Below are 57,204 nucleotides of genomic sequence, written 5' to 3'. Positions count from 1 at the left end.
TCAAATCTTACCAAGATTATTTGTCTTATTTCAAGTCAAAATGTCTTATTTCTAGTCAAACTATCTCATTACACTTAAAATAAGACATGATCACCTCAGAAGTAAATTGTTTTTAGACAATTTTCACTTGTTTCAAGTGAAAATTTACTTGAAACAAGTGAAAATTAGCTTGAAACAAGAAACATATTCTGCCAAGTGAACAAGCAAATTTTTACTTGTTCACTTGTGTCACAAGTAAAAATTTGCTTGTTCCATTGGCAGAATATGTTTCTTGTTTCTAGCAAATTTTCACTTGTTTCAAGTAAATTTTCACTTGAAACAAGTGAAAATTGTCTAAAGACAAGTTATTTCTGAGCTGATCATGTCTTATTTAAGTGTAATGAGATATATTGACTAGAAATAAGACATTTGTACTTGAAATAAGACAAATTCTCTTGGTAAGATTTTGACTTTTTGCAGTGTGTGACTCGGACTCCAGCACAGAAAAAGGTGAGCGCTAATCCACATGAAATGTCGGATGACAGAGGAGGAAGACACGGGTGACTGAGCATTTTGACCTTTTGTTTCCACTGCCGCAGTGTCACTTTAATATCCTATAGGCGCTTTCCTCGGCTGAAACACGGCTGCATTACTTCTGCACCTCCGACTCTGTCAGAGTGACGGCTCGGCTCAGACAACTTTTCAGCGTTCATCAGTCACTGAGCATCGCCTCAAACGCATTTAGACTCCAGTTGCCGCTCCCTGTGTCCGCCCCCCCTGGCTCCCACACTTTGATGCACAGAAAAGTTGCATTCAACTCAGGCTTGAAGACTACAATTACAGTCTTCGCCTTCCATGACTTGTGCGAGTAAGTGGGCTTTTGTTTGCCGAAACAATAAGTGTAAGGAGAACAAACCCATTTGATGAAGTTAATTATACATCACACATGCCCCGAGCCAGCCTGGAAGCCGGTAATTGGAAGTCTGCATTAACCCACGAGACAGTTGTGCGCTTCCCCAGATATAAAACTTGCATAATTCTGGAAATCGCCATAAGTCATACAATAGTTGCTAGTTGATTTCCCAAGTCCTGCCGGGGGGGAAGATGTGCGCCTGTGACCCGTATGTGGAGCTGCTGAAACATCGACGGGCCTTTTGTCTCTGCTCGTCTGTCGTCATGATGTGCGTCTCAACGCTTTATGGGCTGATCTCAGCGCCGTTCTCAGGCAATAACTCCCAGAACAGCCTCATGAAAAATTCATTACGCTTTCACAGAGGTGGTACTTTTTTTTGTTGTTTTGGTTTTTTTTTGTTCTGAGTGGGTGCTGAGCTCTTGCTGAAGGACAGTGTTAAAGGTGTTTTGACAGTCATTCAGGAAGAATGCCTGGCACGCTGCTTCGCTAACACCTGCAGAAGCAATAACATCGGCTGCCATGGCGGGATTGACGGCTCTCATCGCCTGGTAGCCTCATCTCACATTTCTTTTTTTTTTTTTCTTTCGTGTTCCGGAGTGGATCAGAGAAGCAGGCTGGTGACTGGATCACAGTGGCCTCGGCCCTACACTGCAAAAAGTCAAAATCTTACCAAGATTATTTGTCTCATTTCAAGTCAAAATGTCTTATTTCTAGTCCAAATATCTCATTACACTTAAAATAAGACATGATCAGCTCAGAAATAACTTGTCTTTAGACAATTTTCACCTGTTTCAAGTGAAAATTTACTTGAAACAAGAAACAAATTTTGCCAATGGAACAAGCAAATTTTTACTTGTGACACAAGTGAACAAGTAAAAATTTGCTTGTTCCATTGGCAAAAAAAAAAGTAAATTTTCACTTGAAACACGTGAAAATTGTCTAAAAACAAGTTACTTCTGAGCTGATCATGTCTTATTTTAAGTGTAATGAGATATTTTGACTAGAAATAAGACATTTTGACTTGAAATGAGACAAATAATCTTGGTAAGATTTGACTTTTTGCAGTGTATACAGAGGATCTTTGCCCAAGATTTACTTGAAAGGCCTGTTTGAAATGAGCAGAAGGGGCGCAGTCACACCTGTTACCCAGTTGAGATTCATTCTGATAGCGACCATTGGTGGAGATAATTATAAATGACTTTTTAAGATGAACTGCTTCAGAAAGAGCTGAAATGGAAGGAAATGGAAGGACGAAATGAATGAGGGCATGGGAATCACTAAATTGGAGCTTTAACCTCCTGCTGAGTGGCCAACTTTATATTCTGGGGATAAATTAAGGTTCAATAAATGACATTTTGGGCGTCCCGCTGCCAGCAAGGTCACATGACTCTGACACCCTCTGTGCAAATCGCGCCTGAGATTCTTTGTCACATATCATTCCCTTTTCTCCTCTCTCTCTTTGGCTCATCATATCGGCGTCAAGGACAGGATGAGGCTGAGGATGCTCTCACTTTGGGATCAAACCTGTGACCTCGGGGTTACAGGCCGCTCCGTCTAATCACTAGACCGTCCCACCAGCTGTTTGCCTCCGACTCCTGACCTCAGACCTCATCCTGAGTGCATTTTGTGGTGTTTTTACCATATGGAGGGAACAGACTTGTGCAAGAGTGTAACCTGCCTGCAGGCGCTTCTGTGCTGCCGCTGTTTGTAATTTGCATAAATTATTCGTCTTGCCTACAATCCTGTTTAGACTGGGGCGTAATGGCCTCGCCGCTATGAGTATTTTTACCTCACATTCCGCAGCTCAGCATCTGTCTGCAGCGCCGAGTGCCTCTGTGCCAAGTGTTTATCAGAGATTGAATTATGTGATCTAAGAGATGAATCAATTAGATATGTAAATAAGCATTATGCAAATAGGACACAAGTGGGTGTTGTGAGCGTAAATAATTTCCGGAGCGTACCGAGAGAAAGAGAAGAAGAAAAGGGTGAGACTCAGCAGCACCATAAGACAGACAGTGTTATTAATCTCCTTCTCCAGAAATTACACTCAGTAATCTGGCTGGCACATATGCAAACCCAAAAACAAAACAAAACAAAACAAAACAAACAAACAAACAGGACATGGGATCACAGAGAAATAAACATTTTAATTAAGCGTTTATCACTGATAAATTTGGATTTCACACACACGCACGCACACACACACACACACACACAAACAAGATAGGATTTTCTATAAAACTGAAATTAAATAAACATATCTGGATATAATAGATTTGTATATAGATATATATTTAGTTAAATAATCTGAAGTATGGCAGATGGCTTAATATTTACACGTATACACCTGCTCTGCTCAGCAAGTACAAATCACACTTAGAAGTTTATATACGGCGGGACAAGTGTGTTTAGAAAGTGAGGCAGCACCTCCGTGTCAAGTCAGATCAGCGCGCTCACTCGGCACCGTGCTCTCGACAGGAAAGCATAAATACAATTGTTAAAGTTTCAGGAACTCGGGGAAACATGTCTGCTCGGATATCCGTCACAGCGCCAGGAAGCACGAAAGAGAGGCATTTCCTTCATGGATTCTTAACTTTGCCGCGCTTCAAAGTCATGCGACTGCGCCTTTGTCCCGCGGAGAGGTAGATTTCACTCGTCACTCGTCTTTGAACTGTCACACGTGCGTCCCGGCGCGGGGCGGGCGGAGGCAGTGGCGTGCCAGCCCGCTGGGATGATGAGTTAGGCCGCAAACAGTCACTCGGATGGGATGAGACGTCCCGTTATGGTGACAGCCCTGCAAAAAGTCAAAATCTTACCAAGATTATTTGTCTTATTTCAAGTCAAAATGTCTTATTTCTAGTCAAAATATCTCATTACACTTAAAATAAGACATGATCACCTCAGAAATTACTTGTTTTTACACAATTTTCACTTGTTTCAAGTGAAAATCTACTTGAAACAAGTGAAAATTAGCTTGAAACAAGAAACAAATTTTGCCAATGGAATTTTTACTTGTTCACTTGTGTCACAAGTAAAAATTTGCTTGTTCCATTGGCAAAATTTGTTTCTTGTTTCAAGTAAATTTTCACTTGAAACAGGTGAAAATTGTCTAAAAACAAGTAATTTCTGAGCTGATCATGTCTTATTTTAAGTGTAATGAGATATTTTGACTAGAAATAAGACATTTTTGACTTGAAATAAGACAAACACTCTTGGTAAGATTTTGACTTTTTGCAGTGAGGCTCCAACTTCGGTTTCGATAACATGGGGGTGCCGTGACGACGAAACCCCTGTTCCCCCTCTGATCCTCAGCGTGTGTGTCATTTCCACGGGAGCAACCCATCAGAAAAAAAGTTTTATCCTTGTGTGGTTTCCCTTTGATTGAAATTCCATCAGGTCAGGGGTTTTAGGCGACCCCGATCGCCCGGCTTCGGCGGTGTCCAACCACGGCTCATTTATCCTACTTTCTGTACGACTGCAGGGGAAACAAGCGTCTTTACTCCTAAATAAAATTCTGTTTGTGGGTTTTCCTGCCCAGACAGTGTCATTAAGTCATATACAAGGTTCAAGACTAATGCGTTGCTGTACCATAAGATTATCAGGGCAGCTATTTCTGGACATAAAAACACACCTTCTGGTTTTGACTTTTCTTTGTTCGGCTAGTTTGGAGATGACCGCTATGGTCCTCCAAAATTTCTAACCGTCTCAGTCTCTCCTCTTTCTGCACTGAGGCTGAATGTCTGGAGGCTAAATGTCTGTTTCCTGTCCTGCCTTCCTACACTCTTCCAGATGAGCTGCCAATTGTTTTCCTGGCTCTTTCTACGGCCCGGGGGCTGAATTAACGGTCAAGGATGCTCTTATTTTAACCTCAAATATGTTTTTCCTCCCTGGTAACAACACATTTTTTTGGCACAGAGTGAAGGCAGGTATCAGTCGAACTGTCCGCTACACCACTTGATGTATTTCGCCAAATCATTCACTGATATATTCCTAAGTTAGGAGTCACGTCATGGGCCGTGGGAGCGTGAGCTTTTCGCAGGCACATCAAAAAGTCCTTTGCAAAAGACCCGCCATCGTTAGCATTTTTGTGTGAACTTGAGTGTGAAGTGTAGGGGGCCCAGCAGGCGCTGCAGGGGTGCTGCTCGCTCCCTTCCAAGGTCACCGACAGAAGGCGAACGCACGACTCCAAATCCGAGCACAGAACTCCACGGGGCCACGGGAGGCACGTACACCTCAAAGATCACCTTCCCTGCATACTGAGCTCTGGGTCGCAAGTTTCGGTTTGAAACTTGTGGAAAAAGTCCTGCAATAATAGTCCTCTGTCTTTAGCTGTGTGCTGCGAGGTGGAAAGGGGACGTCATTGAACCGGCCGACTATTCCGGCTCAGTGCCACATTTTCCTCGCTGAGCAAAATCTGAACGTGGGAAACCAGAGAGGGAGCACGGCCAGGAGGCTGTCCAAAGCAGATCAACTTGAATTCTTGAGCGTGTCATATCTTGGTCTCTCTGTGGTCGGGTCGGAAGGAGTCTCTGATCGCCAGCAGCTTGGAGGCCAGCAGATGTCCGCTCACTTTGCTGTGCCACTCCCGCGATCGACCCCTGAAACAAAAAGAGGCGAGAGCTGTCAGCGAAGAACCGAGTGGGAGACGGAGGCGTCACCTGAATGACAGAGCCAGGAGGCTGAGCGCTACAGATGTAATGCCATAATAGAGAATGTAGTTGCAAGCCATGGAAAGAAACCTATAAACCCACTAGTCACTACTTTCATGGTTCCTGCGCCTGCTGTGTGATTTAGGAGGTAAGAAGGAAATTTGTCCCGTTTTATAGTCCGTCACACAACGAGCTTTACAGCAAAGTCTCACTCATTTCTTTTGGATTGATGATTATGACAGACCGCAGTTTCCACACAGTTTTAAAGCTTGGGCAAAACACCTGTGTGCTTTCTTTGTAAGATACCCGAATTGTTAAAGAAGGGTTTAATGTACACTTATGTATCTGTATTTTAGAAAATGGATTACACCCCGGTCGAGGTTTTTTGAGATAAACGTCAGGCATCTTCATATCACAGTCCAGATTATTGCTGTATTCATGACTTAACATTTCCAATATATTTTATGACACCGCAGGGCTTTACAGTACAATACCTGGTGCAGCACGGTTATTACCTTCCAACTAATAACTCCAACAGGAACTGCTGCCTTTTCCCTCAGACGTAGACTGAGCAGGAATTTTCTATCACACAACTCTGATAATTCAGACTATTCTGTATACTTTCTGGTGACTGAAAAGAAAACAAAATCCAAAGTTTTTTCAACTCAGTTTCCCTCAGAGAAGAAGACACAATGCAGCTGTTAGTGCAGCGAGCCTGGACTGAAATGAGAAGTGTCCACCATGTCTCGTTTCCCCTCTTCCTCTCTTTCTTTTTGTCACAAACCTCTTGGTTGAAAAGCGTCAGTCTGAATCTGTATGTAATGTGGACGCATTTACTGATTCTTATAATAGCTCATATGTGTGAAGGCTTTTGTTTTCACTCCCATTTCCACAGCAAACTGAACAGAATTAGGAAGCAGGCTTGAAGTTTCTCTCTCACAAACACCCACCCACCCATACACACACACACACACACACACACACACACAGAACATGGAGAGAGGCCATAACGTATTTAATTTCCTCCGGAGGCGGCAGGATCTGTTTCAGAGGCCTGGACCGTAAAAAAAGCCCAGTTGACCTTGATGACGAGGGTCTGCCATCTTGCCTTGAAAGCTAACAAGCACTTCAAATGAATGTCATAGCAAATAAACACACACGCGGCCTGGGACGGTACAGATGTTTAGCCGGAGCTCCTTTAAGGAGGGGAACCGAAGGGGAGAGAAATCATCAGAGGCCGAGAGCAGCCGTGTCAGTGCAATGAGGGGAAAAAAAAATCGATATCGAGACCACAATTTACTAATTTGTGTGCAAAGGATACAATTTCTTTCCACATTTTGGCTAATTCATGCATTTATATTTATTGATTTATGTATTCATTTTGTGTGATATGAAGTGTCGATAGTGCTGCTTGAACGGTGCAGGCCAAGCAGCCTGTTGGTGGCGCTGTGGAGGGCAAATTCGTCTACTTTTGTGCATACTTGATATCAGTGTAAAAACATGCTTCTCCAAAGGTTCACTGTATTTGACCCAGCAGGATCCGAGATACCGAGCCTGACACTTAGGGCCCTGTTGGCCAGTTGGTGGCGCTGTGGTGGGCTCAGTGTCAAAATCCATCATTCCCAAAAGTTGAGTCCAAAACAGGCAGCGGATCGAGGCTCAGACGGGACGGACAGACCGACTGAAGAGTGAAAGGATTCCCCTGCACTGCAAAAACGCAAAATCTTACCAAGAGTATGTGTTTTATTTCAAGTCAAAAATGTCTTATTTCTAGTCAAAATATCTCATTACACTTAAAATAAGACATGATCACCTCAGAAGTAAATCGTTTTTAGACAATTTTCACTTGTTTCAAGTGAAAATTCACTTGTTTCAAGTGAAAATTTGCTTGTTTCATTGGCAAAATTTGCCAGTGGAAAAATTCACTTGAAATAAGTGAAAATTAGCTAGAAACAAGAAACAAATTTTGCCAATGAAACAAACAAATTTTCACTTGTTTCAAGCAAATTTTCACTTGAAACAAGAGACAATTGTCTAAAAACAAGTTACTTCTGAGGTGATCATGTCTTATTTTAAGTGTAATGAGATATTTTGACTAGAAATAAGACATTTTTGACTTGAAATAAGACAAATAATCTTGGTAAGATTTTGACTTTTTGCAGTGTGGGTGTTTTTTTTGCAGCCTGCATGGTGCATCTCCTCTCCTGCACTATAAAAAAAACCCAAAACAATCTTTTCTACCACTTTCCTTGCCTCTTACTGAGTTTATTCCTCCGGCATTTCTCTCTCACATGATCATGGAGCGCAGACGGATGGACTGCCACTCTGGTGTCACTGCAAGATTCCGGATGCCTCAGTGCCGGAGAACGGCATCAGCTGAACGCCTAAAGTGGAAATCCGCTCTTGACACAGGTACAGTAGCAGCCCGTGCTATAACATCATTCCCCATCTCTCTGTTTCCCTTTCACTCACTCCACTGCAGGCTAATCTAATAAAGCAGAAGTGACTAATGCTCATAGAGGTGAGGGAGGCAGAGAGAGGGAGTGTGTGGTGGTGTGCTGGCGTATTTTCCTCTCTGGATGTAATGGAGTGAGTAAAAGGCTGCTGAGATAATCATACAGTAATAGTATGAACCTGTCTCCTTGGCAAAACCCTCTCCGGAGCATTTCCTCTCTTTTTAATAACATGAATCTTCATTATCATTCTCAGCGTTTGGCTGTGAGCTCTCTCTGCTTCTCGCCTGTCATCCGTCTTTTTCCCCCTGTCCCGTCCTGTCTCGGTTTTCCTCACCGTCCCTCTCCCTCCCTGCTCTCTCTCTCTCTCTCTCTCTCTCTCTCTCTCTGCTATATTGCATCTGTGCAGGGGGAAACACTCGGCGCGCCGCTAACCGAATCGTCCGCGCTTCCTCACGTCGCCCACATCACATCGTCCGTTCAAAAAAAAAAAAAGAAAAGAAAAGGTGCCTCGTGCAGCAAAACGAACGGGCCGCTCCGAGCGAGCTGCAGCCACCTGTTTTCCATCGCGCGGCGCTTCGTTTCATTTAATCAACTGAGACAAATGGAGCAGCGGGGCTCTGCCGAGAGTAAATTGATCATGTAAGCAGCAGAAAATCTGCACCAACTTAGTTTCAAAGGGCATGAATCATGAGCAGGAGGGCTGGGAAACAGGAAAAAAAAAAAAAAAAAAAAACGGGGGAGGGAGGGTTTCCAAATTTCCCCTCCATGTTATTTTTTTTCTTGCTCTCGGGGAGGCTGTGATTGTGTTTTAAGATATATGATGAGAGATGGCAGAGGTCAGAAACCGAGAGAAGCTCAATTAAGGCGGATAAGAGGCCTAAGCGCTCTCTCCAGATATTTCTTTTAATAGGTTTCTCAGGCCTGTAAATCCTCTCCGCATCTCCGCTCTGCCCTTGGTTTACTTCTGTCTTTCCCTGGCTCTCTAAACAAGTTTTCATATTTCCATGTGGATGTCATTTGGCTTCTGTGCAGCGGTGAAGCCATGAAAACAAAAGTCTCCAGTCCTGCGTTTGTCCTGCAGCGATCGCTCACGACACTGCAGCAGCACTGCAGCCTTTCCCCCAGCTGCTGATGGAGCTGAGTTTTTTCAGGCGACTTCTCCGCAAACCATTCTCTCCGCTTTCCGAGACAAAAAATCTTTTGCAATCCACTTTTCTCAGAGGTGGCGCGACAGTCGTGCAGCATGCATGCAAAAATGAAAAATTTAGGATTTCTACAATAGATATAACCGTGCAACTTTGCTTCTGTCCTCTCATAAACCCTCTGCTCTCCTCCCCTGCCATCTCCCATACAGCCTTCACTCCTCCTTCATTAGCTGAGCCTGCCTGGAGTTGTGCAGTCGAGGGGCGAAAGTCTTGCCATGCACATTTTTCTTTATCATCGTTCAGCTTTCCTTCTTTCCCTCCCCCTTTCTCTCTCTTCCTAACTCTGAAAGGCATTTTATTTGTGGTTGTGAATAACTTCCTCAGCTATGTGAGGATTATGTGCCACTGGAATGTACTGAACATGCCATTTTTCATAAGTTTGTCACATGGAAAGGTAAAAGCTGAAAGTAACATTTAGCCAGGTTCAGGTAAATGACTAAACATGCTGAGTCACGCTTAAATAAGAAAAAACTGATTAAAACAAAAGTTCACCCACGTTTCAATAACTGATTAGTCAATAACAATACCAATCAGTTAATTGATCAAGCTAAAACACACACTGTTTTTTGAGATACGAGATATGGATTGACATTTACGTAGCGTACACTGCAAAAACGCAAAATCTTACCAAGATTATTTGTATTATTTCAAGTCAGAAATTTCTAGTCAAAATATAAAATTATATAATATAATATAATATATAATATAAAATTTGTTTGTTTCATTGGTAAAATTTGCCAGTGGAAAAAGTGAAAATTCACTTGTAATAAGGGAAAATTAGCTAGAAACAAGAAACAAATTTTGCCAATGAAACAAGCAAATTTTCACTTGTTTCAAGCAAATTTTCACTTGAAACAAGAGACAGTTGTCTAAAAACAAGTTACTTCTGAGGTGATCATGTCTTATTTTAAGTGTAATGAGATATTTTGACTAGGAATAAGACATTTTTGACTTGAAATAAGACAAATAATCTTGGTAAGATTTTGAGTTTTTTGCAGTGTAGAGACTGATGAAGGCTCCAGTCCTAAATTATTCTAAATTAAGAATTTAAATTCTGTCTTTTAATAAGAATTAGATCGTACTAACATTAGCTAGCTTGCTCTTTATATTCACCATCATGGACTTCCCCTTCAGTCAAAGTGCTGTAGCCTTTGATTTGGACAGTATCGGCCAATTTAAGATTTTTTTTTTTTTTTTTTGGTCGAACGCTAGCTGACTCTCCCATCTCCTTCACAGTTTTCTATTTCATGTTTCCCATCCCGAGGCTGATGGAATTTTGTTGCATGAATAAAGTGAATTCCCTCCCCTACCCCCACTTTTCCCTCTCCCCTTCCATCTCTGCCCTTCTTCCCTCTCTCACTGCGTCTCTGTACCTGGTGTCAGTGCGGCAGAGGTGCGTCAGTCGAGTCTTCCTGGCGCCCAGGGGCTCCAGCAGGTAGAGGCAGGAGTGGACGTGGGCCCTCGGCCCCTCCACCGGGACCTCGGGGTGCTCCGTGGAGACAGAGGACAGGTACAGAGGGCCGAGTGAGGGGTCGGACTGCCAGATCCTGGACGGGTTGAGGAGGAAGAGGAGGGTGGAGACCAGATTAGAGAGAGCAAGAACACCAGCCACTTTCCCCCGTGCACGCCAGCATGTGACTACTGCCAATACTCGACGATCTTTTACACAATTCTGCACAGTGACCCTCCTCTAATAATCCAGTTTACATGATAAGATAAGCTAAGATAAGATATTCCTTTATTAGTCCCACAGTGGGGAAATTTCACATATTACAGCAGCAAAGTGGATAGCAAGATATGAAGCATAATTTACACTATAAACAGTATAAACAGATAATAAGTACCAAAGAGCAATATAAACATTATAAACAAGGAATGTAGAAAAATACTATATGAACAGTTTAAACAATAGAAGAAAAATAACCTAAAACCTGGGGGATATTCCACATATGTCACTATAAATAAGCTTAATCCAGCTGAGGCCTCGACTGACTAAAGCCTTTAATGTGTGCAAAAACTTTTACCGTGTCCAAAACTAATGACATGGCCCTTTACTGGTCAAAAAGACGGTCTTGCACCATTTCATGTCTTGATACTGACTCTGAACACTGAAAACATTTTAGTACCCACTAATGGTTTTATTAAATGTGACCTTTGGAGCATAATTGCAAACAGTCAGTGTGGCGTTTACATGGGGTCCTGCCACACAGACATTATTGTCTTAATTGCATTACTGTCACATTTCTTCTGTGCACGTAAACATGGTCGCCGATGCTTTTCTTTGCACTCTCCACGCATGAATGCATCATTCCAAACTGTTCATTTGCATTTCCTCTTCATAGCCGGTTCACGGTTCAACTGCGCTGACAGAGGAGGAAACAGAGGAGTACACAGTGCGACGCCGGCTGACTGCAAACACGCATACGCTCATCTGCTTTCAGGGCGGGATTAAAATTTCACCAACCACAATCTGTGGCACAAAGCACCCCCCCCCCCCCCACCACAAAAAAGGCCGCTCTGTCCTGAGCAAATGATTCGTTCCTTTCGGCTCAGAACTTGTTAAGAACAAACTGTGACTGAAATGAGCCGAACAGTTATGTGACGTTTCTCCAATTCTCCAATTTCTCCAGTTTGTACGATGTCAGAGCACAAAAAAGTGGTGAACACGTCGCCGTTTGCTATTTAATGTGCAAATTGAATCACTACTACCTCAAGGAACAGCTCACCCAAAATACAATTAAAAAAAAAAAAATCCCACTCACTAGTTGGTAGTGTGTCTGGATGGGAATTGTTTTGTGGAGCTCAAACTGTCAAAAATGTACATATGGAAAATACTCATTGGGAGTAAAAAAAAAAAGTAAAACATTGGGAACTATTTCATGATGAAGAGCACCAGCAAACTGATCGATCAGCCTCTAGTTCATACTCTTAGAGGTGGATAGATACGCCAGGGTTCTTAGGCAGGAAATGTGGATGGACAGACACACTGCACCAGGACTAAATGGAAAAACATATTTTGGGGGATTTTGGATGAACTGTCCCTTTAAGAAAATAGTGCTGTGGTATTCCACCTGGAGGAAAATGCAGAGTTTCCTCTTCTTGTTGGCATCCATTTTTCTTGGGTTGACAGCACGAACACAATCATGTTGCGGGTCGGAGATTTATAAGACAGAAGCTCAGAGTTCCGAGTTTCCGTGAACGCAGCACAGCTCCAGTTGAAAAGGAGCTGTTTTTGTGTGCAGAGTGACCTGCGGGCCGTGAAGCCTCATTACCTGAGCAGCAGGTGCTCGTGGGGCGGCCAGCAGCCCAGGCCGTGGCTGTGGCCCTGCAGGACGCAGCGGTAGACGTCGGCGTCCTTGGACAGGCTCTGGACGACGGCGGCCTGCCGGAGCTCTCCCTCCCACGCCGCCGGCTCCCTCAGCAGCCGGTGCAGCAGCTCCTTCTGGGGGGCGTCGACCTCCACGCCGCCTCGCCACAGCCACAGCGGACAGCCGTCGTCTACCTGAGAGCAGCAGAGGGAGACACGGGGATTCAAACCCACCTTTCATTCCTTCCCCTCTTCCTTGTTCTTGTTCCTTCTTCTAAATTTGCACATTGACCTACCTCTATGCACATTTTATACACCCATGCACACGTTTTTTTCTGTTTTTTTTTTTGTTGCACATTGCTTTTTGCACACTGGGTTGTACTTAGATCTTATTCTGTTGTACTTTGATCTTATTCTTTATTATTATTATTATTTTTTTAAATCTTTTTTTATTTATTTAATCTGTAATCTGTGGATACTGCTGAAAAACTGCGAATTTCCTGCGGGATGAATAAAGTATCTATCTATCTATCTATCTATTGATTCTTCTTTTTGCCTTAAATCCATTCAATCCTCCTTTCCTCCACTTCCTTCCTTCCTACCTTCCTTTATTTCCTTTGTTATTAATTGATAAATTCTTCCTTCCTCCATTGATTCATCCTACCTTCCTTCATCCCCTGTCCTTACTTGCATTCCTCCATCCTTCCTTTCTTTCTTGCTTACTTACCCAATTCTTCTTCCTCTATTCATTCATTTTTCCTTCCTTTATTCATCCCGCCATCCCAATTTCCCTCCCTAATTTCTTTCTTGCTGGCTTAACACATCCCTCCTTCCCTCAGTCATTCTTCCCCCCTCCATTTATTTGTTTTTCTTTCCTTCTTTCCATCCTTCACTGTCCCTGCTTCCTTCCCTTCTTTCCTCCTTGCTTATTTCTTCCTCCTTCCTTCCTTCCCCTGTCTGTCTTTCTCTCTCTGCTGTTCATTCACCTTCTTGTAAGCCAGCTCCACGCTCTCTGGAGCGGAGTGGCCGTGCCAGCCTCTGCTCTTCTCTCTGGCCTCCTTCAGGAGCTGCTGGGTGTTCAGCTCCAGCCGGCTCCTCCTCTCCTCCAGCTCCTCCTCTGCTCCGCTCTGGAGGGGGGTCACCGGGCCTCCTCCCTCCACACAGAGGGTGTCCTCACCGGGGCCGGCGGCACTGAGATGATGGCCCGGCCAAAACTCTGGAAGCTAAAGAGAGACATTACGCTGTGATTGTAACTGAGCTTGTTTTCTTTATTTGCCTTGATGTTTCTCAGCGGTTAGTGAAAGTGACACTTCATTTTAGCACGGTATCTTAGTCATTAGTATTTTTCTTTTTTAGTACCTGAGCTGACTAGCACACATTGCTGCAGCCATTTGGAAGTAATAACTACAATGAAAATGTTGCTCATTTATTCGGATGGTGTTTAATATGAGCTAGGTGAACATCACACCACTTTTTAAGAGCAGTTAATGCAGAAATACAGATGTCTACCAAGAGATGTTCAAACAATCTGGTACAACTGTATATCCCTGCTTAATGCAGCAAGGGTTCATACGATGAAACGAAATTTGATCAAATATGAGTTAGAGGCTGAAAATTTTCCTCACATTTGGATATGCAAACATTACTCAGAGGCAGAAATAATCTTATTGGTTGAGATACACAGCAATAGGCAGTGCCAACTTGGAAAGTCAAGGCTAATTTGCTAATTAGGCTCACCCAGGGGCAGAGCTGACTCTTTTGCTGCCTCACATGAGATGATACAGAGGCATTTTAAACAAAATGCTAAAACATTCAAATCATACATTCATTAATGTGCCATATTGAGATGATTCAGCCTCATACTGAGCTCTTCTTATTTCCCTGTAAACTATTGTGGTTTACAGAGTATACTGCAAAACGTCCAAATCTTACCAAGATTATTTGTCTTATTTCAAGTAAAAATGTCTTATTACTAGTCAAAATATCTCATTACACTTAAAATAAGTCATGATCAGCTCAGAAATTACTTGTCTTTAGACAATTTTCACTTGTTTCAAGTGAAAATTTACTTGAAATAGGAAACAAATTTTGCCAATGGAACAAGCAAATTTTTACTTGTTCACTTGTGTCACAAGTAAAAATTTGCTTGTTCCATTGGCAAAATTTGTTTCTTGTTTCAAGCTAATTTTAATTTGTTTCAAGTAAATTTTCACTTGAAACAAGTGAAAATTCTCTAAAGACAAGTTATTTCTGAGGTGATCATGTCTTATTTTAAGTGTAATGAGATATTTTGACTAGAAATAAGACATTTTGATTTGAAATAAGACAAATAATCTTGGTAAGATTTGGACTTTTTGCAGTGTAACTGAACCCCAAACCAAAATCTGTCTGAAGCCTGACCTGTCATGGTGAAAAGTGGGGTGCCTGGTCCACCCATAGAGACCAGCAGGTGGTGACATCACCTGCCACCAAAGCCCAGGCACCGGGCTTTTCACCATAAGAGGTCAGGCTGCACTGAGGTTTCACTTCGGCGTTTCATCTTAACTCCACCGATGAAATAATTCCTGTGGCTCTGGTACCTGGAAGAGGCGCACGGCCTCGGTCACCATGCTGGCCAGGCCCTGCGTGGCAGCCAGGTTCTCACTCAGGTCCTTCTGGTCGGGACGGCCCAGGCTGTACTTCCTGTGCGTCGACCTGGAAGAGTTAAACAGGAGGGAATCAGCATCGCAGCTGCTGGCATCCATTCACCCTCAATAAGAGCATCAGTTGACCCTCTAAAGTACATGGAAATAAAAATTGCACTTGTGTTATTTCTGCAAAAAGGAACAAATCACCTGGTGAGTCGACTTCAAAAAACAACAACTGCCAAGCAATAGTTTGATGGAAACATCAGATACCTGCAGAACATCAAACTTTTATTGTTTTTATTTTTGGTGACCTTTATCATTAACGAGACTGATGATGTGATATCAGCTTCACAGTTAAGAATGAGTTCAGTCTGAACCAATTATAATTGCGAGAAACAGGGTAGAATCAGCAGCACCGTGTCACAATTACTGGAACTGACAGATTCAGGTTATGTGGATTTCTTCCTTGTTACGTTTTTGCTGTTTGCTGGAACCGGACAGATTCACAAGTGAAGGAAAAAGTTTTTTCCCTCCTTTTGATTGTAATAAAAATAATGTCTTTTTTCCTAATTTTATTCTCTGCTGTTATTTAAAAAGGGTTTGTAAATGAAACGCATCTAATTATTTGGAGGATATTAGGCATTTCCGCTTCTCCAATGAACAAACAAACAAGCAGAAATGGAAATGAGCAGGCTGGATCGTGGGAATAGCAGCAACAATAAATAAATGAAACGATAAGTCAGAGTGATGTGCGCTTCGTCACATCAAAACAGGTGAAAACCAAAAAAAAAAAAAAAAAGTTGAATTTACAGAGTTTCAAAGAGAAGACAATTTGGAGACAGCAAACCTGGGAAATTAGACTCCTGTTGCCTTTTTTGTAGACACACAACAATTGTCTCCCACATGCCTGCAACAAACCGGCCCGCTCGCACGAGTAGTTACACAATAATGAAAAAAAAATAAAATCTCAGTGGGAGTGGTGATCTCTGTCAAGGCAGAGCAAAAACATGCAGGCGAAACGGGCCGGGATGAGAGATTTCATTGTTCCACAGAGCAGACAATTGGCTGTGGGAGAACAGCATGTAGCAGTCAATTTCCAAGTTATTGTGCCTGGCCCAAAGTGTGACATGATTCCTGACAGGCCGACGCTCGCTTTCCAGAGGATGGGAGGCGCAGAGTGCAGATTGCATCATGATGCCATTTTCATGAAGCGGGGGGAAAAAATGACCAAAGTGGAAAGGAAGGGGGGGCAGTGAAAGTGGGAGGAAGAGGAGCAAGGTGAGGAAGGCTGGAGGCAAAATAACAAGAACAGAGAGATGGATTAGGGGAACAAGCAGAGACAACAAGGGACAGAGGACGGGAGAGGGAGAGGATGAGGAAGAGGGAGGGGACAACTTGAGGACAAAGAGGAGGGAGAGAGAGGGTGAGAGGCAAGATGGGAGAGAGCGGACACAAACCAAGATGGATTACAGAGCCAGCCAAGGGAACAAGACTTAGAGGGTTAAAGAGGGAAAGAGGGAGGGAGCAGTAATCAATCAATCAATCAATTTTTTTTTTATATAGCACCTTTCAAACAAATGCATGATATTCAAGGTGCTTTACATCTTGATTGACAAATAAGCATAAAATAAGAAGTGAAAGGACAAGGAGACCGATGCACGCTCATAAAATATGGTTAATTAAAAAAAAAAAAAAATACTGAATAAAATATAAAAAACAATATGGAACGATTTAAAACAATAAAGACACAGCAATAATAAAATAACTCAAGAATAAGATACCGAATAAAAATATAAAAACAATATGAAATGATTTAAAACAGTAAAAACACAGCAATAACAAAATAACTCAAGAATAAGATACTGAATAAAAATATAAAAACAATATGAAATGATTTAAAACAATAAAGACAGCAATAATAAAATAACTCAAGAATAAGATACTGAATAAAATATAAAAAAAAAACAAGATGAAAAACAATAAAATAGAATGTAGAATATAATAGATAGAAACTGTCAATAAATAACAATAAAACAAATACAGATAAAATAATTAATAGTAAATAAGAAGTAGAGTACCTATAAAACTATAAAATTATAATATTATAAGACACTACATAAAGGCCAGACCAAAGAGATGGGTTTTTAGTCTACGTTTAAAAGTTTCAATGTTTCCGGGTCCTCTCATAATAATGAGAGAAGTCTCTTCCTTTGTCTAATGACAAAGGAAGAAGAAGAAGAAGAAAGCGGGTACATGGAACGGGAGGAAGACAAAGGAGTTATGAGGAGAGAAAAGAGACTTGATTGGCTGTATGGAATTTATCCTCATAATTCAAATACAAATCATTAAATTTGCAAAAAAAAAAAAAAAAAAAAAAAAAAAAAATCAATGGCTAGTAAAAACTCTCAGCTGTGTGTACCTCAGTTTGACCTGCACGCAGCTTTAGGCATGAGGTTATGCAACAGGGCATCATATCCTGTCTGTGTGCTTGATATGGGACATTCATGCATTTATTGCTCAGGGTATCAGAACTGTGCAAAAAGGGTTGGTAGGTTATACTTATTTATCACAATTGACTTATCTGGAGCTATGATGGTGTTTTTTTTTTTTTCCCTCAAGGACTTTTTATAAGTTTTGTTTTTGTATGCTTGCACATGTATGTATGGCTGGATATGGTGTTTACATGAGCCTTTATAAATATGTGGACATGTTTGTGCTGGCAGATGGCAAGTAAATGCATTTGTAGCACTGTAAACACATGGGAGGTCTGTGAGAATGTGTACATCCATATTGCGCAAATTTGCTAATACAGGTCTGTGGATGCGTGTGTGTGTGTGTGTGTGTGTGTGTGTGTGTGTGTGGGAGTGTATGTTGTAGCCTCACCAGCCACTGAGAGTTGAACTCCGATAAGCACCTTAAGAAAATGATGGGAATGAGTGACATAAGTGCTGCCAGTCGGCGGCTAACAACAGGTATTATACTGTTTGTGTTGACCTGCAGTGTTTTTAACATCTTACTGCCCAGGCACTGCAGATGTAAATGAGCTACATAGCTAACTCTGGCCCAACAGGTGGCCCCTGTTTAAAAAAAAAAAAAAAAAAAGAAGAAACTAAACTGTATCCTCATAATAAAATCTAAAGAAATCGTAATAATAATAATAGTATTTTCACCCTCAAAACCTCTCACATCTGCCTTTTCCTCTCCTCTCTTGCCACACTGTGGTTTGTTTTTTCTCCTTACTTTGTCTTCTCCATTTCTCTTTCCCAATCACTCTCTTTTCCCAGCTCTTTCCTCTCTCATTCTCAATTTTCTCCCTGCCAAGCATCTCAGGAAAAAAAAAAAAAAGAAACAAGCTGATGAATTGTGGAATGTATCTTTCATTATCAGGGTGAAATGAGGGCCAGATGGGAGATTGGTCAAGGTTATGTAATGTGCTGTGTATGTAAACGGTGCTGACAGCTTTTCATTACGGCGCAGGAAAGAAGAGGGAGAGAACAAATCCTGGCTGGACAGCAGCCAGTCTTGATGTAATCTGTGGGAACGGAGCGCGCTGGAAACTCGACACCTAATGAAGCAACACCAAGTGGAGGAAAAACATGTTACCAGTGCATCTAAACACTAACCTGCAGTGGGACACACACACATTTAGACACACACATGGAATGAACATTCACATAAAAAAACCTGTAGAACCATTTTAGAAGCACTGCACAGCCAGGCACAGTCTCCGCAAAATCCATACAGAGATGTACCGTACTTAAATGCAAAAAATAAAAAAATAAAAATGAAATGCAAAAATAAATAAATAAATAATAAAAAAATAAAAATGAAATGCAAAAAAAAAAAAAAAAAAAAAAAACCTTAGAGCTGGATAGTCCATTGATGTTTCCCAAATTTCTTTGCACATTAAGGATTTTGTCAGCAAAATCGACTATATTAAAGCCTATTTATTTGAGTTTTTTTTTTTTTTTAATGTAAAAACAGCCCTACATACTAAATAAAACATAAAAACTAGTGTATCTAGTATGAACCAATGAGCGTATTAAAAAAGGAAAATTTATACTGTTAGCTACGTCACATTTGATATTTTTGTTTATGGAAATTAACTGTTGGATCTATGGTGATGGGCTGTTTCGGTTTGGTTTATGTTGGTGTTGCTCCAACATCCCTGCTGCCTGAGGAAGGATGAGCTGGCTCACCTGGGAGCGTTGGCGTCCCTCTTCAGGGTGTTGAGGTGGAAGAGCGACGGTGCCAGGCAGACGGCGATGTTGGTGGGGGTCATCTGGTTCTCGTCCACGCAGGCGACGACGTCGCGCAGGAAGAAGAGCAGGGTCCGCAGCGCCTCCCTGTTCTCGTCAGGGAGCAGCAAGATGGCCGCCTGAGCCGCCACCAGCTGCTGGTCTTTGGGGAAATCTGCACACAGAAAAACAACAGGTTCATATTTTTATTTTTTGTGGTGTAGATTGCTACACCACAAAGTGTGTAGCAGTGTTTCTGTAAACTTGTGGGCCTGTAAAACCCTTTGAGACTGAAAAGAAACTTGAGCTTGAACTATTTCGTTGAAAACACCAGCAAAGTACCTCCTCTGGCATCAACATCAGCACTAAAACTGTGCGCCAGGAGCTTCATGGCATGAGTTTCCATGGCCAAGCAGCTGCACACAAGTCTTACATCACCAAGCACAACACCAAGCGTCAGATGGAGCAGTGTAAAGCACGTCGCCACTGGACTCTGGAGTGGTGGAAACGTGTTCTGTGGAGCGACCAATCACGCTTCTCTATCTGGCGGTCTGATGTGGGACCAGTTTGGGGAAGGAAGGCCCTTTTCTGTCTAGAAAGCCTCCCAGAAGAGTGGAAGCTGTTCTAGCTGCAAAGTGGGACCAACTCCATAATAATGCCTATGGATTTAGAATGGGATGTTATAAAAGCTCCTGTAAGTGTGATGTGTAGGTGGTCCAAAACTTTTATCCATATAGTGTAAATGAAGTTTGCCAGTTTGTCGCTGTGTGATGTTAAGTACTTATTATTCTAAAAGTACAGAGAACAGTTTTCTTTCTTTCTTTTCTCTTACCTTGATAATCATTCTTGCAAGAAATGAATTAAGTCTAATTCGAGTCTAAGCCTTGGATTAAATAATGTGATGACAGGCATCATACACAAAGGTAATAAGCTTTCATAAGTAACTTCACAGTGAGTTTTGCCAGCCATCGTCATGTAGGAGTCGGTGCTGGATTTAACCAGCTGAACTTTACTGAGAGCACATTGCTGACAATGTGTCGAGCGGAATGAAAAAAAAGTTTTTCTGTTGTGTTTTCCCTGCCCGCATATGGTCATCACATCACATCTGCCTCTCACACACAGAAACCTGAGTCACGCTGCCCTGATCATGGGAGCTCTTTCGCAGTGCAGGAACTCAGTGGGAGTGCTGAGGAAGAGTGTTGTCACACCAGAATAAAAAACACAAAGGCCAAAAGGATCGGGATGAGATCTGATAGTTGCACAAACAGTTCCCCGCAACAACATGAGACAGGAGAAATCCACTGAAGAAGAGTGGCGGGCCACACCGCTTCAGCTGGAACAAACAGTCGACTACTTGATTAGTCAGCTGCCAGAAGAGAAATAAAAACGCTAAAAACATTTGCTGATTCCAGCTTCGCTACTACAGCGCTAATGTGTTACTTTTCTCCATTCGTATGATTCTAAACTTAATACTTTGGGTTTTTCGGCTGCTGGTCAGAAGCACTTTGAAGAATCACTTTGCCGCCCGACTCATGACTGTTGTTTTAATGGAGAATTTCCGTCTCTTAAGGTCTAATTTTTGCAGCGGCAGGAGGGGAAAATTGTGACCACAAGGTTGCTGGTTTGAATCCCAAGACTGCCTGGAAAAATATGAGCATTAAAAATGAAAGAGAAACAAACTGTGCCCTCCTCAACGCCCTCGGCCGCGCCGCCCGCCCCCTGCTGCTGTGAAACCATATCAGTGTTGCTGAAGGAGCGCACACAAGCTTTTCCTGGACTCCTCTGTCTCAGTTCCATTAGAGCTGCTTTCAGTGGAGAGTTTTAGTGTGAGGATTGTTAATTCTGGTGAGAAATAGTGGCTTGCACACTGTAATTGTCCCCATGGTGTATATTTATTGAACCTGCATTTGATATTTCAAACACTAGCCCTTCCAAAAAAAAATACTGTAATTATTATAATAACAAATAATTTCAGAAGTCTTTTTGTTTGTATCTCCCGTGTGCAAATTAATAATTTGCATCTCTTTTACATTTCTGGATTCAATTTGTTACTTTTTAAATCACTTTGCTTCCAGGATTTCTCATTACACATAAACAAAGAAACTGCACTACATCAGACTGTATTGGTGGATCCATTCATTTGAGGTCAAATTTACAAACTATTAAAACCCTGGTGAATGTCTACTGTCTTTCTTTCTTTCTTTCTTTCTTTCTTTCTGTCAAAATTAGAGAAAAAATATACCTAAAAGTCATTATTAAATGTCAACCATGTACAGTAATTGTGCAGCAGATTTCTTTAGTAATTTTTTCTTTGGTAATTGTGCAGCTTGCAGGACACACTAGCCACATTATGTGGGGGTCAAAAGTCTTGAGATCTGGAAAATCTGATTCAATAAGTTTCTTGTGAATTGCTTCTATGTGCATTGAGCTTGAATAACATGTATTTCAGCTGACAGAGATTAAGAGGTGATAATATGTTTGTGTTGTCAGTATAGAGACATCATGTGTCAAAAATATATATATATATATATATATTTTTTTTAGCAAGGATTTTGTGGTTAATAATTAATTTAGAGGTATACAACAACAAAGATAAGGGAAAGGTGGTATTTGTATAGCCAGGAGCAATCCGTGAAAAAAAAAAAAAAAAAAAAAAACTGACAGCACCTCCAAACTTGCTGACTCAAGCAAAACAAATGCAGGCTAACTGGAGACAGAAGAGAAGGAGAGACAGACAGAAAAAGAAAGACAGAGAGAGAGAGAGAGAGTTAGAGGATTCAGACAAAATGTGGAAAATTGTTGTGAGGCAGTGCAAGAGGCAACTTGGCTCTAGGCAGAGTTTTGTGAACACCGGTGAGAAGTTCACCTACCACCATAAAGCAAGCACCAATCGGCTTTAAGCAGTACTCAGCACAGCCACCTGTAGATGTCTGTCCCACTGGGCTTTGTCAGCTAACACTGACAGATAACATCTGCTCAGTTTAGAGCAGTGAGACTCCCCAAGGAACACGAGTGTGCTGGCTGCCGAGCCCGGTGCAAAACTATTAAAGTACAGGTGTGACAGAATACACAGGAGTCTGGTAGCCCTGCTTGTGGTCTGTATGAGACTCCCAAGTGGTTGTCTGGGCTTTCTGAACAAGTTTGACTGCAAGAAGTTACCATGAAGACTATTTCATGTGTTACAGAAGCATTTCCACTAGCAAGTTCCCAGAACCTGATTTAGTCCCTGTTTGGGAGGTGATATTACAATCTGACTTCCAGGAACTTGTAGGAGGAGCTACCGGGCCTGTTGCCTTGATTGGTCTAAACGGTGACTTGCCAACAAATATGTGCTGTGAGAGCAGGGTTGCCAGGTGTACGATAATTATCGTATTTGTACGATAATTTGGCCCTCTGTACGATGTACGATCAATAATCCCCAAAAAGGCCAAATGTACGATAATTTGACCATTTCAAATTATTGCCTGCCGCAACTATCTGTCGGAGAGTTTTTTTTTTTTTTTTTTTTTTTTTTTTTAACCCTGAAGGCATCTATCCCCATGTGACATGTTTCCAGCCAATCGTGCTTTGCTTTTAGTTCCCTCGTCCTTGCACAGGTGTACGATCATTTCCCTCAAAATACAATAATTTTGAGTCTCTGGTACGATAATCCTACATTTCCCACCTGGCAACACTGTGTGAGAGCTGCAGCACAAAGCAGCCAGCCAAAAACAAACAGCAAAACAATGCAAACTGCAAGTTGTACTAACATGTGCAAACCCTGATCAGTATTTGGGGAGTATCTACAGGGCCCTGGATGTCCTGTGTGAACAGCATACTCAACAGAGTGCTGATGCTGTCCCGGGCAGTGAGCGGGACGTGACTGGAAAACAGGCTCCTCACAGCGGCTACTGCAGCAGCAAGTGGCCAGGGGGGGGTGGCTTTTCTCCGGCAGGCAGAGCAGGGCAAATCTGTCTGCTGCTCGGTGCAACATTTAAATGCAACTGAATCAGCTTTCATCAGCTTTATACAGACATAATTTCAGCAACTATTGTGTATTATTTCCTCATGATCACAACCATCAATCTGTTTACAGTAGAACAGAGGGGTAGGCAACCATGAGCTATGGAGGCCAAGACTTTTATCCCAACCAAACACTACAGCAGGTGATCTCACTGATTGGTTCCTAGTCTCTGCTTGAAGGTGAGCTAATCAGTGAAATCACCTGGTGTTGAGTTTGATTGGAATAAAAACCTGCAGTCTCTTGGCCTTCCGTAGCACACAGTTGCTTATATTGAATATTGAATATACAGGGTGACCCAAAAAAAAAACGGGAATTTTTGAAGTGCGTATTGGCAGACATGAGCAAGTGGCAGCACAATTTTAAAAAAATGAAAATTCCATCATTGTTTCTTAAATGGCATGTTTTCAGGTTTCAATTACTATGAATAAAATATTTTTCTTCCATCACTCTTGGTTTTATTGGATTGTTAAAAAGTTCCCGTTTTTTTGGGTCACCCTGTATATGTCTTCACCATAATAAAGGTCGATGAGGCTTATGGCCGCTATAGTATTTAGTGCCATTTGACAAGCCAAACCGAAGGAGAAACAAAATTTAAACAGAGCTGAAACACCCTGTAGTTCAAGTTCAAGTCTGAATTATTTAGAGCCCTCAGCGACAGTGACGCTCTCACAGGGCTTTGCAGGCCATAGAAAACAAAAACTACACCTGACCTAAACCGTCATAGTGGTGATCAGCAGGTGTGGGAAAACTAGAAGAAATCTTAGCAGTTAGGTACGATTTATTCACTCAGGAGACTGTCATGACTCGGTGTTGGGTAATATTGCAGGTACAGCTCAAAGAAACAGAGTATATACACATGCACATACACACCTCCACATGTCCAGGAGAGGATGATCCATAGGGTTATGGAGAAAGACTCGCAACATTAATGTCAATGTTTGCGCTACCAAAACAGTCAGATCAAGCCATTGGTTTGTGCACACATTAAAAATAACTAGTGTTATATGGTTTCATGATCAGCCTGTATCAGTGATATAGTAATATCACTTCACTGCTAACTTCACCTGTCATTGTTCTATTTGCTGTCCAATGGATGAGCCTTATTCTAGTCTTTTCTGATAGGTTTCACATTGCAAGGTAATATTAAAAAGTGCTTGGAACACACTTTTGTGTTGGATGTAATCTGTAAGAGCATTATACAGAAATCTGTGTTCCAGTGAGCACAGGGTTTTTTCCGCCAAATTGGGCTACTTTTTAAGTGTTGCCGCGGGTAACAAATTTTGTCCACGGGTTGGGCTTGGGCAGACATGAATAAAGATTCATATTTTGAATGACCAATGTTTATACCCAAATCCTGTCAAACTGACTCCGGGCCAGATGAGAATATAAACTCTCCACATATGTCACATGCTCCATAGACAAATAATATGCCAATGCTGTGTGAGGCCACTCAGCACATGTCCAATCACATCATCAGCACCACTCGCGCCCAGTGCCTGTCAGCTGAAGTAAGGTATCCCATATTATATTTTAAGTTCTGATATACTGTAAATGAAATAGGTGAAAGAACTGTTTCGGGAAATTGCCTTTAATGTTTATGGTGTTATTTTATAGATGTTATAGTGCATTTTGCAATTATAGCAATGCTGTTGGACTTTAAAAGCAACATATATGGATTTTTATGGGCATATTTTGAGTTCTGGTATTGGGCTGATTTTTGGGCCCTTTTTATACCCGGTTGGGCAGGTTTTGGGCTGGTTTTGAGTTGCTGTTTGGCTGCTTTTGTCTCACAGACCTGGCAACCCTGAGTGAGCAGAACGTCACATAACGTTACTGAGTTTACCAGACCTTTTCTGAGGTTGGCTGAAAACACAGTAACTTTACACTGCAAGCTTGATCACAGCCAGTGGTTTGGTTCCAGGCTTTAATAAATGTTTGTCAATATTTCCAAATTAATTTACGCCTTTCCTATCATACAACAGATGGTCATATTCCCTACATTTAAACGATGCAGCCTGGAACACAGCAGCACCACATGATAACTGCATTTGAGCTTCCCACCCTGAGCATGACGTCAGAGGAAGATGGCCGCCATGCGAATATGGTCTACATGGAAGACGCTCGTGGAACCTGTGGCTCCGCCCACTTTGCAGCACCACTAAGCTCATTTAGAGTAAAGCAAAAGGTTTTGTGGTGTGTGCACCTCCCCTGGCCTGACTGTGACACCAACACTCACACTGGTAGATGTGCAGGAAGGACTCGCACAGCCGGCTGGTGAAGATGGGTTCGGGCAGGTCTCTGAAGTACTGCTTCACCATGTCGGCCACGTCGAACGCAGACTGGCTGTCGTAGGAGACGCCGTCTGGATCCGCCTCCACCAGCTCGCGCAGGTACTGGATGCGAGACTTCACCCCCGACTTCCGGAAAAGACCCACCTGAGAGGGCAGGACAGGGGAGTCAGTTTGTACTCAGGACTGTCATGCTGAGGAGGTGGAGGAGCAATCAACTCAAGAAGTATTTAAAGCAAAATATTTAGGAAATAATGGATTATTTGAATAGAAATGATTTTAATACTTTTCAAATAAGAATACAAAATTGTAGAAAAATGCTATTAATATGTTGTAAATTTGAATCACTGTGTTCTCATTCATAGATTCTTTCTCTGTTTTGTGTAAGTAAAAAGTGGTATTACACTGCAAAAACTCAAAATCTTACCAAGAATATTTGTCTTATTTCAAGTCAAAAATGTCTTATTACTAGTCAAAATATCTCATTACGCTTAAAATAAGACATGATCACCTCAGAAGTAACTTGTTTTTAGACAATTGTCTCTTGTTTCAAGTGAAAGTTTGCTTGTTTCATTGGCAAAATTTGTTTCTTGTTTCTAGCTAATTTTCACTTATTTCAAGTGAATTTTCACTTTTTCCCCTGGCAAATTTTGCCAATGAAACAAGCAAATTTTCACTTGTTTCAATTTTCACTTGAAACAAGTGAAAATTGTCTAAAAACAATTTACTTTCTGAGGTGATCATGTCTTATTTTAAGTGTAATGAGATATTTTGACTAGAAATAAGACATTTTTGACTTGAAATAAGACAAATAAAAACAATGCAAATTAGTAGTGTTGCCCATTTTGACTGCATACTGAAGCCACAGTGTGCTGCTGCTGTAACAAGCCAGTCCACAAGCCTGACAGCACCTCCTAGCTGCCCTACAGCGTGTGGAGATCTTTGGCTTGGTCACCTGGTCCAGACACTCGCTCCTCAGGTAGACCAGAGCTCTGAGGATGCTGGGAGGGAGCGGCTCCCCGCTCTGCTGCACGCTGACCAGGAGGGGAACCCCGAAAACCCGCCGGCCCTTCACCTCCGACGCCTTGGCCTTCCTCAGCGGTTTGGGAACAGTCCTGCAGAGGAGCCGCATGTTGGTTAGATCCTGCAGCCCCACCCCCCGTCACACTTCTCTGGGGGAAATGTTCTGAAAATTAATATATGCTCAGATTTTTTTTTTTTTTTTTTTTTTTTTTTTTAATCGCAGTTGTCATGGGAATTTTGCAATGATTTTTTTTTTTCTAAATGTGCAACTTGAACGCTGTTGGATCTGGCCCCCTTTGAAGGATGAGCCAAATAACAAACACATTTTCTGATTACGTAATTCCCCTGTGATTGCTGAAATCTGTGTGACATTCAAATCAGCCCCTCAGCAAAAGACGAAGTCATGAGGAAATCATTTGAAGTTGATCAAAGGGCAAATGGAGCTTTTTACTTGATGTTACCAAACCAATATCAGCAACCTTTCAACCGCTGATGCTGGTTTCTGTAAGGGGAGCGGTCTGTCCGTTCACTCGTCTGGATGTGGTTGCAAAAGATTCAAAGACGTGGCTGTTTTTTTGGGGACTTTTTTTTCTTCTGGGAGGCCAGAATGCTTTATAGTTTCTGATGTTTTGTACCAGTCATGTTAAAAAGAAAATCTAAGGTATGCCAAGTCAGTTAAGTAGCCTTTATCTACTTGGCCAGTGCTAACAGTGAGTGGAAAACAGCCCAAAAATGCATTTCAGCCCTGAAGCCTTCATGAGGGTTAAGAGGAAAAATGCTATCACATACACACTCCTTCTGCTTTCAGGCTTTTTTTTTTTTTACCCATGAGTTTTTCTTTTCATGTCAGATGCAGGCCTCTTTAAACACACTGGCGGTTTTGAGGGAAAAGCCTTCGAGCCCCACAGCCATCTCGGTCTCCAGCTAATTGCTGTGTTTTTAATCACCAAGTTGTCTTTTTGGCATCAGTAATTAAATTATTCAAATGATGAGACTTTAACTAATTGCTTAGACTGTAAGCCATCAATTTGAACATTTTTTAAGTGCCTGTGTATGTGTGTATGTGAGTGTGTATCTCTCTGTACTGTATGTAAGTGGGTGTATTGCCAAAAGCCAAGGGTCAATTGAAGTGAGGACCATTTAGTCTAAACTGACTAGAAATTTGGCCGTGCACAACTACATTCATGTGCATGTGCATGTGCATGCATTATGTATATGCATCTGTAGTTGTGTGCAGATATATAGTCCAGTCATTTTAGGCCAAAATTGGGGTCAACCTAGGACAAATTGCAAGAGAAGCAAACTCAACTGATTTTGTATCCTCAGTTTGTCCTGAGTGAGGGAAAAAAAGTCCCAAGAAATCCCATTGGTGGAAAGTTTTGAAAATCACCTATTTATGACCACATATTACCAAAAAACACTGTTTTTACCACACAGGGGAAAGGGATCAAAATTTTACTTTCAGATATCACTATAAAAATTCACAAGTTGATTACACACACAAAGACAAGAAAAAAAGTCAATGACAAGTTCTTTGAATTATTCTGTTTTCACATGCATATCACACATTATCTGATTTGATATGTGCTAATAAGGAATATAAGGAATAAATGCCAGAAGAGACATTTAAACAGTGAATTAAAAGGTTACTATATATATAGTAACCTTGAATTAAAGGTTACTATATAACAGTGAATTAAAAGGTTACTATATATATAGTAACCTTTTAATTCACTGTTTAAATATCTGTTCTGGCATTTATTCCTTATATTCCATATTCCTTATTCCTTATATAAAATGACTGGACTAATACACACTTTCATCTTTTAATTGCTCCTCAGGAAAGCACATTGAGATGAATTCTGGATGTGAAATATGCCTTACAACAAAAACTGAATTGACTGACTGACTGACTGTTTGACTAACTGATTTTTCTGCATGTATCAGTGAGCGGCCGGCAGACAGAGCCTGCAAGCCAGTCACACAGACCAAGGTCGGCTGGTAGCTGTAGCGCAACAGAGCATTACAGCATTACAGCATTTCTCTTTATTTTTTTAATTCTAGCCAGCGTGGCGGTGTTTCGGAGTGCTCTTCCACCGTTTCCACCGTCCCGTTCAGCTCCTGCACCGTCCAATTAACATCCTCCCTGCTTTCCATTAGCCCAGTGCCGCTCTGCTGCTGATTGAATATGATCGTCTCACTGTGTGTGCATTTGCATTTGTGTGAGTGAATATAGGAGTCATAGAAGTCTCTCTCACTCTCTCTCTCTCTCTCTCTGCGTGTGTGCATTTTCAGCTGTGTTTTCATACATCCATATACTGTAGTTGTGCCTGTGTGTGTTTCTTCAATATTAACCTCATGCGGATAGAAGCCCATTAAGCATTAAAGTGCTGAGGAGTCAGTGGAGGACGGAAGGTGTGTGTTCCACCAGAGGGAGAACACAATAACCAGCAGCCAGGGTGAGAGACGGAGGCAAAGACTGCAGAACTGCTCTTCCTGAAAAATCATTTACTACTTTATTATATTAAACTTCAACTAAAATTATGCATCTCTGCATTTTTCAGACGCTCTGATTAGTGGGTCTTGTCTCGTTTTGTCTTATTTTGCCATTTCCATTACTGTCACCCACATTATTTTTTTTTCTCACACAAAATAAATTATAGATGCATGGGAGAGATTTATTTCACTTTGTATTGTTTTGGTCATGATGATCTGACATCATTCACGCTAATAAAGCCGTTCTGGAGATAACAAAGAGGAGGGGGTAAAGTGGCGAAGACAAAGAGATGAGCAGAGAGACCCAAGGCCCATTTCTTTTTTTGCGGCGAGCTCCTGTGATTGTTAAAACAAATAGCCCAATTACTCTGCCGCTCTCCAAAAGTCAATTAGCCCACTCCCTCGCCTCCAGCAATCACTTTCACTCCTCTTTCGACGCAAATGGATAATGTCAAAGACGTTATTAATCGTTCCAGCGGGAGTGAGGCGCTTTGAGGAACCTCTGAACCAAAACTGTACCGACAAAAGGAGAGAAAAGAGAGAGTGAGGAAGTTGGTAATGAACAGGATTTTTTTTTTCAAGACGGGGCTTTTGAAAATTCTACATAAAAAGCAGACAAAGGAGAAAAAAAAGCAGGAGGAAAAAAAAAAGAGATGAGGCGTGATTTCCCAGGAGTCCAGAGGCAGGGCGAGGCAGCCGAGTGTCGAGTCCTCAGGCCAGGATGCTCCTTCCTGTTTGCAGGAAGTTCACTTTATTCCTCTTAAAGTATGCTGCTGCTTTGTTTTTGGTGTTATTTTGCGGAGGAGAGCCAAGGTTGTACCTTATCCATGAATAATGAATGAATTTCCAAATATGCAGCCTGCAATATTTACCCTCTCTCCTGCCGGGCTGCCTAACTTCCTTTTGGTGACTGTTTCCTTGACACAGGCGGAGCTCGCACATCCAAACTTTATCCAGGTGGGTACGCAAGAGCAAAGTGTGCAAAAATATCACTGTTGCTTTTTTGTATTTTTATTTTTTTTTGTTTGCTTCTGTTCTTCCTCCTTAGCTTTCCACACCTCTGCTTCACTCTTTCCTCAGCCTCTGCCAAACCCTCCAAATAATCTGCTCTCTCATTGATTTTCTAGGATTGAAATCGATGCGCTTTGTCCCTGATGAAGGCATTTAAGCTGAGGCACACTGGTGGTGAGCCAGTTAAATAAAAGTTTTTCAATCTGTTTCACCACAAAAAAACTTGTGGCTCGGGAATTATTTGAAGGAATTAGTCTCCAGTTGTCCAAGAGCACCTTTTCACCCCATTATGTTTATATTCTTTTGGAAACTCAGTAGCACTTTTTACCCCAATTACTCCAACTTTCTCTTGAAGTTCCCCTTAAGTAGCTTCAAAGTTAGAAAAAAGCATTTTCCCCACATGGTGGGCCAATGTCACACATGTTCTGTATCTGCAGGTTGCAGCACTTCAACTGAAGCTACATCACTTTATATTGAGTGAAATATCCAAACCCAAGAAGCCAGTGTGTGTGCTTGGAGTCACAGCATGCATTTGTAATGACGAATCCACCAGTGGGTCCATCAGGGTTATTACATCACCCTGGATGTGATAATTATGACTCCATTTATGTAACTTGCAGGACAAATGAACAAATAAAGTAACCTCGTCCCCCATCCTTCCTCCCTCCTCCTCCTCTCCTCTTACCAGTTCCAGCCCTGCTTGCTGGATGGAGAGTATCTGTCCATCAGCGCGGTGAGTTTGAGGAGGCAGAGTTTCTGCAGCAGCAGGAACTGGGACACAGACTGGCTCTCCACTCCGGGACAGGTAGGCAGCGAGGGGAGGCTCTGCTCGCTGGACCAGTGCAGCTGCTGGCTCACCCTGTAACACGCAAAATAATGTACACATAACTAAGCATACACACACATGCCCATACACCTATTAACTAGGCCCTGATGTATGGCTGGGCACTGTGATTGAAATAAATATCACAATACTCACAAGAATCTTAGAGATGCATTGATATGAAAATATGAAATCTTGATTATTGTGACCAAATTTATTGCTGTTTTCAATAGTATTGTAAAATTTGCTGGAAATTTTAAATAATTACTAGTATACACTGAAGTCATCTCATCATGTTTTGCATTGAAAGTCACAAAGTAAATGACCAGCACTATGGGCTGTTTGCTCATAAAATGACACAAGCAGTTCAATATGTTCACATACACATGAAAATTAATAATTGTGTCTGACATTTTCAGTAAAAATGGTGTTATTGTCATTGTCATCATCAGATCATCACCACATGATTTTACTGAGAGACGATAAATGATCATTTTTAATCATTTCCCAGCCCTGGACTCATAAAGAAAGCAGGGCCAGAGGCATGAAACATACACATACAAGACCTAATCATATATATAAATATACATAAGGCACATGCACACACACAGCCATACGCATATATTGCACTTGCACTATAAAAAAAACAGATCAATAAGTACATTACACACATAGACGCTCACATATTTAAACAAGACCTTGTAAGGTGACCATGAAGAAGATGCATTGCATTTGTGCAAACACACACACACACACACACACACACACACACACACACAGAGGACGGAGAAACAAGCAGCATCCATCAGCGGACACTGACGGCGTGCCTGCATATGCATTACAGGACAGGCTTCATAACTTTTTACTGCGTTATATCGGAGAACGGCTAAGTGACACCTAACAGATATAAAAGTAGCACTTTAAACAGGCAATCACACCTACACACCATTTGGCGCACACTTCTATCCCGAGAGCCTTATAGCGCCTTGATTGCGTGCGCGTTATGTTTGGGTGATGCCGGAGGGAATAAAGCGCCATAAATGTCATTATTAGCTCGGCGCCGTGCACAGAGACAGAAACGAAGCAACGCTGACAGCTCTGGGACTCTCAGCTTCCAGTCATTTCATCACCGTTTTGTTGCCAAGCAGTTCAGCCAAAACTGTGCACACTGGCTGGATGGAGCTGTTTTTTCTTTAAAACTGCATTGTCCCAGCGATATAGAATATAATCTCTCTCTCTCTCTTTCTCTCTTACTCTCTATCTCTCTCTCTCTGCAAAGCATTTTGGATTATGCAGCTACATGACAAGTGTTTTATCACTATATGTTGTATATGAAGCGAAGGTTACTGCTTTTTAAATGTCACCAAACTATCTGTTGGCGATCCTTCAGTTATTAACTGTAAGTTTCTCTTTTTTTCAAGTTTTCTTTCTCATTGTGGCAATTTTGCATGCTTTACAAATTGTGATTACTTTTACATTTATTCATGTATTTACTTCGTGTATTTACAGCAGCACTGGCTTTGTCATAACCATCAATTATTTATTTATTTATTTTTTTTTAACAATGTCTGCAAAGCACTTTGGCTTGCAAGGCTAACATGAGAAGTGCCATATAAATAAAATTTGATTTGATTTTGATTTGTAATGTTTTCTCAGTGAGGCCAGAGCCTTATCTGGTTATTTGGTGGTTAAATCTTAAATGCAGAGTCGACTCGGGCACCTCAGACAGATCATAATGACAGGGTGGAAAGCAACCAGGGGTCCCTGTATGCAGGAATGGCTCTCTGTACTAGGGAGGGTTGCCGCATACGAGCAGTTGTCATATAGAATACATAATAAGCGAGAGTTTTATGCATTGAAATGGGGGATGTACCTGACTTACATTAATAACTAATAGACTCTTAGGCTTTTGTGGCACAGGCAATTTGTAATAGGACTAGAACATGGGGGATGGGGGGTACTTTTGGTTTGGTTTAGTTGGTACTATTGTGTTATCCTTATGGTGGAGGAGTGTATATTGATTGTTCCTCTTTATGAAAGAAAAAACTTGACAAATATAAATCATAAAAAAAAAAAATGCAGAGTCGACTCATTAAACAAAATGTAGGCCCAGATGAATCTTCTTTTGACATGTTATGGGACCCGTTTTTTTCAGTGTCTTTTCAATCTCTTTAAAATTTCTGTAATTCCATCAACATGTGGGATATATCTCGGAGCATGTGTTACTATATACTAGAGTGAGACACCAAATGGGAAAACTAATGGCAAATATTAAAGAATTCTCACATCACAGATGCAGGTATTGAAGCTACTCAAATAAAATTAGGCTACCATACAACATCTCCAGCAAACCTGTTCTTGCTTTGTTATCATATGCCAAGCATCGAGCATCAGTTCATTTACAGTGAAGTGGAAGTATTTGCATGATCATGTATAGAAAATATAGCAGCCTATAGGAGGAATTTTAAGAGCTTAGCCAAGAAGAGACTGGATGTTTTTTGAGTTTCTGAGAAATATACAGAGCCTGTGTGGCTTTGTTTGTGGACAATTTAATCATTTCACTCAGAGTGAGTATGGTGGGGGTGGGCCCACATGGAGTTTGTGCCCCAGAGCCACATGGTTTTATGATCTGGCCCTTCCTGGGTTGATGCTTGATTCTTACCAAATGCCCAAACCACCACAACTGGCCCCTTTCAATACAGAATGCTGGATACACAGAGGTAAAATGACTAAATTACTACTTTTTTTTCTGCACAGGGTTACCTTGATCGGCTCACCGAGCTTATCTGGCTTTTGTTTAATGCTGGTGGTGTTGATGTCTGCCATCACACACTGGGCTCTCTCACCTGCTTCCCGGTTGTGTTGATCTGGTCTTCAGCTCTTCTCCTTCCACTGAGACCTTCTCGCAGGTCTCTGTGTCCTCCTCGGTCTCCTCCGGACTCTGGACCTCCAGGTGGATGTGACTGGGCGAGGACAGGCAGGGGGAGGCGGCCGAGGACCCCTGAGCAGGGGAGTCCCTGGAGGTAGAAGAGGAGGACGAGGCTGTGGAGGAGGAGGAGGAGGAGGAGGAGGAGGAAGACGAGGAGCCTCTTTGACAGTCGTCCTCTGAGAGGTTTTCGGACCAGGAGGAGACCAGCTGTTGGAGGTTGCTAATCTTTTCCATGACGCTGTCCAGAGCAGCGAACATGTCCTCCTCCGTCACCAGCTGACTCACCTGGGAGATTGAAGGAGGATGGAAAACATTTTTCAGGGCTATATTAAGTTAGCATTCCTCCTTAAAGCCAATACCTTTGCAATGAAGCTCACAAGAAAGCTTAGAGCAAACAACACCTGTTGGTTTGAATAAGGTACAAGTCATGAATTGGAATATCAGCTAAGGATCCTCTTCTTTCTCATCAGGTAATTTGCCTCGGTTCTAGCGAATTTTAGGACTCCTCAACAACCATTTTCTGAGTGTACTTTAATAGAGCTAACCACTTCAATAATATTTCAAGATGACTTTTCCTTTCATCGCAGAAATCATTTTGTCAATGAGGGTGCCAGTTTTCTCCCACTTCAAATATCGAGTGAATTAAAGTAATGAATATGAAAGATGACTGAAGAGTTTCACTTCAAAATGAGATCTCTTCCATCTGATACCTGTACTCACAAAATGACTCAGTAGTATGGAATAGCACTGAAAAATGATCTGTCTAAGGGAGTTTATGCAAGCACGATTAATATCCTCTTTTGAATCACCTGTTCTTAACCTCTCCTCTTGTGGCACCTTCTCGTTTTACATTTCATTTAAGTGAGTAAGATTTTTACTGCTGTATCACAGTAAAAACGATCCTAATATATATGTAAAATATTGATGGGATCGTTGATCACTGCCAATGACTAGTGGCATTTTCAATTGCTTAGTGATGGAATATGGTGCTATGAGAAATCAATCGATGTTTGCTGGACATTTCGGTATCAAAAGCTGAGACGCCTTGGTGTCAGTCCAATGCAGCAAATTACAAAGCAATATTGTGCCTATTACTCTATTAAGATCATCATTATATGTTTCTGTTGGATCCCTGCTCTCATTAGTGAGCTTAATCGTATTTATTGAGTGTGATACTTCTCTTGCAACATGTGACTCACCTCTATCTCCTCACTCGTCCGCTCTGCATCGCTTCCACTTCCGCCGCTGCCGCCTTCGCTCTTAAAGAGCTGCTGGTCGGGCACGTTGTCATAGATGCTGGCCCGGTGGTCCACCTCGGATAGGGGGCCGTGCACGCCGCTGACATCACGGGATGTGGAAGAAGAGGAGTCCAGGTTGTCAGTCGCTGGAGATGGTGCGCTGCGGCGGGAGCTGTGTCGCCCTCGGTACCCATGGAAGCTTCCTGTCCTCCAGTTGATGGAGGTGCTGTCGATGCTAGGGGAGAGGACAGTGTTTTTGTGGGTGAGGGAGGTGGGGAAGGTCCCAGGTTTGTGTCCATGTGGGATCTGGAAGACCAGACAGTCGTGTCTGCTGTTGTTGTTGTTGTTGATCTGGTTCCTGTAGTCCTGGAAGGGCGAAGGGGTGGAGGCACGGAGGTTAAAATAAATCAGGGAAGGAGGAAAGGATGTAAAAATGAAGGATGAATTCATCAACAGGCAACCCATTTCTTTGCACTGTGGATCTTAGCTGTTCTGCTTAATATTACTTAATGTTACTCCATTTTGCAAAGATTTTACAAAGAAAACATGAATATTAAGACAAAAATTGCCCTTAAAATTGCACTTAAAAAAAGAAATAAAATTATTAAATGTACAATGGTTGTACTGGTTTGTAAAAATTAATTTCAGACTTCTAATTTGTCTCAATTTACAACCTTGGCAGGTAACTCAAAAGGTTAATTTTGGATACTGAACATCAGGGACTCACCTCTGTGCCTGTCTGGCTCTGATGGGTCTGGTTGTTGTGGGACGTCCCACCGCCAACCCCCACGCTGCTGTTGGCCCGTTTGCAGTTGCTCCTGACCCGGGTGACGGGGCTGGGCGTGCTGACGGTGCTGCTGCTCTCTGAGGCGCTGTTGCTGCTGCTGCTGCTGACGGTGTGGGGCGACGAGGGCAGCGAAGACGCCTGGCTGCTGGTCCTGTCCTGCAGGCTGGACACACAGGCAGGTGGACACTTTTATCTCTTTTCACTTTGAGTGAGAACAGGATTGAGCAACATGGATCTTTTTCCAGTTTGAAAAAATTACTCGCAGCCCTGAGAACTCCCCCAGATGTACTGCAGCCTAGGTAGCAAACCTGTAGCTGATTAACTTGATTAACTTCTTCACTAATTTCAAGCAGTCGTCACAGTTCTTCCCAAGCAACCCTGTCTCCCAAGAATTAAGTTCCCATACAAATAAACTGCACTCTTAATTCTGATTAGGGGTAAACTTATCTTGTTGCAGATGCTGTTTGTTTCTGATGGATGACAAACACATTTCAACTTATCTTGTATATCATGTCAGGCAGCATTTCAGCCATTTTTTGTTACCTTAGCCACCAAAGGTACTTGGTGAAGATTAGAGAAAGCTTAGCTTTGGGCATAAAAACCACTAAGTTATGATAATGTGACATAACATTTGCTAAAAACACCACTATCGCTTCATACTGGACTCATACTCGCTTTGGTCGCTTTGGTGAAAGACGTCTGTTTGACCTGTGCAGCACCACACCCGCCTTGAAAGTAAGGGATTACAAACTCTATTGTGATATGTAATTTACTTTATTGTAAATTACTGTGCAGCACTTTGAAAAACTTTTTATGTTTTCAAAATGTGCTATATAAGTAAAGTAGATTGGATTGGATTGGATGTTACAAGAAGTATGATAAGTCATTTTTAGGAGACAGTGCTGACGCTGCTAACTAATTTGCTAAATGTTGGGTCTTTCTTGAGCTCTAACTTATGTTTTGAATGAATCCTTCATATAAAGTTGATACAAGGGGTGTAAAGATTTTGTATGGAAACCGAAAACTGAGACATCGCGGCTGAACTTTATAGAGAACAGTGCTTTTTCTTCTTTTATGTGATTTTTTTTTTTAAATTGTGATGCAAAATGAAAGCAAATACTTGTAATGGGGAACATTAAGTGACTTCTCCACGAGCTGCATCCAAAAGGTTTTCTGTCACCGCTCTGCAAAGCCTTTACAGAACATTGGCAAAAGCCCCATTCAGTTTTGTGCTGAGCTGATATACATTACTCACAAAAAGTTAGGGATATTCGGCTTTCGGGTGAAATTTCAGGATGAACCTAAAATGCATTATAACCTTTACAGGTGAACTTAATGTGACCTTCTGTAAACTTTTGAATGCACATGTCCAACTGTTCAGTGTTTCAGTACTTTTTGCACAAGTTGCTGTTCTCTAACAAGGAGTTTAACGGCAAAATTCACATCAGGTGTTTGATCCATGAATCAACCAATAAATTTCCTGGTTCAATTAGAATTGGTATTTAAACAGTCCTCCTCATTATGCTGTCCACATTTTGACATCATGAGACCAAAACGACACCTAACAATTGATCAGCAGCACCTCGCCATTGCGAGGCTTCAAACAGGATGTTCTCAGACGGAAGTGGCCACTGAGCTTAGAGTGTCACAGAGTGTCATCAGCAGGTTGCAACAGAGATACAGAGAGACTGGAAGAGTCACAGAAAGGCATAGAAGTGGACGTCCTTTGGCCACATCCCACACTGATGACCGCTTCATTGTGAACAGTGCCCTGTGGAACCGGATGATGAATGCCACTCAACTCCAGGCATGTTTAAGGGAGGTGCAGGCACCCAAGTGTCACGTCAGACCATTCGAAACCGTTTACATCAGCATGGTCTGCGTGCTAGACGACCTGCAAGGGTACCTGACCACACCACCAGGCACAGGTGTCATCGTCTTGCATGGGCCAGGGAGCATTTACGCTGGACGAGGGACCAGTGGGCCTCAGTGCTGTTCTCTGATGAAAGCCGATTCATGTTGAGCAGAAATGATGGCCGCCAACGATGTTGGAGACGTCAAGGAGAGCGCTATGCATCAGCCACTGTTGTCACCAGACGAGCCTTTGGTGGTGGTGGTGTTACAGTGTGGGCAGGTGTGTCTAGTCAGTACAGAACTGCCCTACACTTTGTGAATGGTACAGTGACAAGCCCATACTACCTGAATAACATCATTAATCCAGTCATTGTGCCCCTGCATGAACAACACAGGCCTAATTTCATCTTCATGGACGACAATGCTCCAGCTCATCGAGGTCGTATCATTAGGGAATGGCTGCTGGAGACTGGGGTACGTCAGATGGAGTGGCCTGCACTTTCTCCAGACCTGAATCCCATAGAAAACCTATGGGATCAGCTGAGTGGCCGTGTAGAGGCTGGAGCTCTGTACCCCAGAACCTCAATGTCCTGAGGGCCGCCCTTCAAGAAGAGTGGGATGCCATGCCTCAGCAGACAATAAGTCGACTTGTGAACAACATGAGACGTCGTTGTCAAGCTGTAATTGATGCTCAAGGGCACATGACAAGTTATTGACACTGACATTTTTTGTTGTGGTATATCCACCACTGTTGTTGGCTTTTGTTTCAAGAAATTGTTTGAGATGAGGAAATCACCAGTGTATGCTTCTACTTAAATGCCCTACTTTCATGATATAATATCACTGTAGCGTGAACATTTTACATTTTCCGTAAATTTCACCCGAAAGCCAAATATCCCTAACTTTTTGTGAGTAGTGTATGTTGATATTGAACTGTGAACCAGAAACCCCTTCGTGAAAAAAGGTGAGCCATTACACCCCCACCAGTCTTTACCTTGTGGAGCACTGCAGCCTCCCCAGCCTGTCCTCCTCTGTGGGCCTGTCCTGGGCCAGAAGTGGCTCACTGATCACCAGCCGAGCCTGGTTGCTAGCGGGACTGCTGTGGGTGGGGATGGGGAGGGTGGATGTCCCCCTCAGCCTCAGCTTCTCCATCTTCCTCAGCAGACTGGGGCCCTTCTTCCTGGGTGGCTTGTCTGGGAAGCATCGCTCGGCCTCCAGGCTGAGCGTCGACGATCCTCCGCCGCTTCCACCTGGGGAGGGGGGTCCGCTGAACGAGGTGTCCAGGGAAGGCGGCTTATTTGTGGAGGAGCAGCGGGAGGAGCTCCTGCTGGTCTCCTGCTCGTCTGCAGTGCTGATGGCGGTGGCGGTGGTGCTGGTGGCATTGGTGATGGTCACGGGGCCCCTGTGGCTCTTGTGGCGGCCGTCATGGCCTTCGCTCTCGGTGCTGCTGGAGCTGTGGATGGAGCAGACGTCGTGGTGGTCGCTGACATCGCACAGAGACGTGTTCCGCGGCCCGGTGGGGCTGTCAGGCGAGGGCAGGAAGTCCAGCTCTGAGTTGAGGCGCCGCCAGCGTCGCGTCCGCCTGTCGTAGGTCCATTTGGGGCTGATGGCACATGAGTCCTCCTCGTCGCAGTCCTGTGCCTGGAGGATTAAGATGATGGAGTGTTTAGATGCACACACACACACTCACACACACATTTAAATATATAAAGAAAATGTATTTAAATGTAAATGTAAGTATAAAAAAACAGAAATCCCAGTAAAAAAAAAAAAAAAAAAAAAAAAAAAGGATTGTCAGTAAACTTGTGAACTGGAACAACCAAGATGAGGCATTTACTGTCATCTGAAAAGGATGAAAAACATTAAAAAGGAGGTGACGTGCATGACAGTCTGTTTTGACAAGAGAATGAGAAATAGCGTTTCTGTGTGTATACTTGAGTTGCATTTCAGTGCCAGGAGCAAATGTAATCCAAAATTTATGTCGGACCTCGAATCAGTCTGGATGCAAGACACACACGCTAATGTAAGGGGGTGGGGGGGTGGTGGGGGTGGGCGTTGGTGGGGCTTTCACTTGACATCAGTCAGAATCGGGATGTTTAACACGGAGGTTTCGTGGCGTGACGCCCCCCTGCGGCACCGCGCTGCTTCAGTGAGAAAGGCCTGCCACTCCGGAGCTTCTCGGTGCTCACTCTCCTCCACTCACCCTGCGCTTTGATCTCCTCGGCTCCAGTCGCATCTCCACGCATTTGTTTAAAGTGCTTAACCTCCTGCACGGAGAAGAAGAGAGAGCAGATTAGCACTGTGGTTTAAAAACGGTACCTGGCCCCTACAGATAAGAACACATTCATATACATTATACTATATATGGTATTATAATCATTATGTGTGATCATGTCACTATCAACACAGTACGGCATTTTTCACTTTGCTGAGAGTTGAAGACAAAAGCATGAGGATTTTCGTTCCAAATTAAAATATACACCATATAACAAAACTAACAATTATTATTACAAAATAACTGATGTAAAAAAAAAAAAAAGTAAAGGCACTTAAAGGAGAGTAAAGTGCCCTCTTGAAAAAAACAACAACAACACTTTAACTTAAGACTAGATCTTCTGTACACATCTTGAAAGATTCAGCCAGGCAATCCCCTTTTATATTTCCAAATCCAGTCTAATGCATTTTGGAAATGTCTGCCTCTAATGCAATAATCTGCTGAAAGAGACACCAAAATAGGAATGGAACACTATATTTGTCAGACTATCAGTTTTGACTGATATCAGCTTTGAAAAGCAATATCAGTAAGACTGAGTGTCAATTCAATATTAGCATCTTTCAGTGGAATCATATTGTGATGATATGGTGATTTATGATGGTATTTTTTTTATGACACTTTGTCTTAAATGAATTTTGGCATTGGTATTAGTATTAGCTGTTGGGAGTGGGAAGATAATGGATAGCAGTATCGGCTTCAGGAAATCATATTGGTCCATCCCTAGTTCATACATGAACAGAGTGCAAACTGCACAGAGCAAACAGGCACATGCTGAGGCAGCAGTGTGTTACCTGCAGAGCGACTCGAGAGCGTCCTTATCCAGGAAGTGGTGATCGCTCTTCGCCCACTCGATGTCAATGGGGAACCTGGAGTCTGACAGGCAAACAGGACAAATGAAACAGTGCAGTAGCCCGGGACGACACTAACTGTCATTTAGCAAACATTTGGATTGACTTTGTATTATGCTGGGAGTTGATTCTGCACGCTGCACAGCGTAGGATTAACAGTCTTATATTTACCTTTGAATAATTGCACATACTGAGGGAAGCCGGCTGCTCTCAGCCAATCGCAGGCCTCCTTGGCTTCAATCTCTGCAAACAACGAGAAGGAAAACATCTAATTCAATTATGATCATTTCATGCTCTGCCCGTTTTAAGAGGGCAAATATTTCCACTTAATCAGTCGCTTGCGTTTAAAGTTTAATTACATTTGCATTTGGGTGTTAAAAAAAAAAAAAAAAGAAATAGCAAAAAACCAAAAAACAAACATAGTGAGGGAACCAAATTGCAAGCGGTGCTCTCATCACATAGAGGCTATTAATTATCTGTGACTCTTCAGCAGAGGCCATTCTAATTACTGCTAATTGGCAGACAGGAAGGTCTGAGAGAGAGAGAGAGAGGAAGAGACGCTTTGCTTTATGGAGCTCTCTCGCTCTCTCTGCCACCAGCTTTCATCCTCTCACTGTGTTCATCTTCTATCCAGCCGTCTGCCTTCGCCCACTAAAGACGAGGCATTAAACAGCTCGATCAGGGACAGATGGTGGGATAAAACGAGCGCACCCGTGCAGCCCTTTGTGTTAAAGCGGCAGCCGTTTCATCAAGCCCATTAAAAAGGAACGCACACAAATAGTGGATGATAATGGAAGAGTACACACACACACACAAACATAAATGCCCCAGCACACACTTATGATCACAGATGGGGCTTTCACACTTAAACAAGAAACTCACACAGAAACAGGCACACACACACACACACACACACACACACACACAAATTGCATGGAAAACATTTTTCATTGCATTGGTCATTGCACAAAAAAAGTCTGCATCGGAAACCCGAGAATCTTTCCACAAAAGCCAATATTGCCTATGCATTAACCCAATTAGATTACTATATTACTATATTAATATTGCTATATTAATTATTATCATCATAGCTTTTATTTAAATTATCATTGAGAGTACTTAATAACATGATTTACAGAGATGAATACAATATAGATATGTGTTTTTGCAAACAAATTTCAAATACACACACAAACACATACTCTAGCAACACACACACAAAACACAGACTGTCACGCAATAGCAGGATTTCCATCCAAGCATTTTTTTAAAATGCAAATTATGATGCACAGCATTGGAAAAGCTCAACAGAAACAGCAACATTTCACAGTCTCTTGAGGCGCCAAACTTTCTTGTTGATAAAGAAAGTATGAGATAAGGAGAGACAGAAGATTTGTCAAATCGATAATAATGTCAGCTTGGCTCAATCTCACTGCACAGTCTTAAAGTGGATTTGGGTTTTATGAAAGGCTGTAAAATATATCTGTTCTCCACCACGTCCCACCAGTGTCAGACCTGCTGCTGAAGCCTGTCGAGGCTGTGCGGGCGTTACCCGGCGCACACTCTGACAACTGAATGATCCTGGTTTGAACGTCCAATCAAGACATCCCGTCATTCAGAAATAGTTCCAAAATGGAAGTTGTGTTTCTGTCCGGATGTTACCTGGCCACCAGGTGGACGGCCCTCCTAGACGCTGAAATATGCCGGTACCACCAACAGGCCTGTTCAGCTATTCCGCTGAAGCCTAGCTGCTCTATACAAACTACATGTCTAGACAAAAAAGAAATAAAAGAAAAAAAAGACCTTCAAAGTCAGAGTTTTCTCGCTTGAGTGTGGAATCAAAGCACTGATGTTCTGCATTTGAGCACACTTAGGCACACTTAAGTGCACACACCTGCATTTAAGACCGAGACCAGCAAAAAAAAAAAAAAAAAAAAAAAAAAAAAAAATCGGTAACACTTTCTATGAAGGTCTATTGTATAATGCATTCTGAGCGCATTCATAAGGCATTATAATGCATTTATAATGTGTTATAAAACATGTTATAAATGTTCATAATCGTGTATGACAACTTATAACAAGGTTTATAAATGATTATAAGTGGTGGATATAATGTGTTATAAGCTCATCATTCATAATGTTTTATACCTTCATGGCAAAGTGACAACAGTGTTTATAAAAATAAATTAATTAACTGTATTATAGTATTATAGTATCATATAATTGCTAATAACCTTACACAATGCTGACACTTTAAGCTCACAAAGTCATCCTCTAACACATTATTGATGTTTATAAGGTATTATTCCATTTCAGAATTTGAGCATTTATTTTTTCTTATGATGTGTTACAGCAGTTCATATTATTTTTATCACTGGTAGTTATAACATGGTATACCACCCAGGACTTCAGATTCTTCCATAAAACACTGTTGTCACTTTGCCATGAAGGTATAAAACATTATGAATGATGAGCTTATAACACATTATATCCACCACTTATAATCATTTATAAACCTTGTTATAAGTTGTCATACACGATTATGAACATTTATAACATGTTGTATAACGCATTATAAATGCATTATAATGCCTTATGAATGCGCTCATAATGCATTATACAATAGACCTTCATAGAAAGTGTTACCAAAAATCCATTTAAATCAAATTCTGTAAAAACTGACTTTTAACATTTCAGCTTTTTCAAGTAGCTGATATATGATGGTCATATTGCATGTGTTTTTTTATATTTAAAAACTGGTCATCAAGTGCTACTAGTGTTTGCACGTGAAGTGTACGTCACAGCACGATCCCCATCTGATCGCAACAATTTCACGACCAAATAAACTGTCAATCAAATGTCGCTGCATAAGCAACGGCACATGCATTCGCTTTTTTCATAGCAATAATATGATCAATATTTTCTGGTCTGTAAGACATGCAGGGTCTGACTGGACCTTTATTGGACGTCAAAACAACGTCACCATCTGGACGTCTGCTTCATGACCACATTGCAGTTTTTGGCGTCCGACTGCAACCATTTTTGGCTTGTGATGCGTCATCGCCGTCTGGACAATGTTTGCTGGGCTGCTGCTTTCAAATCCTGCCGAGGGCATTTCTTTTTTTTTTTTTTGAATTCGGACAGCATGAAACATGGTCACCATTAGCCGACATTATAGAGCAACGGCTTTCCCACCATTGATCAGTTCTTCAAAGACTTTCCTCTGGTGGATGTGTGTGTTGTGTTTGCTGACATTCAGGAAGTCTTTTTTTTTTTTAAATTTTCTTCAGTTCCTAATTTGCATTTTGGGTTTTTATTCTTCTGTGGCATTTCAACAGGTCACTTTAAATTTGACTTGACACCAGGGTGGAAATACAGTTTAAAGACCGGCCGCGCTCGTTTCCCAGAGGCTCTGGGGGTCACAAGAGACGACGTCTGGGTGGCGGCGCTACACAGAGCAGACGGCTCAGATATGTAAACACTGGAGGACGTTCGGCGTATGTGGCGATCATCAAAATGACAGAGGCAAAGAGAGAGAGAGGGGGAGAAAGAGAAAAAATAAGAGAAATAGAGAAAGGAAGACAAAATAGAGAGGTAAACAGAGTAAAAAGACAGATGAGGACAATAAGAAAGAGGCAAGAACAAATGTAACCCAGAGTGGAATTACCATGAAATAAGCAGGCTAATCCCAACCCTTCAGATGATGAGACTAGCAGCGTCTCACCAGCAGCCGGTGCCAGCCGCTTAAGCATCTGAGCGCTGAGCCTATTTTCCAGTGTCAAGATCGAGATGTGACATTTCAGATAGAAAGGGGATCAAATGTGCTTGCTGAGCAGCGGCCTCACAGAGCCGCGAGACGAGACCTAAATCCAGGGATGTGCCGATCTGCCGAGACAGGGCTCTGAACCTACAGAGGCACCAATTCCACTTCGTCACCACCGACTCCACTCCATGTGCTGGAAGTCACTGGATGATAACAGAGTACCGATCCACTCTGTTACTTTCACTCAACAGTCCACAGAGAGACAACAGAGAGAGTCGCAGGCTGCAGAATGACACTAACCCATGCAGATAATAGTACTGAAACAATAAACAGTAATAAATGATCATATTGATTCTAAGTCTGAGAATCAATTAATTACTTTTCAAGTAAAAATTCCAAACATCGCTTGATAATTTGGCTGCTCATCAGACTAAAAGGGAGCCATTTGAAGACATCACTTTGGGTTCTGCTGATTTCCCATGGACATTCGTCATTATTTGTGACTCTTTATACATCAAATGATTAATCAGATAATTACAAAAAACAATCAACAGATTCATCGACAAAGAACATAATTAGCTGTAGCTGTGGTAGATAAATAGAGGAGGGAATCTAAGCTAGGTGTGAGCTGCAGACACTACAGGTGGATCAGCTGTGTTCCAGTTAATTAGCTGTGTGGAGCGAGCGACCAGTACAAACCAGACACCCTGTGGTTGTTTTCATAGGATGAATATGAATATTTTACACGGCAGAATATATTTACCAAGACCGACAACTTGCAATATGACAGGCTTGGTTGGGCTCTGACTTTTTTTTTTTTTTTTTTTAATAATTACTTAATGAAGTAATTAACTTAATAATTACTTAATTTAATGATTACTTTTTTATTATTATTATATGAAAACAACTTAAGAAAAGAGACTTGCTTTTTCCATTCAAAAATAGGGGAATCCCGCTTTCCAATGCAGTTTCACTTGGTGGAGGAGTTATGATTGGAGCACGTGTAGCTGTAGCTACTGAAACAGTGCAGAATAAGGCAGATCAGCCTGCTAGGATCAAGAAAACATTTGATTCAAAAAAAATTCTGGATTATCTCATCCCACTGGCAGATTTTTTACCTTGTTTTGAAGACAGTTTTAACGCTGAACATGGCATTAACTGACTCCTTAAGATGCAGATTTTTGCGGTGCACAAGCAATTGGTTCCTCCATGCAACTAATCTGACCCAAAAAACATGATTTGACCTAATAACCTGATGAATTATGTCTCTGCTGAGGAACAAAACACTCTATGCCTGTCAGAAAGCAACAATGGACCTCAGCGCTGGGTCTGCGTGTTTGGTCCAGCCGCCTCCACAGCGTCATTGAGGGGCCAAAGGCAGGCAACGGCCCCTTCCTTTTTCCAGATGACTCACTCCTGAGGAAGTTGTGGTTTGGGCCTTTGGGTGCTGATAAGAGACCTGAATGATTATGGTGGCTCCGCCCTCCAGAGCCAGGAAACTGCACAGTGTGTTTCTGGGTTACGTGCTTGCTGGACCGTTTGTGTTTGGTGTTTATCTATCGTGTTCGACCTGTGCTGTTATTTCTGTGGCGTGCCAGCAGCGTCGGTAATTGACAATTTTAGGCTGCTTCTGTTGCAGCTAAATCACTGCAAGTTGTTCCGGATTCCTAAAATGTAACGTAATATAATAAAGCATGCAACCAGGCTGCTAATATGTTCATTGTTCCCTTTTGACAGGTGTGGAGTGTTTTTTTCCTTTGCAGAGAGATGTCTGCTTAAGGTGTGTGTGTATGTGCATGTGTGTGTGTGTGTGTGTGTGTGTGTGTGTGTGTGTGTGTGTGTGCTTACAGAAGTGAAGCAGTGACATTTCCACTGTATCAAGTTGGATTTCTGCCATTCTGTCATTTAAGACGACCAGCTCCATATCTGAATCATCTACCTGCTGGACAGGTAGATATCGTGGAATCCGGTAGCTGATTTTTGTGTTTCGCCCCTAGCAGTGCTGCCACTGGCGCTGGCAAAGTCGTAGGAATCACTGTGGGATTGTGGGATTGATGACGTTGGGCAGTGGCCTCAAGGTGCCCTATGTGTCTTATTTTTGAAATATTAGCAGAGACAGTTAGAATAGAAGGAGAGTGCACTCTGTCAGTTTACACTGCTAAAATTTTAAACACTAAAGATGGGAGTATGTCAACATTGGACAGCTCTATCAACCAATCAGATTTTCCAGATTTTGCGTAGCTGTACAGCTTTGGTATTTACATCACATTGTACAATTTGGAAACAGTATCAGTTTTCTGTGCTGCATGACATGATTTCTTTTTCACTTTCTTGGTACCTCCTGGACATTGTTGTTTTGTCGAAGTTCTATAAAACAGGTGGAGGTAAAAACAAAAAAAAAAACAAAAAACAAACAAAAAAAAAAACAAGTGTAACATCTTCAGGAGAGGTTTCACTCAAAAGTGCGGTTGTAGTAGCCAAATTATTTACTTTCAAGTATTTTCCTGGATTTGTCCATACCCGTGGCTGAAGTTCTTTTGAGCAAGGCACTTAACTCCTCGCTGCTCAGTGGTGAAGTGTCAGACGGTGGCTGTGCTGGGAAACTTGCGGTTGTGAATGTATGTAACTGTGTGAGTGTGAATCAGGGCGATGCTGAAAAAGAGCATCTGCGCCCAGCAAACCCACCCTGTGTAAATAACAGGGACATATGGTACGTTTGAATGTAAAATGAAGTAAAGTCGCTAATTACTTTTAAAGTCCCACACTTGATGTGTTCGACACAGGGTCTGAACTGAAGCATCCGCTAAGCACCAAACACTGGTAAAATTTGCCTTTGGCGCGTAAATCAATAAGCGTCACCCATCATCACACGAGCCAGAGACTCTGTGAAACCAAACCATTTGAATGTCACAGTCGTACAAAGGCTTTGCTCTTTGCTTGTTCTCAAACTTTGCCTCTGGATCGGACACAAACACAGCAAAGCAAAAATGATGGCCCTATCAAACAGGCTTCTGATTGGCTGCTTGACAAGGCAGTGGCATCACATAACAGTGAAGCTGAGAGTTAATTTTGGACATGAGGTTTCAAAACCTGTGTAGATGTTTGCCATAAGATCACTGGCACACAGTGGTTATGATTCTGTTTAAACTGTCGTTGTAGAGATACACTTTGCTGCACCCTGCATACATACAAACTATACACACTCATACACACTGCAAAAAAAACTGCATCTTAACAAGATTAATTCTAGAAGAGTAACTAAACCCCAATCCAAAATCTCTTTGAAGCCTGACCTCTAATGGTGAAAACAACAGGTGGTGACATCATCCTACCACCAGAGACCAGGCACCCTGCTTTTCACCATCACAGGGCAGGTTTCACAGAGATTTGGGATTGGGGTTACTCTTTATTTTTTTTTTTCTTCTAAAAACAAGTTAAAAAATCTGCCTGTTGGAAACAAGATCGCAAACAAGTCTGATTATCTCATGATACTTCCGCTTGTTTCCGATGCAGTTTCACGAGTTCACTTGGGAACAAGTGTAAATATGTTGAAACAAGGCAGCATAAGGCAGATCAGCCCACTAGGATCAAGAAAATGACACTTGATTCAAGAAAATTCTGGAATCAAGTTTATTAGCATTGAAAACAAGTGGGATTATTTCATCTTAATATCAGATTTTTTTTTACCTTGTTTGAAGAAAAACAAGATTTTAAATTCAATTTGACACTAAATGTTTTGTTAAGAAGGGTATTTTTTTGCAGTGCACACAGTGAGTCATCTAATAGAGTTTAAGCATTTCGCCCTCCAGGCCTCTGTGACTACAGACGTCTTAAACTCCCCCTTGCCGAGCTGAGTGGACTGACAGGGGAAAACCATCAGAGAAAACAGCGCAGAGGAAGAGAGATACATCGCTTCGCTCTGACAGCTGACACGGCTCTGATCTTCAGCCATGCCTTGAGAGCCCTGCGAAACTCTCTCGAGCATCTCCCACAAACGCAAGCAGAGCAAAGACTGCAACTTTCCCCCCTTGAACCCTGCAGGTGTTTAGTGGTGCGTGAAAAGTGGTGTGAAAGCCTTCAAACATCAGTGAGGTTAAACGCACAGAAAATATTGAACACTTGGGGGATGGGTTGGGCAGTTCAATGATATGGCAGAGCAAGTGAGATGAAGCCAAAAAAAAAAAAATTTTAGGCATTTCGCTGATGCTCTTTAGCCACAGTTGGACTACTTTATGTACCAAAGTGCACGGACATTTGCTTCACCCCCCCCATTCATTCCACTGAAATCTATGCAAAGGCTAACTAAAAACATCCAGTTGCAAAGCAGCTTCACTGCTTTGCATGTGGTGAGCTCTATCCTGCTAAACCACATGGTAGAAATCCATGAAAAGTAGATGAAATGTAGAAGTGCAAAGAAGAAAATCAAACATGATGCTGTCTGACTGGGGCAACGTTACATCATGCATTTTACACAATACTCTTCTAACAGAGTAGAATGAGCAAGCACGGTGAAAAAAGAGATGGATGCTGCAAAAATACATCTTAACAAGTCATTTAACCTCATAATGAGCCTTTTCTTTAAAAAAAAAAAAAAAAAAAAAAGATAATCCCACTTGTTTCTAATGCATTTGCACTTGAGTCAGCAATATTTCTGGGAACAAGTACAAATATGTTGAAACAAGGCAGAATACATTAGACAAGCACATTATTAGAATCAAGAAAATTAAAATTGATTCAAACAGTATTATTTGGAAATGAGAGTATGAGAGCAAATGAGAAAAAAAGACAGATTTTTCACGGTGAACAACGTCTGTACAGTACTGCTCACTGAACCTGACACACACCAGCACAACAGCTAAAAATGTGCACCAGACTTGTACCAATTCTTACTCTAGACTTGCTTTCATAACGATGAATAGATGCTGGGGTGAATTCTCATAAATCCATGTGATGGTTATCCACTGAACGTAAAGATGTAATAAGCTACAGCAGAAAAGTGTCCTTAGCTGCACTGATGGTTTTTAACATTAAACTGACTAATTACAGTTGAATCAACTTATCAGCAACTTATCATTCCACCAGGATGCATTAAGTGTCAAGAGTGGATGAGCACTTTTTGCTCACACTCCCATTTAATCGTCAGAAACAAATATGGAAGTGGTCAAGGCTCCATTAGCCTGGATTCCAGCCATACAGGCGATGGGACAACATGGACAGTGAGGACAAGTACTTTGAACACGGATTCAAAATGAAGTCGGCCGCGGAAAATGCACACTCCAGGTGGCCAAATGTAGATGTACAGCCAAGTGCTGACACAAAGTCTGACTCAGATTTCATAAATCACGTTGAAGTGTGGCTGCGGTGGGTGCATCGTTCTCCCAACTCAAAGCGATAACAGACCCAAGCTGACCAGGCCCACAGGGTGAAGCACACCAATCATTTGTTCAGAGAGATGCCACACTTAATATGGAAGAAGTCTGCATCACCACCGTGATGCTATTCATGGCACACACACACACACACACACACACACACACACACACACACACACACGCAGATACACTCTCCTAAAATTTGTGAAATGAGCTGGAGCTCTGAAGTCAGATCCCCCAGCCTGGTGTGAACGTGCATTATGAAGAGATGACATTCCCCCATCAGGGAGGGATAATGGAAACAGCACAACCTGAACTCATTTTCCCTCATTTTTACGACTCTATGCAATAATCAAGTTCTGATTGGTCAACTGCAGCGTTCGGAGGTCTGTTATTTCTGAATATATCATCGTCTGAATGAACACCGGTCTCTGATTGGCTGGAGGGTTTGCATCAAAACCATGGAATAAACTCTGTAACATGTGTAAGTCTGCCTCAGCTTTAAACACTGTTCTTAATTCTTACTCTGGCCATGAAGTTTTGAACCAACCTATGCAACCATAGTGTGGGGAACTTGGGAGTTAGTACCCCCCCCCATCTATTTTTAATTTCTTTTTTTTTTATTTATATTTTTGATTTATAATAAGGAATACATGTTATTGTTGTGATACCAATTTTTACCACAAGAGGGCACGCTAAGACTCGAATGACGTCCGGTTCAGGCGCCGTGCTTGGCTTGGCGGCATTCGGCTGTAATCGCCAGATGAGTTGAGCATGCCGTGGTGAACCCATGCTGAAGTTTGTGTGTCCTCTGTAATGTTATTATTGACAGATGGAGAGTAAAATCATCGCAACTACAACGCCCTTGTGAGCGTTGTCCTCTTACAAGCGTGCTACAATAGCAACAGCTGACAGAAAGCGAACTATGTCAGCTGCTAGCACACTACAAATGCTTTTAAAATATTGATCTCCACAGCTTTTGTGACTATTTCCACCCAGTTTGCATTGGAATAACACCAACAGCAAGTTAGCCAAGCTATTTTTGTTTAGAGTTTGTGCCATTGTCTCTGAATAGTGTGTTAAAGGGTTTGCTATGTGCCAGGTGGTTCATTATGTCCATGTACCCCACACCTCATTGTGGATTATCATTTAATCATAAGCCAAACTGTGGTGGCCAGTTGCATTTCCATTGTCACTTCAGTCTTGGATGGCTCCTCGGTGTGGCTGTCAGGGCCAGTTTCCAGGTGCTAATGGCCCAGCAAATCCCTGTAGGCCAGACAGGACTAACTGAGGTCTGAGGCGGAGTTAAGGGTCATGAGAGGGGAGACGGTACAGCTGATAACTACAGATGTCAGCTCAGCAGCTCGCTTTTGTAGCAGAAAAATAACAGGAAAAAAAACTGGAGGACAAGCGGCTGTCCTGGTCAAACAGGGCATCAAACGTCAAATCGACGGTGTTTGCTGAAACGAGGACGTTGTGTGATATATAGTGAGAGAGCTGGCAGTGGTGGAGCTCCAACACACAACGGGACAGGTCCGCCAAAAACGGAAAAAACTGGGGTCTCAGTACAAGGCGGTTAAAGCACACAACACACAAAGTGGCGTCCAAAGGCACCAAAAGTCCTGTGGTACGTAGCTCTGCAGTAGTTAGTCTGTACCATACGCAGACTTGAACCTCTCACTTCCTCCTTCCCACTCGTGTGCGGGACAGGACGAGGCTGCAGGGCTGTCAGCACGACCGTGGAAACGTAACTGTTTTTTGTTCTCGCAGCCATGGGCCATTAATATAGTCTGGCTTGACTATAGCTCTAGCTCACAGTACGACAGTGGAAAGACGGCTAATGTGGCCCAACTCACTCAGCATTGATCTCCAAGATCACCTTGATACTCTGTGTATCACATGGACACGTTTGCTAGTGTAACATAGTTATGTAGGTTATGTTAAATCCTGCTAAGAAAAATGTGGAGACTGCGCCACCTGCTGTCGTGGATGTGTATCTGTGGTTTAAGTGTGACGAAGGATTATGGGAAATCCTCAGTGCGCCGGAGGATTCATATGTGGGTGTTGAGCCGTTTTAGACATGCAGGTGGATTGTTCATTATTTACTGTGTATTACCTGGAAAAGTTATTACAGAGATGTTATTGGAAAATGAAAAATATGTAAAAATAGGTAACAGTCCAGAAATTGAGACTTTTATATTTGTATTTTATATATATATATATATATATATATATATATATATATATATATATATGTATAGGTTGACCAGTCTGGGCTACAGCCAAGCTGGGCTCAGAGTGCACTGGTTTGGGCATGTGCCTTTTCCTTTGGTGTTTCACATTTGGTGTGCATGCATTGACATGTGCCTATTATTATTATTATTATTTATTTATTTATTTATTTATTTTCATTATTTTGTAGTGAGTATATTCTTACCATTGTCCCAAAGTACTTCCCACTTCCTGTGTCGGCTGAGCCCCTTTCAGTTTAAACAATTCTTTTAATGTAAAGGATTGTTTTATCTGGTTCTGGCTGTTGCTAACCATCACGCATAAGTGGATTTTGTTGTAATTTTTTTTTATAATATCTTTCATACAAATACATGTCTCTGAATCTATTTGTGGATTTACCTGTGACGGTGGAAACTCCTCTAAATATGAGCTGAACTTATCGGCTGAATCTCTGTTAGCTCAGTGGGTGTACTCTTTAGGTGAAAGTCCCAAGGTGGCACTGTCATCTTTTAGAATAATACAAAAACTGAGCCAAACCATCTTCAGCCCAGTTACACTCCTTACGTGACATTTCATGTGATCAGGCTTCCCACATTCATACACTGACGCACACACACACACACACACACACACACCTACACAGAGCGATGCCACACACACCAGGCATGGCTTCACTCAGTCCATTCCTGCGCAGCCACAGTTGGCAGATCCAGCGGTGCATTAGCTCATAGGTATAATCGTGTGTGTGCTCTGTTGCTGCTCCGTTGCTAACAACACTGTGTGTCCTGAGCCTCCATGCAAGTGGAAAGATGGCGTTACAGAGGCTCAGGCGATATAAACACTCTCAGGTTACTGCTGGGCTAATTGGGAGGACTGAAGGGGAATTTCGTAGCGATAGATATGACACAGCAGCATGTGCAGGTTGATCTCCCCTGGGCTCTCAGGGGGGATCAACCTGGTTTCCTGAGGCCCTCAGAGACCCTCATCTGGTTTTCTGAGGGCCTCAGAAACTGACTGAGGCCCCTCAGGGCTGAGCCAAGCAACTGAGCCAAGCACTGTGTTCACTGCATGCTGCTCTTCCACAATGTCAGAGCGCTTCACCTGCTACATTTACCATCCAAAATTTACCTTTTGGTTCACCTGTCAAGGGCTGCTAGGCTTTTTTCACTAATCAAATGCATTAATATATGCTAATGAACATTTGTTGAAACAATATGACCATTTGTTTGCAGAAATGAAAAAACGATTCTTTCCTGTCAGGGAAAACTTTTTTTTTTTTTTTTTTTTTTTTTTTTTCTGGCATTTTGAGCTTTGACATGTTTCAATTTTGATTCCAGACTACATTGCACACAACATATAAAGAATTTTGTTTCTTCACAAATTGGTCATATATGCTAAGTTTAAAAAAAAAAAAAAGATTTGCTGTTGTTTCCTTAAATCTTCTATTGCTGTTCCTGCTGTAAACCTTTGCCTAGGGGGAACTTTCAGATGATATTAAGTTCTGACCCCCCCAAAAAATATCCACCCACGCTTGAACATTGTTTGAAAAAAAAAAAAAAAAAAAAAAAAAAGCTCTCAGCAATGAACCAGGTTTTTCTTGGTTGAGTTTGCTATTTGATGATGTATTTTTATTATTCCTGTGAACAACTGGCCAAATGTAGATGAGAAGAGGTTTCAGCTTCAAAAAACATGAGCGGTGTCGGTTCCTCACAATCAAAGAGCCAGGCCTTCTTCCCAGAGCCACCATTTTGCTCCTGAGAGAAATCCATGGCAGAGAAGGACAGAGCGGAGCAGGATATACCAGGACCAGAATGCAATGCAGCAGCAAGACTTACTTTGTTATCACTATCACTGTCATTGTCACTTTCTCCAGATTGAGGAGAGTGGGTTCACTAAAAAAAGTAAATTACAACACTTACTCACTAAATTACTCCCGTGACACAGATTGATGACTTCAGACAGCGCAAGAGGATCTTTGGGTGGATTTTCCCTTTAAATTTACTGCTCAGTTATTTTAATATCATCTGTTCTATCAGTTAGTACAAAGTCTGCATATTGAGGCACTGGCTTTATGACTGCAAAAAAAAAAAAAAAAAAAAAAGCTGCATTCCCAGAAGCCTTTTTTTTTTTTTTTTTTTTAAACCAACACTCACACACACACACACACACACACACACACACACACACACACACAGACCACCATGGTAAGGAAGTGACAGATTACATATAATGGGATTACATAAGTGTGATTAGCAACATGGTTACTGTGATCCACAGAAGAAGAAAAAAAAAAAAAATCAGGTAACAGGTACTTTCTGAAAACACGCAATCTGTGGTCGTCTAATTTACATTCATTTCACATTTATGTTTAAAGAATGTAATACTGATGCTCTCTGCGTTTTTAGACACAAAGTAACAAATTCAGCTCAGACTTATCAAACTGCATCACTGAGTCGGAGTACTCCCACCGACTTCATTAGCGACTACAGTTTCAGGCAGGTGATCTGCACTGTACTCGCCAGCGGCTCACATTTGAAAAGTAACCCTCTGAGCCCCGCGCCCACACACATTCACTATCATTCCTACGCCTGTCCTGCCACAGAAACAGCCTTTATTCCGCTGCAGAGAGTTGAAATCAGCCCACGGCCTTCAAACAATAAAGACTTCTCAGTTGAGATTGGAGTGCTCTAAATTCCTTTTCTTTTCTTCTTATGAATCAAAGGTGACCCTTGTTATCAAAAGAGCACCAAACTGCGCTAAGCGGACCCACAGTACTATTTTATGGCTGTTGTTACTAAATGTTTACACTGCTATCTGTTGAAAAGTAGAGGTTTAACAGCACCCCAGCCCTCTATTTAAACCTCAATTAGTGCAGCCACAACAATAATCGACTTGAAGAGATTTTTTATGAAGTAGCCCGGGGCGCCATATTCTCTCTCATCAAGGCTTAATCAATCCACCGAGGTCCTCATTAAGTCAGACTCGTTAGGCTAATTAAGCAATCATCTCCTTAATGAATGTCATCAGGCAGCTCTGTCAGCTGTCATCCAAAAGACAACGCACAGAGTTCAGGGGTCACGTTCGCCTCTCCCTGTCTACCATGACAAAACATCAGCTGTAACGTGGGGATACTCACTTGTGATCAACATGTTGGAGAAAACTTCACCACACTTCCATGTTATCCTTTGAAATATAACGCAGAAAAAGGTGACACACACAAAAAAAAAGAGAGGTTTCTAGATGTTAAATCCAAAATGAAAAGTCATATATCCGCTGTTCTGACAGAGCAGTAAGGTCCAGTTGTGCTGGCCATGTTGGGCATCATGTTAATGCAGTCATTGTTGAACATTTCCCCTCGTCCCCTACCACTCCCCTTCCTCTGCCCCGGACTGGACCATCTGAACTCCACAGGGGGGGGTGGAGGCTCCTAAAAATAACCTCAGCAGTACACATCAGTATGCAGCCGCCTGCCTGAGCGGACTGTTTGTAAAGAAGAAGAGTGAGAAATGTCTTTGACATTTGGCGACCTGGAGGAACTTGTGAATCAGCAGATCGAACTTGAAAGCTAAAGTCTGCAGCCATTTAAAGCTGCTGAGCCTCCCCATGAGGGCCATGGTGCGTCCCGGATCACACTGCCCACTGGGTCCAGGAGTGACCACACATTTCCAGTGGGCAGCAACTGGCATTTAGGGTAATAAGTAATTTTCCCTCCTACAGTTTATAAAAAATCATTTTAATATAGGCCACTCAGTAGTTCTATTTTGGCATCAGATGAGGCAGAGTGGGGAAACTTTCAGACTTTCAGACTGACAATCCAAATCCGACTTTTGGATATCCAGATTAGACTAAGATTGAGTTTATCAAGTGTGAACAAATGGGAAAAAAAAGTTAAAAAGTAAACCAAGTTTTGCAAATGTGGCATCACGGTGGCATTACGTCTGGAGCGCCAGAGGTGAAAAAATGGTGCGCCACATTGCTGCATATATCAATCTCCTCCAGAATTCTACATCACTTAAATAGATACTCGATGGAGTGAGGGGAAAGATGATGCATGTATAACTTGATGAAAATCAGCATCACGTTACCTCATGTTAAGTGCACACACCTACATTATTACAACATCAACCAATGCAGATAGCCTGTAACGGTGCCTGAACACACCAATCCAACCCAATCACTCGCACTAAACAGTGTGGAGAGGTAATCTTAGAGATCTTAGAGATTGGAAACAAAGCAGCCTGCAATCTGAACAAAGCCGTAACATTCTGCAATATTATAATTTTAGGTGCTGCATCCCATCTCTCACATGGTGCAATTATAACCCAGCAAGAAGGAAACTGACAAGATAAACTTTCCTCTTCTTAAACTTTTCTCCCTTTTGAAACTGCCAGCTTTCACCAAGGCCCAGCTTCAGTGACATCATGGCCTTGCTCGGATCTCATGCCCTCCTGAAGCTGTTTGGCGTGGGGTTTTGATAAAGAGCCATTTAGCTGAAATGAAAGACAGCAGCGTTGCTAATGACTAACAGTCTGCTTTAACGCTCGAGGATAAAGTCCTTGTGCTGCCCTAATAGTCTGCGATACTTCAAGGTTTGATCTAGACTCAGTCCTAGATATACCATTAGCGTTAATGGCTTTCCATTTAACGTGTAGGTGTTTGATTATGGGCTTTTAAATGTGAGAACCTTCCCTGGAGAAGAGAAGAGAAAAGGGGTCTGCGTGTTTCGCTACATTAATTCACAAGTGAAGGAGGCAAAAGTGGGATATGTAAACAACTAATGGACTTTTTCACTCAGTCTATCAAGAGTGAGAGGGAACAAGACAGGAAGGCGAAAGAATATAGAGAGAAAATGGAGGAAAAAACTCTTTTTGGCAGCGTTCCTGAAGTC

The 57,204-nt window shown here is 42.0% G+C and overlaps 1 protein-coding gene across 1 annotated transcript; it reads right to left on the bottom strand.

Moving 5' to 3' along the window:
* Positions 1-4,031: 4,031 nt before the first annotated feature.
* Positions 4,032-55,620, bottom strand: LOC115371876 (rho GTPase-activating protein 7). Its single transcript, XM_030069460.1, has 17 exons — positions 55,453-55,620; positions 41,121-41,192; positions 40,893-40,974; positions 40,030-40,093; positions 38,821-39,467; positions 35,913-36,135; positions 35,147-35,551; positions 33,865-34,232; positions 30,881-31,054; positions 26,621-26,780; positions 25,614-25,812; positions 19,336-19,549; positions 15,089-15,203; positions 13,496-13,732; positions 12,475-12,704; positions 10,576-10,749; positions 4,032-5,490 (listed from the first exon to the last, which is right to left on the bottom strand). The coding sequence occupies exons 1-17, from the start codon at positions 55,463-55,465 to the stop codon at positions 5,382-5,384; spliced, it is 3,486 nt and encodes a 1,161-aa protein (XP_029925320.1). The 5' UTR covers positions 55,466-55,620; the 3' UTR covers positions 4,032-5,381.
* Positions 55,621-57,204: the final 1,584 nt, after the last annotated feature.

This window comes from Myripristis murdjan, chromosome 14 (genome assembly GCF_902150065.1).
Source record: "Myripristis murdjan chromosome 14, fMyrMur1.1, whole genome shotgun sequence".
In the NCBI taxonomy this organism is placed as follows: domain Eukaryota; kingdom Metazoa; phylum Chordata; class Actinopteri; order Holocentriformes; family Holocentridae; genus Myripristis; species Myripristis murdjan.
Note: the sequence above shows the minus strand (reverse complement) of the source record. Positions and strands in the feature narration are given on the sequence as shown.

Excerpts from the sequence above, each read along its gene's own strand:
- LOC115371876 (XM_030069460.1), bottom strand. Across the intron at positions 26,781-30,880 it reads AGCAAGCAGGGCTGGAACTG|GACTGTTCCCAAACCGCTGA; the intron begins GTAAGAGGAGAG and ends GCTCCTCTGCAG. Across the intron at positions 19,550-25,613 it reads CTTCCTGCACATCTACCAGT|ATTTCCCCAAAGACCAGCAG; the intron begins GTGAGTGTTGGT and ends TTCTGTGTGCAG.